General features: G+C 43.0%; 3 protein-coding genes and 1 long non-coding RNA gene across 5 annotated transcripts in view; 1 reads left to right on the top strand and 3 right to left on the bottom strand.

Annotated features, from left to right (window-relative positions):
- The window catches only part of LOC134534258 (suppressor of fused homolog), an 8,228-nt gene extending 3,238 nt beyond the window's left edge, over positions 1-4,990 (bottom strand). Inside the window, exons 1-3 of one of the 2 annotated variants that reach the window (XM_063372549.1) lie at positions 4,863-4,990; positions 3,452-3,563; positions 1-2,341 (exon numbers count right to left, since the gene is read on the bottom strand). The exon at positions 1-2,341 is cut by the window's left edge and continues 3,238 nt beyond it. In XM_063372549.1, the coding sequence (XP_063228619.1) occupies positions 878-2,326 (1,449 nt within the window). In that variant the 5' untranslated portion in view covers positions 2,327-2,341; positions 3,452-3,563; positions 4,863-4,990 and the 3' untranslated portion in view covers positions 1-877. The remainder of the gene's footprint in view (positions 2,342-3,451; positions 3,564-4,862) is intronic. The other variant, XM_063372551.1, reaches the window with a different exon arrangement.
- Positions 4,991-11,702: 6,712 nt separating this feature from the next.
- On the bottom strand, positions 11,703-35,547 carry LOC134534259 (protein henna-like). Its single transcript, XM_063372552.1, has 8 exons — positions 35,436-35,547; positions 23,594-23,716; positions 21,269-21,443; positions 18,194-18,356; positions 16,818-17,014; positions 14,819-15,081; positions 13,756-13,985; positions 11,703-13,128 (listed from the first exon to the last, which is right to left on the bottom strand). Exons 1-8 carry the CDS (start codon positions 35,448-35,450, stop codon positions 12,972-12,974), a joined length of 1,323 nt encoding a protein of 440 aa, XP_063228622.1. The 5' UTR covers positions 35,451-35,547; the 3' UTR covers positions 11,703-12,971.
- A 5,909-nt stretch (positions 35,548-41,456) lies between these two features.
- LOC134534260 (uncharacterized) lies at positions 41,457-44,441 on the top strand. The gene is made up of 2 exons (XR_010075475.1): positions 41,457-41,662; positions 43,677-44,441. It is a non-coding gene; the product is annotated as an uncharacterized LOC134534260 (long non-coding RNA).
- A 3,894-nt stretch (positions 44,442-48,335) lies between these two features.
- Positions 48,336-60,748, bottom strand: LOC134534262 (protein henna-like). Its single transcript, XM_063372555.1, has 8 exons — positions 60,679-60,748; positions 59,816-59,920; positions 55,338-55,512; positions 53,755-53,917; positions 51,869-52,065; positions 51,089-51,351; positions 50,413-50,642; positions 48,336-49,556 (listed from the first exon to the last, which is right to left on the bottom strand). The coding sequence occupies exons 1-8, from the start codon at positions 60,703-60,705 to the stop codon at positions 49,397-49,399; spliced, it is 1,320 nt and encodes a 439-aa protein (XP_063228625.1). The 5' UTR covers positions 60,706-60,748; the 3' UTR covers positions 48,336-49,396.
- Between the last annotated feature and the right edge of the window lie 1,741 nt (positions 60,749-62,489).

A 62,489-nucleotide genomic window follows, 5' to 3' on the forward strand; every position in this document is an offset into this window, starting at 1 on the left:
AACCAGTTGGTGTTCAGCCAAAGAATATTTTATGCCATCTCGTTACGTCAGCAGCATCTCTAAAGAGTAAAGCTAGAAGCTTTCAGGGATAGTTTACCTCGCACCTTCTAGGATGTGCCAGTGGCAAATGCACTAGCGGTAAATAATGGCAGACACGTTTAATAAACAGAGCTGGGAATTAGGCCAAAAGTTTCAATAATCTTTCTAATAATAGAAAACCTTATGTTTATGCTTTTTTTTAGTTCTTATTAGAACTGAATTAATAACATTATTATTTTGTAACTCAGAAATGTTGTTATCACCTACTTAGGAATGCTATACCTCCAGCAATATTATGTAAACAAAGTGATAAATGAATTAATTATGTTAAATTTTAGTTTGTTCACACTCAAAATGCACTTAACATTTATTTCAATTCACTTCCAATATAATTAGACATATATTTGTACTGGAAAATAATATTAACAGAAACAGTGTCTGAACTGAAATGGTAGTGCAGACACAATTACCTGATCAGAAAACGTATTAATTTTGATTGAGATGCACTTTTATGGGGAAAATTTTTTTTTTGATTAGCGCTCTTTCCTGGAAAGAATTACAGCGTTACTTCCAGGACCAGGTATATCATGTGACATCCTTTTTCAGTATTACTGAAATGAAAAAGTCTAACCCAACCAAGCAAGCAAGCAATAAAAAGTTAGTAATCTTAATATATTATTACTATAGAAAAATTAAATTATTTTTTTATTTCTTCCAGCACACGTAAAATAAATTTTTGATACACTCTTTGATTCACATAGTCTACCAGCGACCCTTGAGAAAGTTCTTATACAGTGTAACACCAGCTCGTAACATAAATAATGGGTGGAAGAAACTCTCATAGCTTGTCTTCGAGGATGGTGACCCTGAGGTTGTGGTCCGGCCAGAAGAACACCGTGGGCAGGTCGAGCGGGGACGCCTGGGCGCCGAGGTCCTCGAAGCCCCCGAGCCGCTCGAAGCTGCCGGCCATCTGCTCGGCCAGATCGTCCGGCACCAGCACCTGCAGCCAGCTGCCGCGCGCCACGTAGGGGTGCTCGGGACTCACCAGCGCGCCCGTCACGCCCGACGCCACCAAGGTTATCGCCGTGTCCCCCAGCACGGACTGGAAGGTGAAGTGGCGGCCGTGCTTCACGCGACCCTTTATCGCGAGCGGCAGCAAGCTGCCGGACTCCAGGTTGAAGGTCAGGTGCAGGCCTTCGAAGTTTTTGGTGACCGACAGTTCCGTGGAGTCCAACGCTTCCGGGTTGCTGCAGACACTTTCGTCCGGCGTTTCCTTCTTGACGCGATCGTCTTCGTTCTCATTCACGTCTTGCAGCTTCCCGATCGGTGGCAGTACCGGCTTGGTGTTCAGCAAGCCCTTCCTGAGGGCGGTCTTGATCTGCTGGGAGTCCTGCTGCGATATCTGCGGCAGGTCGGAAGCGTCCGGCCGGGTCGGGGGGCCCTCCCGCAGCAGCCCCCCGTCGTCCGACGGTCGGGTGAACCCGGGCTCTCCGTCCAGCCGGGTCCAGGAACACCGGCCGCTGACTCCGCTGAGGTTCGAGCCCTCCGTCTCGATGCCGCGGACGACCTCCTCCCGGGCGGCGGGGTCCGCCTCGAGCATGCTCTCGCCTCGACGCAGGTCCGTGATGAGCCATGGGCCCCCGGCATCCGGGAGCCTCCTGAGGATCTCCAGCACGCCGGAGCCGTTCCAGTGCTGGGCCGCCCTCAGCTCCTCCGTGCAGACGCCCACGATCTGCACGAAGTGGACGGTGCCGAAGGGCGTGCCGGCGGCCCCCAGCTGGGGGTCCTCGGCCATGAGCATGTGCTGTATGCGGGACTCGCTGCCGTCCAGCGCGCAGTGCCACGACACGTGGTCGCCCGCGCGCAGCACGTTGCCCGACCGGAACACGTACTTGGCGAGCGCCTGCATGACGGCGGCCGGCCAGGTGGGCGGGGCCGACTCCCCCGGCTCGCGCCGCAGCCGGAAGGTGAGTTCGAAGCCGAAGCCGCTGGGCCCGTCGGGCCCCGACACGTCGTGAACCCGGCCGTCCCCGTGGAGGTCGGACAGGCCATAGCTGACGTAGTGCCAGTGCGAGGGGACGCCGCGCTCCGGCGCCCCGGGGTTCCCGTACATGCTGATGTAGTCCAGGGGGTCCGGTCCGCCCAGCCAGTACTTGAGCAGCGCCGTCACCTGCAGGGGGTTGTCCTGGTCGGGGTAGACGCTCCGGCACAGCGAGTACAGTGCGTCCAGCCCCAGCGGGGTGGGGGGAAGCATGCCGGCGGCGCAGTTCCGGCAGTCCCCGGCCATCGCCCGCGCGCTTACCTGCGACAGCGGAACACAACTGTCCACACTGCTGTGCTGAACATGAATCAGAAATTATTGGATAAGCACGCATGGACTAATCTACACTACAAATTAAGAACTAGATTATGGATAATGAACCATGAAGAACACAGACCTGGAAAATATTTTAAGGCACATTAGGCAAAGTGCTTTATCCGTAGAAAAGGTGGAAGAGAGAAGAATTTAAATTATATAATAGAATAATATTCACAGATGGCTCAGCAGTTAAATTTTAATACCAGAATTGGCATTTGTAGTATTTGGTTCAATCCAAGGCTACTGCAAGCCACAAGATTTCCAGAACGAGACTCCATGAGCTCTTGTCTCCTTACTAACGTAACAGATCACTGCTAACACTACCTAGTCATATGACCTCACCAGCTGTTTCACCAGTTGCTTCATAGCCAAATGGTAAACGAAAGTAATTTTTGGTTGATTTTATAACCAAATCGCAAATGTAATTATTTGGTATGCACCCGTGCATTAACATTAGGAATGCATGTACAATTTATTGTTTGGATTATACAGGAAATGTCATCTCTTCAAGGAATTTCTTATTTACGTAACAAACTGCAGCCATAAATAATAATTGTCTACGCCATTGTATCAGTGACCATGAAAATGTGATATTTCACACAGAATACTTATATATTAAAAAATTTAAATCTTGCTGTGGATGGTTTAGCTCTTTTAAAATATAGCTATGGATGTCAACATTAACAGGTGCAACAAAATTAAATCCTGTAACTTAACTGATGTCACAGACAAAAGCGTAATCAGACTCATGTGTGTGAATTATAAAATAAAACATGTTTCCAAAGCCTGCCCTTTGGAACACAAAAATAGTGACTAAGTATAAAAACCCACAGTTCATTACTAAAAATTGTAAAGGTCTATTTAGGATAAAGCCTATTTAGAAAAAGGGCATATGAATATTTAACAAATAATTCTAAGTAAAATAAAAATTATTTTAAGATTCAAAATTTTTTATTTCAACTGTAAGTAATCAGAAAAATTGTAAGTTTTTTTTTTTTTTGGCAATAGTAGTTTAGTTCCGAGAATATTTGCTCTAAAAAATAAATAACTTACCGAGGTCTTTCTCTAGTAGGAAGCAGAGCTGCACGCTGGGACTTTTCACTTCGGCGTGGAGCGCATTCCCACGTCGCACTCTGCACACCCAAACAAGCCACTTTTCGACCTCCTAGAACAAGACCGACTGACATAAGAAATTTCAGCACAGAGGTAGACAAATACATGTCACATGCTTTTCATAGTGCACAATGTATTTGGCCTCTGCATCTGTACTTCCAAATATAGATTAAAAAAATATATACTTTCCTTAGATGTTTTTTTTTTTAAGATGACACGTCTACTTAGTAAATTTTTAAGGTGTCATTTCAATGCATGTGGTTTTACCTAAGTTTGTCCACATACTTTATTGCCTTAACTATACACTCTAAAAAAAGGTGTTAAATACATAATATTTCATGAGAAATCAAACTTTCAACTTATATTACAATACCTGTGGATGGAAGGTGCCACGGCCTTTTATTGTTTACCCATATGGGTTTCTGTGTATATTTTGGAGAACTTTAGTCAATGGAGGTATTGTTTTATAATAAAAGTAGTTAATATGATGGTGTATTGCAGTTGTAGGGAAACATTAATGTTTATATTTTCTGTTGTTGGTTATTTGTCCAAATGCCATAGAATCAATAAAGTTTTTTTTTTTGACATTTCATTTGAAGTAGTTTAGAATCAATCACATCGGCTAGTAACAAACTATTACGTAACGTTACAAATTTTGTGAAATCATGTAACAAGTTAGTTAGGCCAGGATAGCCACATCTTAAATTGGTAATTCCTAAGTGACCATAGAAGCATTTTAGTTTTTTTTTTAGCGTAGCTGTACTAACCCAAACTGTCCACCATGTTTGAAAGTATTTTTAATGCAGCTCACCTTACCTAATCGAACATTATCAATATATCAATAAAGTTCATCCGAACAAAAACATTAACCAACCCAGGTAACCAATAAATGACGGGCAGCTGCAATGCACAGGTATTGAAATGTGAAATAAAAACTGTGATTTCTCAGAAACTAGTAGGGATTTATTAAAGCTGTTTTCAAGTTCAATACAGACGTCTCTAAAGTTGCAAAATGATATTTTCATAATTTTATTTTTATTTTGAGGGAAAGCCGTGATGTAAGAAATTTCCCACTTTATGATTAATTTTATTTTTTTCAAAACAGCTTAAATCACGATAACTTTGCTGGGAAAAGCTCCTTCCACAATTAAAATTCAATCCTTTCTTTTGCCAAGTATTTCTCCCCGACTGCCGCCACACATTAATTTTTCTTGTAGAAAATGATTCTCGGCCCATCCTACTGCTTTCTTTCAATAGTCTTCCAAAAAGTCTCACTACACTAGGCATTCTACTTTCTCATCCATTATCTGTACTACGAATAGAATACAAATACAAATTCTAGACTACTTACATTTTTGTTATTGTGGAAGAGTGATGAAGTTAAATTAAAATTTAAATTACGAAGTCACTAACCCCAAAAAAAACAACAAAACATAATTAAATGACAGGAATGTGAATAGCATAGATGTTGATAACAATGTGTATGACCTGCAGGCCAAAGAAATTATACGTAGAGTACATGTTCATAAAGATAGATCTGGTAACTTCCTATCCTAGGCGTATCCCGTCAGCTTAGTGAAGCTCCCGGCAGCCTATAAACTAACAGCGCTAGTAATAGTTGAATCCATCTTTTACATTGTGATAATGGGCGTTTCATAAAAAATATGATATCCATAATTCCGTTTGAATTTTTAAATTTTTTTCCCCAAAATATTATTTTTTTATTCGTTTGGGTACTTGGTAAATGCCTAATCTGTACAAATGCCTTAAAATTTTCCCATATTTCATAGTTAAGTTGAAGTGGTGAGAGAGTACCTCGCTCATGTATTACGACTGGCTGTAAAAAAAGTTACAGTTTAAAACCGTCAAGTTTTTTTCGTTTAAATACCTACCTAACGACCCAATTAAAAAAAATGGCAACCTGCTCTACCAGAAAAATTTAGAGTTGAAATCTTATTAAGGAGAGAGTCCGAGTCTGGACTTATGGATTTGGCTTAAACTATGAAGCAGGTAGATGCCAATTTCAACGTCCTAAAATATCTTGCCGGAGTGAACCCTAGGAAGCGTGAAAAACTCTTTTACAGATTTTAAAGCATATTTATAAAACAATAACGGACGAATGAAACAATTCACACGAAATGTAGTTTTTCAAGAGGTTCTACATTAAAAACAATTATTTGTCAAATATTTTTTAATATATATATATATATATATATATATTAATATGAGATAAATAATTTTCATTCGCAAAATATTAAAATAAATTTATTTTTTAATTAATATTTTGTGTATATTAAATTGTTTGTTATATTCATCATTTTTCAACAGGGCCTTAGGCACCTTACAACTGTCTAGTAACAAAATATTATTGAACGCTTTGTCGTCGTCCGGGTTCTCGTGTTCGAGTCCGGGCATGGTTCCTAGCGGGAAGGCTGGTTTTTTAATGAAAGTGTAACCCGGAGGGCACCAGGCTAGCTCTGTGTCTAACCAAAAGTTGGGTCGTTGGGTGCGAATGCCCCTGTGTGGCCCGCTAGGACTGTCAGCGGTGGTCACGGTTGGAGGTGTCCCTGGCTATTGACATAACACGCTGATTCCTGGCTGAATTAGGGAGGTTCACACAATAACACACACGGATTCAGTTTTGTACTGTCGGTAACACGTCGCGCACGGAGTGTGCAGAGTGGACGTTTAATTGGTTCGAACAGTTACAGTTTACATTACACGATGCACATTGAATTACCCTACGAAAGTACATTAAAATAACACTGGATGCTCTGACGCGTCATCACTAGTCTTAAACCCTCATGCCAGTCGAAGTCACGGGGGAGGTCGATTGGAGGCAGCCAATCCCGAAAATTGCAAAAGTGGCTGTACCTGGGTCCACCTGTGTGGAATGCGGTTCGCAGTTAAATTAATCACAAGTCTTATGCGTCGCTGTTGCCGGAGCCTGTGCACTCGGCGATTATCCAAAAGTCATTGGTGGCGGGAGTCGGCCCATGCCGTATACTGATCTGCCCCGCGTAATGCTTTGTGCGGGGAGTTTTTACTTAAGTGGCTGGGTTAGGCCCTACACCGTAAAAAAGGACCGGGTGCGCACGGGGAAATTAAGCACGAAAAGGATTTAAATAATTACTATAATTACCAGTAGTGAATTTCAGTAGAGACAAGAGATGAAGACTCCCCATGGGACGCACGTCCGCACCGGTCCATGAGTCGCTCGATACTGGCGTTTGCCCTTGGCGCGACGGGAGGCCTCAGCGTTCTCTCGCGCCAAAGTTTCTAAAGTCCCGTTATTCGGAAATTATTTAATTAACAAGAGATTGAAAGTAGCTCTAAATTCATACATTAAATAATAAAGATTAGCCTAATTTGCGGATACTCTCTAAGAATTAGATTCATCAAGTTTACATAAATTAAGTTTGAATAACATGAGTCACACCAGAGACTGTTTGTAACTTGTTGACTGCTCCAGTAGCGAGTTATACACAAAAATGGGGAGGTCATAATTACGATACACAATACTCTAATTAATTTAGGCTGAAGGCCGCAAGGGAAACACTCAGAAATGTATTAACGTAAATTCACATGTGAGTGACCCGGGCACTCCTACGTCGCACTTCCCTTGGGCGGGGTCTTTAATAAAAAGTGGCGATACTATTAATTTGTGTCTGCTTTCTAATGAACTGGGGTCGAGGTGGCTAGTTAATTAGGGCATGGTCCTTGATTCTACCTGTTGCTCCGATGCTCGCCTGACTCGGGTAGGCCATGGCTAGGGATGCGTTCCGTTAGCTGGGATGGATACTGGCGGTTGCAGGTCGGGCTTTAGGGTGGCCTTCGGTCAGACAACGTCAGCTTATAACTTTCACATGTTAAATTAATACTCCAAACTAAGCTGCATTCTCATTTAAAATGCAAGCAAACAATAAACAAAAAAATCCTAACACACCTACTTTGCTGCTCTATATTTACTGCACTTTAGTGACTACTTTACAAATCATTGGATTCGGACATCGAACATCGCAGTTGTAGACTGGTCAGTTTTCCGTGCGAAAATGTGATGTCATACCAACGACCTAGAGATATATAGACTGCTAGTAGGAGGCCATCTTTGATTCCAATTGAATTTGACAGAATGGTGGGCAAACTGTGCTTTGTTAGCAGACGACGTACATTGACAGCAGAAAAGTGGCAGTGCACTAAGTTAATTATTTAAAATTACGGTATGAATTATGTTCATTATATAAAATAACGTGATGAATGAACAGATAACAAATAACACAAATAACAAACACACACAAATCATTTAAAAGTGGTCATTTATTCCATTACAGTCGATTATTTTAAATTAATACTTAATAGTACTTAGTGATGAGATAAATTCCATGTACTGTATCAAATTACCTACCCGAAATACATATATAACTGATCTACATATTGGTCACAAACGTTGGGTCGAAGAAGGGTTAGCTATTTTCTATCGCATTTAATGTCGTAATTACACATCGCACTACGATGAAACTGCATTTAAAATTATATTTCACTCGTTCCATCTTTAAGTTGACGACAGTCGTCGTACCCTCCCAGATGTAGAGGCTGTACCTGTCCACCGACGTGGGCCTAAGGGAGGTTTGTCCCCCAGTGCACTGTCTGTGAAGTGCTACGATCAGGGACGCACCCGCGTGCGCCCTGGCATGTCAGTAGACGTCATTGTGTGTAAATAGTTATGCTTTTCATGTACATGTTTTAAGTAAGTGATCACGAGCCTCCACGAGTGTATATATGTGTAACGTAACAGAACTCTCACGTCTTGAATCGTGTGTATAAATGTTGTACAAATACTTCGCTTGTCATTAATCTGTAATTCATTAATTAATTTGTATTCTCGTTTTATTAATTAATTACTTGTCATGTCGTTTAATAATTCTGTGATTATTTTAAGGGCTATGTTAGTAATGTAATCGCAGCCTGGCGCACCGCGAGACGGGCCTCTCCCACGCCGGCCGATTTCCCCTCCTCTCTTCCGCGGCCCGCGCGCTCGGCGCGCAGGCGGGTGGAGAAGGGGAGTTGCTCACCAGACTCGGAGCAGACCAGACGTGGGCTCGCTCCGCTCCGCTCGGGACGCGCGTAGCACAGTAACGTTATTCACTCTGAGTACGGGATTGCCTCCACAGTCGAGCTGCACTGTGTCGAGATTCGTTGTGCTACCGATTTCTCCGAGTCAGTACATTACGATACTAAACTACTTCCGCATACATAGACGGGGTGCATACGTGCTACGTAGGACTGTTGAACTTTCGTAACCGGGACGATTCGCTACGGGGCTGCTTTCGCCGTCAGACGGGTCGTATCCTGCTTCGTTCTAGTTTATTTCCGGGAGTCCGGGTTGTGGCAGGGAGGACGCCCGTTCCACGACGTGCCGGCCAGGCTGTGGCAGGATTCTTCACGGAATAAAGGAGCTCGTGAAACGAACAATATCATCTTCTCCTTGATACCGCCCACTATTCCTTCACCCAACGTAAAAACCCCTCCTTGTCCCATACTTCACGGTTCCGGCCACGTCGGCCTGAACTCTACTCCCCCTCCGACTGGAGCTACGCAGGCAAAACGGGATAGTTCACAACAGGAACTTAGGGACCATAGGCCGGGGGACATCAAAGTATTATGCGCAAAAACTATAAAAGTGCAAAAAACCTACATTTTTAGGGAATTTACTAGCAACTTGCATCTTGAATCAATGCTTTTACAGCTATGTTTTGCCCACCATTCTGTCAAATAATCTCCCTGTCTCTCTCGCTCGGATTGTAGTTCCCCAGTATTCCGTCGACAGCAGCAATTGGCGCTGAAAGCAGGGTGATAAGCAGTCTATATATATCTAGGTCATTGTGTCATACACATTCGGATAAGGAAACGGATTGCCCTCAGGTTCAGACTGTTGTAGATGGGCCTTTAATTAAAAATTATGTCCTTCCAGTCTGAATAGGAAGGACCAGGAATCCATGGCCCATAGCCATCATTATTAATATATCAGCTTCTTCACATATACCTATTTGTTCAGTGTTCGTGCAAAACGTTCCTTTCTCACATACCTACAGATGTTAGCTCCATAATAATAACTCTAGTCACCCTCTTTAAAAATCCTGCTGTTGTAACCAGGAGTAGCAGCTCGAATCCCGGTGCGGTAACTAGGAACTAGGAAACCACTTTATTATCTCTTTTATTGTAAAATTGTATGACTTATTATAATTTTGTAAATTCAAGGTATAAAACTTAGTTTGTAGTGATTCACGTGGATGAGCACACACGTAGTCGGCGGGCTGGTGTGCATAAGGATGTATGTACAAACCTTGCTCGAAGTGTGCTGACATCAAGGAACCACACATCATCAGCCACATCGATAAACATGTGTACTTGTTGGATGCCATTTGCAAACGAAAGGGTGTAACCATGGGAGCTTCGAGAAAAGGCCGGCCTCGCGACTGGAGGCGCCTCTCTGGACTTTGCTTGGTTGCGAGTGGTCGCCAAAAGGAGGCAGGGCAGGGCTAGGGAGGACACTAGAGGACTGGGCCTGACTGAAGGCAGACGTGTCATGTAGATGTCCTGTAACCATAATGTAGTTAGTGGATTAAAGTGAGGAATAAATGAGTGTCTTCCAATTAATGATGACAGTTACTTCTCTGGAGTACCAATCCCCTAAACTTGGCAAATGAAACACATCTGTTTGGTGATCGAACCCCAGATCGTCCTGCTGCAACCACAACATAGTTTCAGCGGCAGCCGGATAGAACACAACATTTACAACAAAATGCTTCTCATTATCATTTTAGACTATTGAAGTTTTATTGGATGATTTAATGCTGGCTGTCATAGGTGCTATTGTGGAAGGTTCTAAGAAGGTTTTAGCACTATGCTAGCAATTTTCGTGGAAGTGTTGGTTTTGGCTGGGTGAAATTTCCAATGGAAATTTTCCTACAAGAGAAAAATTTAGTAAATGGTAATTCTAAAATCTTAGATAAACGATACCGTAGCATTACATGTGTTTTCAAATATTTGCATACTGAAATTATCCCTGCTATACTTGTTTGTATACATTGTTTGCATATGTACTAAAAAAAACCTATAACACTATATATATATATATATATATATATATATATATATATATAGGCTTTGTTACGTAATAAATAAATATCACAGAAGATCTGAGCAAAATATCATGTGATAAATATTCTTACCAATAACTCCATATTTGTTGTATGCAAGGTCAGGTAGAAGGACCCAATTTATCACCACAATCGACGGGCGGTTGACAAAATGCCATTTGTATTCATACTTAATTTATTAATAACAAGTAGCATTAAACTTAATTCTGTTTGATACAGATACACGATTTTTTCAGTTATAAATTGTGTTACTTAAACAACACATTGATCGACTCAAATTCGAATTAAATTTTGACAATACTTTTGAATAACCTAAATTAAGAAAGAAACAGCATACTATAAAACATTATTTTTATTTTAAATTTGGGTACAAATGACAATTATCTGGACTAAAGCCAAGTATATACGAATATCTTAATGAGCTTGGCAGTGAAAAAAAAAAAAAAAAATATATATATATATATATATATATATATATATATATAGGTATATTTCTTCTGAGCTGGATTGAAATGGCAGGCTAATGGTTGCAAGTAAGCTAGTGGGTAGCATACATACTATTATTTAGTTACTATTGTTATAAACAGGGACGGCGCGTCCATATAGGCGAACTAGGCAACCGCCCAGGGCGCCAAGTAGCTGGGGGCGGCGCAGCACGACACATAACAGCTGATATAATATGTTTAACGATTATTGAAACTAGATGAAAATGGATTTTTGTAACAGTTTGGAATGTTTATATTAATATAAGTAATTATTTAAAGTCCACAGTGACCTGTTTATTATTTGTACTAAGAAAAAAAGAAAGAAAAAGCACAAGCCTGCTTACATTTGATTGTTGACAAAATATTAGGCTTATGTGATGTATTTTGAGGCAAGGATAATTTTTTTTGTGGTGTACTACAGAGGGAGGGGGGGAGGGTCACTAAGGTTTTTCGCCTAGGGCGCCAATTTACCTTACACCGGCCCTGGTTATAAATGAGGATAAAAATATTTCAATAAAAAATAAATTATTAAAAAAAAAAATTACAACAGATTTACCATTTATTTTTCACTTTAGTACTAATTCTAAAACCTGGTTCACTTTCTGCAAACACAATGATTATATTCATGGCTATGCTCGTATCAATTTAATTAAAGTTTTTGAAAGCAAGTCTTTATTTATTTACTCCGTGATTTCATGAATAAACACCGCACTCTCATACAACACCATATTTTCAGACATATTACTTTAAAAAGATAAATAATATTGTAGTTGAATTTTAATTAAAAGTATTTTAATAGGCACAGAAATTCTGTCTGAAAGTATTACCACCAACATTTGTATCGTTTGTTTTGCTGACTTAACTTGTGTCCTTCAACATTAAGCTGGACTCCCAATCATCCGTTTCATCCGTCCGTCACCCGTCCGTCCGTCAATTTCGGTCCGTTATTTCTCTCGGCAATTATTACCGACTCTCAACCATCCGCCATTCGTTCGTCCGTCACTATTCTAAAATATCAGTGTTACAACTTTCCGCCACATACTTTCTCAATTGTAGGTAAACTTTTGGTGTAAATAATTTACTTGGGATAATTAACTTTTGTTTTTTATGAATGTGATAATAAGTTGACAGGCGGGAACCGTGCTTTGACAAGTGGATTAAACGGGTGCCGTCTTAAAAATAACATTAGTCATGCCAGCAATAAATAAAATTATGCTTCTTTTATAACTGCGTCAAAGGAAACTGAAAGAACTATTCCAATCCAGGCTTTTTCCCTCAGTTGCTTATCCCGATAGTCTTTGCTATATATATTATACAAATGCTCCCTTTCTCGGACGTAATTTAATAGCATTTCTTCCGAAAAGCTAATTCTCTTAAGCAATCATTACCGTTATTATGACAATAATAATCGGTCAATACGACACAACCTTCTATATATTGCAAATTAAAACAATCGAACACTGCTTTCGGAAAGTCGTATTGAAGACGATCGACTTAACAAGGCGGTGGACCATCCGTTGGTCCGTCAAAAGCTAAAGCTTGGCAAGGTTTTGACGGACGGACGGATGGAATTTTTCGGGCCATCTGATTGGCTGCAGGTCACGTGATTGACGGACGGACGGGTGACGGACGGATGAAACGGATGATTGGGAGTCCAGCTTTAATCTGCTGTTGTTTTCTTGTTCATCTTCTATCGTTCTATGTTCACCTTCATGTTCACTGTTTTAGAAAGATGCCTGCATGCATTGTACTTTAGATTTTACATGCTTTGTTTTCCAAGAAAGTCTTCAATTTATGATGGTCTGGTATTGTACTTTACAACTTCCTTAAAGCAGTCACCAGTATTTGAATTTCTTGTTGGATGTTATCAATGAGACCTTGTATTTGAGGTTTGGAATTCAAAATTTCTATACTCTCGGTATATGGGTTGTAACGCACTCCAAAATGTCGCGGAATTGTTTGAGAATATTTCCTGAAAAAAAGAAGAAGAAAGAAGCAATTGTTTAGTATTGCACAAGGTTGGTAAACACTAATGATACAGTTTTTAAATTTTACAGTTTAAATTCTCGGAATTATTTAAAAAAAAAGTATTTTGGATACAAATATTTTCTTCAAAATTATTACTAGTTTTTAAATTTTGAAATGCATAAAAACACACAACAAATATAAGCTACTCTAGTAAAAATTATTCTCTTCTTTCTTTCTAGATACATTTATTTATCACTATATGTAAGTTATCTTTGCTGATAAGCTGTCAATAGAAAAGTATGTAAATCACAGGTGGTTTTCCTTTGCATTTACTTCATACCCTTGTAGCAGCTGGTAGGTATGTTCTTAGTCCGAAATCCATGTCAGTGATACATGCCTGGATTTACAAAATAAAAAAAAAATTCTAAAAACTGGTTTATGGTTTAACGATTAATACTTATATTAAATATATTATGTAACACATAATTTTCGATGGAAAACCTAAATGTAACCATCAACTTTGTGACTTGACTAAACCATCTAAAGTATAATCAAACATAATTTATACTTCGACATACACACATTTTTCAACTTTAGTAAGGAGGTTAGTAATAATACACTAAGTACCCACACAAGTTTCTCCTTGGCATCCTCGAAGCTCTCGGCCACGTAGTAGACGGGCTGGTACTCGGTTATGGGGTACTTCTGCAGCGCCGTCTTGGCGGGGTCGAAGGGCCTGAGCTCGGGCTTGTCGCTCAGAGAGTACTGCAGCTCGCCGAAAGAGGACAGCAGCCCTGCGCCGTAAGCCTTCAGCTGTCCTTCCTGTCTGCACAGCCCGAACTCCACCGTGAACCAGTAGCACTGCAACAGGGAGCCAGCGGTCACTCAGACGTCTACTCATAAAGAAATAACATGATTAACTCATGGCTGCACATAGTGCCCTTTTATTGTTTTTCAATGCAATGCAATCAACCCTAACGTTTTTACCATTTCATTGCAACAGTAGGATAACGTTAACCAGCTTATTGAACAAGTTTCAAAGACCCAAGCCTTGATAGTAGATATGGCCTACCAGGGCTCTTACATCACTCTGCGATCCCTCAGTTACTCTGAGAGCAAGTATGTATATGTGTTGACTCATTGTGTTCACTCGTTAATGAGTTTGAGATAATCTAATGTGCTCCCATATAAAAAAGGGCACATAATGTTTCATACACAATTAAGAAATATAAAATTATCTTATTTATTCATTGTAATATCTCTCCAATGTAACATGCATTTTTTTTTTAAACTATTGAACTGTATAAGCTTACTTCAAGTATTAAAATTACGATCAAACCCCTTTATATAAGCCTTGGGTGGAATTAATGACCTTTCCCAGTACTAGAAAAAATGTTTGCCATAAGAGTTCAGATAGAGTGGCATCACGACATTCGTCTTTGAGCAGAAATCAAATGTACAATATATTCTCTACAACTAACCATGTTAGGACATTTTGCCATGAAGGCCCAGTTGCAGATACCATGGCCAGCTTCTCAATGTATTACTTGGGCACCAGAATAATACCAAGCAATCACTGCTTCACTAGTTACTACATAAAGACGCCCACACAATAGAGGTTCAGTTACCGTGGCCAGCACAATACCAAGCAATCACTGCTTCACTAGTAGCCTACACCATAGAGGTTTAGTTACCGTTGCCAGCTTCTCGATGTAGTCGTCGGGTGCGCCCAGAGAGGCCAGCCCGATCTCCTGGGAGAACCGCGCGAACGCCGGGTCGGCGAAGAGCGGCACATGGCCCAGCAGCTCGTGGCACACGTCGGGCTCCGGGGTGTAGTACGGCGTGCTGGGGTGGCGGATGTACTGCGTCGAGTGGAACACGCGGAACGCCAGTCCCGCCAGGAAGTCCCGGGACGACAGCAGCCCCGCCACCGGCCGCAGCGTGAAGCCCGTGCAGTCTGCACACCACACCCTTGATTTAGTTTCCAATTAAATGGTGTTTGCTTCTACTTTTTTATACTTATAAAGTTTATGACAAAGCTGTTAAGTGTGATAAAAATACAGGTAATTGTTTCCAGAGAAATGTTTAATCTTTTACAAATTTTAAATTAACTAAGCGAGAGAGTTGAATGAGAAGAACAATTTTTGCAAACCTGCAACACAAAATAAAATATATAAATATATATCTTGAGGAGAGGAGAAAAATATGTTGGTTCTCCTGCTCTCTTCCTCTCTGATATGTGTGTGATGTATCACATTCTTGTACCTTAGTTGCTGTCTGTAAATTGAAATGTTTGTAATTGTTGGTTCATGCTTGGTTAGGCACTTTTATATCAGCACGCGAAGGAAAATTCAACTCATGCTACCATATACACATTAAATTATAGATAATGTTTGATTTACATCAGCACGATGACAGAGAATCTAGTACGGCACTGCAGCAATACAATTTTATTGTTTTATATTGTCATATTGTCATGACGCGCACGCAGTCCACGGGCGAGCAGGCCTCGCAGCGACGTCGGCGTCGACACAGTCGTCAGCACAACAGCGTCGTCGGCACGGGACAGCGGGGCAGCGCTCGTCAACACAGCCGTGGATCCGAGGCTGCGCCCCAGAGGCCGAGACGACGGAGCCCGGCGCCCCTACCCACCACCCCGCCCTATGAGAGCTCAGCCGCAACCGCGAGAGAACACCGAAGGTAAGGACGTACAGCGAGGCGCTCAGGTTCTTGTAAGTACGTGTGCCGGTGCAGGACTAGAGGGCGACCACTTCGGCTCACGTGATCATTGCAATCAGAATCCTTCAGTAAGGTTAATGTCGAGCCTCTATTTAACGGTGAGTGATTCCCCCCGAGACCCCAGAGGAAGAGAGGGCAATAACAGCAAGGTCGAGGCAGCGACGTAACAGTATGATGGATGACTACAAGTTTTTTAGGTTTTAGCCAAAATTATATACGGCCAGAGATAATGGTTAATAAACAACCACTAACCAAATTGGTTTGGGAAAAGGTAAAGAGGGGGGGGGGGGGTCAAGTGGCATGTGCAGATTCTGGTTGATTAAACTGATCTTTTGAATGTTTCATTATTTATGCCTGACATTCTATGATACTGTCTTCAAAGTCAGTGAAAAATATGTTCAGTAGAGAGGCACGAGGTAAGGAATAACATCAGAGGATTCAAAAGAAAATGCTTGGTGGAAATACAAGTGATAATATCTAGGTCAGTGGTTATTAATTTTATTACGTCTGTGGTATAGGAGTTGGAAATAATTAGAACTACTCTGTTACTACAAAAAAATAATTAAAGGATTTTAATCAAGTGATATATTTCATACTGCCAACTACATGCAAAAGCAGTTATTGTTGAAAAAAAAAGTTTAATGTATTTCGGACCAATATAATTAAATATAATTCTGTGAAATGGAGTGACTAATAACAATGATCCAGTGCCGATGCCTTCCCAGTTTTTAGTGAAATTTATCTTATAGATAAAAAAAAAGTATATTTTAAAGTGCACTGTGAAAATATTTGCTGGGTATGATTTAGACCATATCTTTGGTACTGTTGGAACCTGTCTTGGCAATGGTGTTAGTCATCGACTCATTTGACTCTTGATTAAAATTTAACGTGTCTTCTCGTCCTCTGGTTAGCATGATCGAACATTAAAGGACTAAATAAATGGCGAGCATGAACCTCTCAGGAAGTTGGAGACGTCTTGCAGCTGCGGGATGTTGTCCTCTCTGTAGCCGCAGTTCTCGACGAGGAGTGGGAAGACGTGGTTGAACTCCCGACAAGCGTGCGAAGGGAAGAGTGTCTTCAACTTATTGAAGACTTGGCTCCAAGTGTAAGTCTCCTCCTCCGTGTAGTCCACATGCGGCAGGGGCTCCCCACTAACAGACACGTTTGTTTCATTAACCAACATTCACCAAAATATCCAGACAGAGTCCAAAAAATTGTGAATCAAGCTGATAGTGATGATAGTGTGTCCATAAGGACGAAACATATTTTCAACTACAGAAATTTGCAGAGTCAATTTTATTAGGATAAAATTGGTTTGGGTGTAATTTAAAATTTGTTCTTGTTGCACTTATTCAGTTCTAACTTGTACCTTATAGTTTAATAAAAAAATAGTTAATTATATTTTGGTGACAGTCATTATTTCAAACCCTTTCATTTCATGATTGGGCCTTCAGTTATAATGACATTCTCTAGAAGTCGACGAAACTGTTTTAATTCCGGCCAATCCTAAACAGATAATAGCAGCCTGAATGTAGGGAGACCCCAGGGGCAACACGAACTAATAAATCATCGAGCCCGATATGACAATAGGTCTAGAGAGAATCCTGATTGCCCGCAGCTTTACCAAGGTTGAGGAGTTTGTGCCAGTAAGGGTGGCCAACCTTTATACATAAATGAATGTTTTGAAGCAGGGTGAACCAATGTAAACCAGTCCTTTGGGAAACACAGCATTAAGCTTCTCAACCTCACGAGCGCACTATACCACAACTGAGCCCTGAAGAATTCTCAGGAGAATCTTGTCCCTGAAGAAGTAGAAGTTACTGCTTTTCTACAAAAACAAGGATGTGTTCTCGCTGGGGGATACTGACCTTGGAAAAACAAACTTAGTTTACCATTGCATGTAGAATCAACACGACAGACACCACGATGGCTGCATTTAGCAAAACAAGAGGAGGCCGTAAAGATGATTAAAGATTTACACTAGAACCAGTTCGGTAAAGTTAAATGTATCATATAATAAGACAAATTCTAGTAAATATAGACCTTTGTAACTAGTACACTGATAAATGACACTTTCTTAAATGTTTGCGAAATTCACCACACACACAAACACAAAAATAGTCATCGTCGTGAAAAGATACCGTACTATTAAATGCCAAGATGAATTATTGTTGGCTTACCTTTACACAATACACTGATAGCCTAGCCAAATTATAAACAAAGAGTTTTGGCAGATTAATATCGAGGACATAGGAAACCTGACCATTTGTTTTCTGCACAGTTAATTTAGCGCATGATCTCAGTCACTTGAATTGCATAATGCTACTCACTGTTTGTAGTTGTAAGCTATGTCCGCGAAATACTTTCTGCGCTTTCGGTACACAGGGTCTGTGAATCCTGGGTGGTCAGCATCCAGCTCAGAACCATACGACAGGATCTGGTTAGCGAACTTGTCCAAGTCTCGCATGCGCTGTGGGAACCAGGGAACAGTTCCTGCAACAATTAACAACATGAAAACATCGCTGTGAAGACTAAAACACCTAGCTTACTTTTGTTTCTAAGATCATAAAATAAAATAAAAATCATATTGATGCAAACTTTATAATATTATATGTTCTTCTACTGTTCCCTATTTCATGGTTATAAAAATTTCTAGCAACTTTGGCATTCTAAATTAAACCTTTATCACTGGTGGTTTATTTTGTCTTCGAGTGGAAGGTCATACTGCAATGTGTGTATCAGCAGTTTCCAGGCGAAGTCCAACTGAAGAACGAAGAGTCGCTTGAGAAACAGATGCGGAGTGTTCTAGACAAATGAACCGCAAAAAAAAAAAAAAAAATCGAATTGTCTTTTGGATTTGTGTATTCCACTTGGAATATACTGAAAATTTCTCTTAGAATTCTAGAGATTTTGTGGACCTGAAAAAAAAAAGTGCAAGAGCTTAACACGATCACTCGTAAGTCTCGAAGTGATATGGATAGAGAACTGTAGCTTATCTGGACTGAAGTTTATATATTTTTTTAGTTAGGCTTAATGTATTTTGTACCACAAAGTGATTGGAATCTGCTATACCTACTCAACGATACAAATCAGGGTTATTATGGAAGCAATCCTATCCTTTTTCTGCAATGATATTGTGAAAACATGGAGAATTTATATCAGGATATTCAGGCCCGAGATTAAAACATGGACGCTCTGGAATGCAAGCCCATTAGAGGAATTATGAAATTTAATGGTACAGTAAATAATAGCTGTATGTTGCCTACTTGCATTTACATAAAGCATAATTTGCTTTTATAGGACATTTTAGTGTTTTTTGATTATTTTCGGGTGCATCATGCAATGGACAAATGAGTTTTGCAATCATATTACAGAGTTTGTCCTGTAAGTAATTGGACAAGCTCTGCAGGAGGGGAAATCTATGGCTGGGTGGGGTGGTGGGGGTGTTAACTTCACGTTGCAACCAGTCCCAGTTGTCGACAAGGATTACGAAATTAAATTTAGCATCAAACTCAGAAAACTGGGACAGAGATGTCAGAAATGTTAAGACAGCATACAGCAATGAGTGTCTGAGTAGATAGATTGTGTTTAACTGACACAAGGCCTTCAAGGAGGACGAGAGACGGGTGGGTCGACCTTCTACCACCAATACAAAGGAAAAATGTGGACTGTGTACGGGACAGTTTCGAAAGTGATTGACGAAAGAGTGTGTGGAGGAATTAAACATGTCCAAAATGCAAGTTTACGAAATATTTATTCAAGAATTGGGCACGAGAAAGGTGAGTGCAAGGCTTGTGCCAAAAGTGCTGACAGCAGACCGCGTGGCGATTTCGCAAGAACTAGAGCGTGTAACAGCAGAGCCGAACTTTGTGTGGAAGGTGATCACACGAGACGAATCCTGGATGTTTGAGCATAATCTGGGGACCAAAAGGTAAAAATCCAAATGACACCTGAAAGGTTCACTCCATCCGAAGAAGGCCCCCATAAGCAAATAAAAAAAAAACTTATTGTGTTACATGATTCGAAAGAATTCGTCCAATCTGAGTTTATTATTTATGGACAAACTGCAAATGCACATTTTTCGTCGACGAGTCCATCGCGTCCGTCCTGAGATTGCCAACAGCAAGATACTCCACCATGACAATGCGTCGAGCCACACCGCTTTGGTGACCAGCGAGTCTCTGTTCGAGAAAAAAATTCGAAGCTTGCCACAACCTGTGTACAGCCCAGACCTGTCTCCGTGTGACCTTTTTTTTCTGTTACCCCGGCTTAAGAAGGTCATGAAAGGATGCTTTTATTCAGATTATTGCAGTCATTCAAGACACCACGACGAGGTACCTTCGCGGCAACCCAGAGAAGAAGTTCCAGGGGGCATACGAGCAATGTAAAGCACATTCCAGCGCTGTGTGACCGCACAAGGGTCCCACTTTGAAGGTTTTTAAATGTAAATCATGTTGTCTGTAATAAATTGTCTTTGACAGCATCAATCCATTTACTATCAGAACAAACACTGTACAATGGTTTGAGGAACGTTACGACAATGCAACATCAAAAAACCATTTACTCGGTGTCGCCATAGAAATGCAAGTAGAACAAACATGGTGCCATATAGCAATTATGTTATACCCATGGATTAATAAAGTAAGAGAGTTGGCTTGTGCTATCTTTGCCATGCTAATACTAAAGTCAATATGAGAACTACCCCTTAACCCCCTTTTATATCTGCACAGCAAAACAACTTTCGGTTATAAATGAAATTTAACTCTAATTTCTTGTGGATGTGTTGATATCATGCTTATTTAACAATATTTACTATATTATTGCAGTTTTAAAATTCTTCGTAAGGAGTTATTTTCCAGAAGTTAAATAAGTTTATACCAATTTCTAACCAGTTGACTTCAAATACATAACCGACACCCACTGCATAGACGTACAGCTACATGGTTATACCACTCTCTTCCTGACTGCTGTGATATCCATAATTGCTTGAGAGTTACACCTTTTTCGTTACGATACTTTTCGTTACGATACTTTTCGTTACGATCTAATGATGTCATCGCCTCGACTTACTCTACCAGTTGAAATACATTGTCACTTGGTTGGGGGAAACAATACCGTGGAGTCCAGCACAAAGGAGACATTACTACCTGTGTTGTCTTTGTGGTTCCTTGTTATGATCTGCAGGTAGGAGGTGATGTGAACCCTTGTACCTGTACTAAGAATAAGCGACTACCTGTGTTGTCCTTGTGGTTCCTTGTTATGATCTGCAGGTAGGAGGTGATGTGAACCCTTGTACCAGTACCAAGAAGAAGCGACTACCTGTGTTGTCTTTGTTGTTCCTTGTTATGATCTGCAGGTAGGAGGTGATGTGAACCCTTGTACTTGTACCAAGAAGAAGCGACTACCTGTGTTGTCTTTGTGGTTCCTGGTGATGATCTGCAGGTAGGAGGTGATGCTCTGCAGCTTCTCTATGGCCGCAGCCAGGTTGCCACCAGGGGCGCACTCCACCATGAACTCGTACTGGCCCGGGAAGCGAACCGAGGACCGCGACTCGATGTGGAGCAGGTTCACGCCGGTCATCTGGAAGCCGAAAGGCTCGGTCACATCACAGACTAGCGATGATATGGACCGATCCAGGTCTTTCCGCGCGTCACTCCAACATTGGCTCACGATTTGCCAAGAGAACTGTCAATATCATTTGGCATAAACAGTGTCACTTAAGTTAGTTTATAAATGGTACTCGAATAGATACACATTTGTAAAACAATTATAAATGTTAAGTTGTAATTTGACACACTTCATATTTTAAAGCTCGATCTCAATCGCCATGTTTTTCCGTCAATATTTTTCAAGGGCCCTGCCCTCATGGGTACACACACGGTGCACAGAGCTTCAGGAAAAAACAACGCAATTTAGAAAACTATTCAAGCCTTCAAAAAAAAAGTAAGGGCGAAAAAAAATATCAACTTGGCACGTGAGAATGATCCTTTTTGCTCTAATCATGCAGTATCTTACAGCAGTGGTATTCTGTCTAATGTGCCACCTACTTTTGCAAAGACGTGTTTTTTTTACAGTTTGGTTGGCAAAAGAACCTGTTAAATCCAAGGGCCTCAATTTTATTTTACTGCTTTGATTGCTTACGTAGTCTACATCATTATCTATGGGTAGAACATATCGTTTGCAGTAACTGTGTGTGGAATTGAAAGTATAAATTTTATTGAAAGGACATCACAGGGCGCTTGTAGCTTAAACGTTTTATGTAATATATTGATATTTTTAGTTAACAGTGTTTCAATCAGTGGCGCATGATTACAATAAAAATACATACAGGTATTATGTGCTGTATTTGAGGAAAAGTAAAAAATATGTAAACATTAAAAAAAGAACCAAACTTATTAAAAACAGCCTGGGGTTTATCAAATGTTTAGATGGCTCAAGTCTGACCAAGATGACCCCTGATAGCGCCATGGCGAAATAGTCATTGCCCTCAACGGCTTGTAGGGGAATAAACTATGCAGTACCTAGTGCTTAACATGGAGGTAAAAGTGAAACCTCCCCAGACAGCCGAGAGTTGAATTGAAGTAATGAATTGGGGCTTAACGCCTCGTCGATATAGAGGTCATTACAGATGGCGAATCCACGAAAATGCTGCCCTGTTTTTAGATCCAGGCAATTTCTTACTGACTCTGTCATCAAATCGAAACATGATGTGGTATGGACACCAGCTCCCAGTACTTTAAGTCACACATTTGTCTTTTTTTTTTTTGACATGAGTTTCCATGATGACACAAGCAGGAATTTAGCTTTTAAGGCCCCCCACACATGATCAGTCAAGCTTCTAGTTCGAACTGCTCAGCACAACTAAAATTTCGGATTAAACTGAAGCCTTCTCCACTCACGATAAGTCTTTCTGCTGTTGGTTGCTGTTGGACGTATAGTTTCATAGCAGAATTTGGAGGTAACTTTGGATGTTGTGGTTGCAGTTAGAAAAATAAAAGTACAAACATAACAAAGCAACCAAAGAGTATAACAAAGATGTCTGCCACGACACTCAGCTGATGGACTGGTTGTTTGGACTGGCGAGACGCTGTTCGGACTGAGGGCTCTTGAGCCATAATTCGATTTTATGGGAAGCCACCAGTTCGTTAGTCCATCAGTCCGTTTTATCAGTGCACCGTCCTTGCTCGCACACGGCAGCGCCGACTGACCAATCCGCACTGTCAGTTCGCACCGATCGTGTGTGGAGGCCTTCAGATCACTGTGCAAGTGAAACATTGTCTTTTTTGGTTGTGCTTGTGTCATGAGTGTACTCATAAAAATAAAATTCAAGTTTACTGCAAAGAAAATATCAGATTATGATCATATATATATATATATATATATTAAAAACTTTTGTTTTTCTTTATTACCATTGTAGCCGTCGCTCATTTGCTGGCGTACAGACACATGCATGTTACGGATTCATTGAGCGACGAGTCAAAATTCAACCTTTTTGCAAACTTTTCAATGGAGCCACAGTGATTTGATATGTCGGTTGATAGGTTATATACCTTTTGTCAATACGACCAACATTCAACACGAGACTGAACCGACATCTCGCAATGAGAACTGGCAAACTCTCACGTCACTTAGGACCCAGTGAACACACATGATGGCGAAGAAGCTGACAGATCAATGGCCTCGATAATTTCATTTTTCCCAGTAACAATGGTTTCTTTGTGGGAACTCACCTCGAAGAGTTTCAAAGACCTGGCCAGAGATCCAACTTCCTCTTCAGCGGAGAAAATGAGGCACGTGCTCTTGGCCGAGTCCAGGCCTTCTTTGATGTAGTTGCCCCCAGCGACCAGGGTCGGCTGCAATACATCGACATTAACTAGACATTATCTGCTTATACGTTAAACATATACGTTAACATCAGAAACACGTCATATGAATGGTTTACAAGTTAAAACGAGTTTGGCTCTTGGCCGAGTCCAGGCCTTCTTTGATGTAGTTGCCCCCAGCGACCAGGGTCGGCTGCAATACATCGACATTAACTAGACGTTATCTGCGTCTATGGTTGTGAAACTTATGCGTTAACATCAAAAACACGTCATATGAATGGTTTACAAGTTAAAACGAGTTTGGCTCTTGGCCGAGTCCAGGCCTTCTTTGATGTAGTTGCCCCCAGCGACCAGGGTCGGCTGCAATACATCGACATTAGCCAGACATTATCTGCGTCTATGGTTGTGAAACTTACACGTTAACATCAAAAAACACGTCATATGAATGGTTTACAAGTTAAACAGAGTTTTACTGCCGGATCCAGAAATTCGTGTCAAAAAATAACGTTTCCCACTGTAATAGTTTTTGTAAATGGAACAGTATTGTTAATGTAAAATAACAGATATTTGTAAATTTGTACATTTACATGAAAACATATATCTATGTCATTACAAAAAACTATACGCAGTAATACTGGGTTCGGATTATTACCCGGGCATTTATGCTTTGTGTTGTCCCAGGGCCTCCAATAGTTAAAGTTATTTGTAAACCATTCCCTGAATAGTTTTCGACACTATTAACTGCGCACATTAATAAGCACAATAAAACAAAATAAATTCCAATTATTGAATATTCAGTTATATTTTCTATTGTTTAAAATATTATGATTAAAGGAAATATATATTAAAATATAAAGTTATTATAAAAAGACTGACTAGTCAACCACAGTGATAACTGGGACAAGTTCGGTAAACTTACATTATTATTATTTTTTATACCAAAATCTTTCGGCTTAGCTACAGAGGCTTCACGGCACACTAGTTGGGAAACCCTGATGTAACACATAAACAAGGGAATCAAAGTATGTACAGTTCGAATTTTTTTTGAAAGGGCTATAGTGATGACGTCACCAGCGGTTTCATCAGGAGGAAATTGTTTTGAATTGCATGTTCGTAGAGTTTGAGTAGTTTTGTTTTGGTGTTGCATCATTGCACCGATAGAAATAAACCTCCGGTCAAGGATATGCCAAGGCGTAGTTACGCGGCACTCTATTCAGATGTCGGGGTGGAAACTTTCATCACGATATAACCGTCTCGATTTTCCAGTTGTTTGCAGGAGCATTACCCTCCAAGACTGTTAATATAAGTACAGCAATGGGCTAGGTTAGATAACTGATCAGTAGAGACACCTGTATTTCGCGAATATATTTCGTGTCAAGGTATTTCACAAAATACTGTAGGTTTTCTCCTGTGGTTATTGGCTGAGGTCGGTGAGAGGTGTCGTCCCACTCTTGACGGGGCCAATGAGAATGTGGTCACCGTACTGCTGCACCCTCAAAATTTGCCATGACTAGAGACCTGCAAAATTCGCGGGTTCAATGACCTCCAGGATAGACTCTACTACACTCTACACACTCGGGCAAATGCCACCTGTTCATTGGCTGCTGACTTGTGAGTCGTCTCGACCGAGTGCCTGTGATTCGACACTTCTATGAGTGAGGGTCTCTAATTGGCCCTCAGTCCTCCAGACTAACATTGAACCAGTGGTAGAAGCAGCGCTAAGGTATAATTATTTGAATTGTAGCATATCACGAAATGAATCCGCGAATTTTGCAGGTCTCTAGCCATGACTCTTAGAAAAAGCTACAGTGTTTTGTTAAATACCTTGACATGAAATGAAATCGCGAAATACAGGTGTCTCTACTGATCGGGGTTTGAATCTCGACGACATTGTGTGAACAGAGACGGAATGAATTGGGGAGGAAACGCGTTAACCCGAGGAAACCCACAGGCTTATCACAGCATTCACCAACCACGTCTCCCATTAGGGTTGCCCTTGGCGGGAAGCGAGTGATCTGATCACTCAACCAAAGTGGCTCAATCTGGGTTAGATGTACCAAACAATTGTTTTTTTTTTTGCATAATGAAACTATTGAAAACTATGGTTAGAGACAGGAAAAAAGCCACGGTTTCACTTCACGATATGCTAGAATTAAACTAACAACTCCTGCGACGGGCTTACAGTTTATTTAAAGAAATGCCAGGTGATGAGAAACACTCAACCACAAGAGTTATCGAAGCACGGGCGACACAAACATAGCCTATGAGTCCGTGTGGTAGGTCCTTTCTTTCCCCATAGCTCGCATTAACTGTGAGCGAAGACCCGGAAATTTCGCAAATTCGTTTGACGTCATGCTAACATTCAAAACCTTAGTTTCTCTGCCGATGTTTGCTTTTCCATTGGCTGATTTCTTAGAGAGAATTTTTGTGTTTTGTTTTTGCTAGTTGGCTCTACCTGATTTGCTTACGTCTTTTCTAGGTGGAGCGTGTCTAACAACTGCGGTGCAATCACGAACACAGTGCAAGAGTATGAAGGTTTGCATTATAGATGGCGACCAAATGAATCCACGATATATCCGTAAAAGTTGGGACAGGAAAAAGTTACGTTTTCAGTTAACTATAGGCCAGACTCCACAGTCGGGAAAAGGTCACCCGTTCATTGGCTGCTGACTAGTGACTAGTGAGATATCTCAACTTGGTAAGATTCGGTAATTCTTTAGGCGAGGGGTTCTGATTGGCCAGGAGTAGTCCCTATAAACTGTGCGCTAGTAGCGGCATTAGTTTAGAGGTGCGCGTATTTGAATTTTATCCTATCCTCGATGTTTCCGTACTAGAGACTGGAAAAATTCGCGCTTTCGATGACCTCTAGGATAGACTCCACAATCCTCTACACGCTCAGGCAAATTCCACCTGCTCATTGGCTATTGATTCGTGACACCTGTGAACTGGGACGTTCGCGATTAGATACTTTTTTTGTTGAAGGTTTTCCATTGGCTCAAAGTCCTTCAGATGAACTGTAAGCCAATCACAGAAGCAATATAAAGGTAAAGTTGGTTGGAGTCTAGCATAACGTGAAATGAATCCGCGAATTTTTCCGGTCTCTATTCCGTACCTCTGCTCGTAGGTAAGATACCCCTCGAGTGAGCAGTCTAATGTTGGAGTACTTAGAGGAGTGTGGAGTCTACCCTAGAGGAGTGTGGAGTCTACCCTAGAGGAGTGTGGAGTCTACCCTAGAGGAGTGTGGAGTCTACCCTAGAGGAGTGTGGAGTCTACCCTAGAGGAGTGTGGAGTCTACCCTAGAGGAGTGTGGAGTCTACCCTAGAGGAGTGTGGAGTCTACCCTAGAGGAGTGTGGAGTCTACCCTAGAGGAGTGTGGAGTCTACCCTGGAGGAGTGTGGAGTCTACCCTAGAGGAGTGTGGAGTCTACCCTAGAGGAGTGTGGAGTCTACCCTGGAGGAGTGTGGAGTCTACCCTAGAGGAGTGTGGAGTCTACCCTGGAGGAGTGTGGAGTCTACCCTAGAGGAGTGTGGAGTCTACCCTGGAGGAGTGTGGAGTCTACCCTGGAGGAGTGTGGAGTCTACCCTAGAGGAGTGTGGAGTCTACCCTAGAGGAGTGTGGAGTCTACCCTAGAGGAGTGTGGAGTCTACCCTGGAGGAGTGTGGAGTCTACCCTGGAGGAGTGTGGAGTCTACCCTGGAGGAGTGTGGAGTCTACCCTAGAGGAGTGTGGAGTCTACCCTGGAGGAGTGTGGAGTCTACCCTGGAGGAGTGTGGAGTCTACCCTGGAGGAGTGTGGAGTCTACCCTGGAGGAGTGTGGAGTCTACCCTGGAGGAGTGTGGAGTCTACCCTAGAGGAGTGTGGAGTCTACCCTGGAGGAGTGTGGAGTCTACCCTAGAGGAGTGTGGAGTCTACCCTAGAGGAGTGTGGAGTCTACCCTGGAGGAGTGTGGAGTCTACCCTGGAGGAGTGTGGAGTCTACCCTGGAGGAGTGTGGAGTCTACCCTGGAGGAGTGTGGAGTCTACCCTGGAGGAGTGTGGAGTCTAACCTAGAGGAGTGTGGAGTCTACCCTAGAGGAGTGTGGAGTCTACCCTGGAGGAGTGTGGAGTCTACCCTAGAGGAGTGTGGAGTCTACCCTAGAGGAGTGTGGAGTCTACCCTAGAGGAGTGTGGAGTCTACCCTAGAGGAGTGTGGAGTCTACCCTAGAGGAGTGTGGAGTCTACCCTGGAGGAGTGTGGAGTCTACCCTAGAGGAGTGTGGAGTCTACCCTAGAGGAGTGTGGAGTCTACCCTAGAGGAGTGTGGAGTCTACCCTAGAGGAGTGTGGAGTCTACCCTAGAGGAGTGTGGAGTCTACCCTGGAGGAGTGTGGAGTCTACCCTAGAGGAGTGTGGAGTCTACCCTAGAGGAGTGTGGAGTCTACCCTAGAGGAGTGTGGAGTCTACCCTAGAGGAGTGTGGAGTCTACCCTAGAGGAGTGTGGAGTCTACCCTGGAGGAGTGTGGAGTCTACCCTGGAGGAGTGTGGAGTCTACCCTAGAGGAGTGTGGAGTCTACCCTGGAGGAGTGTGGAGTCTACCCTGGAGGAGTGTGGAGTCTACCCTAGAGGAGTGTGGAGTCTACCCTAGAGGAGTGTGGAGTCTACCCTAGAGGAGTGTGGAGTCTACCCTAGAGGAGTGTGGAGTCTACCCTAGAGGAGTGTGGAGTCTACCCTAGAGGAGTGTGGAGTCTACCCTGGAGGAGTGTGGAGTCTACCCTAGAGGAGTGTGGAGTCTACCCTAGAGGAGTGTGGAGTCTACCCTAGAGGAGTGTGGAGTCTACCCTAGAGGAGTGTGGAGTCTACCCTAGAGGAGTGTGGAGTCTACCCTGGAGGAGTGTGGAGTCTACCCTGGAGGAGTGTGGAGTCTACCCTGGAGGAGTGTGGAGTCTACCCTAGAGGAGTGTGGAGTCTACCCTAGAGGAGTGTGGAGTCTACCCTAGAGGAGTGTGGAGTCTACCCTAGAGGAGTGTGGAGTCTACCCTAGAGGAGTGTGGAGTCTACCCTGGAGGAGTGTGGAGTCTACCCTGGAGGAGTGTGGAGTCTACCCTAGAGGAGTGTGGAGTCTACCCTAGAGGAGTGTGGAGTCTACCCTAGAGGAGTGTGGAGTCTACCCTGGAGGAGTGTGGAGTCTACCCTAGAGGAGTGTGGAGTCTACCCTAGAGGAGTGTGGAGTCTACCCTAGAGGAGTGTGGAGTCTACCCTGGAGGAGTGTGGAGTCTACCCTGGAGGAGTGTGGAGTCTACCCTAGAGGAGTGTGGAGTCTACCCTAGAGGAGTGTGGAGTCTACCCTGGAGGAGTGTGGAGTCTACCCTGGAGGAGTGTGGAGTCTACCCTAGAGGAGTGTGGAGTCTACCCTAGAGGAGTGTGGAGTCTACCCTAGAGGAGTGTGGAGTCTACCCTGGAGGAGTGTGGAGTCTACCCTGGAGGAGTGTGGAGTCTACCCTGGAGGAGTGTGGAGTCTACCCTAGAGGAGTGTGGAGTCTACCCTAGAGGAGTGTGGAGTCTACCCTAGAGGAGTGTGGAGTCTACCCTGGAGGAGTGTGGAGTCTACCCTGGAGGAGTGTGGAGTCTACCCTGGAGGAGTGTGGAGTCTACCCTGGAGGAGTGTGGAGTCTACCCTAGAGGAGTGTGGAGTCTACCCTAGAGGAGTGTGGAGTCTACCCTGGAGGAGTGTGGAGTCTACCCTAGAGGAGTGTGGAGTCTACCCTGGAGGAGTGTGGAGTCTACCCTGGAGGAGTGTGGAGTCTACCCTAGAGGAGTGTGGAGTCTACCCTAGAGGAGTGTGGAGTCTACCCTAGAGGAGTGTGGAGTCTACCCTGGAGGAGTGTGGAGTCTACCCTGGAGGAGTGTGGAGTCTACCCTGGAGGAGTGTGGAGTCTACCCTAGAGGAGTGTGGAGTCTACCCTGGAGGAGTGTGGAGTCTACCCTGGAGGAGTGTGGAGTCTACCCTGGAGGAGTGTGGAGTCTACCCTGGAGGAGTGTGGAGTCTACCCTGGAGGAGTGTGGAGTCTACCCTGGAGGAGTGTGGAGTCTACCCTAGAGGAGTGTGGAGTCTACCCTAGAGGAGTGTGGAGTCTACCCTGGAGGAGTGTGGAGTCTACCCTGGAGGAGTGTGGATTCTACCCTAGAGGAGTGTGGAGTCTACCCTGGAGGAGTGTGGAGTCTACCCTGGAGGAGTGTGGAGTCTACCCTGGAGGAGTGTGGAGTCTACCCTGGAGGAGTGTGGAGTCTACCCTGGAGGAGTGTGGAGTCTACCCTAGAGGAGTGTGGAGTCTACCCTAGAGGAGTGTGGAGTCTACCCTGGAGGAGTGTGGAGTCTACCCTGGAGGAGTGTGGAGTCTACCCTGGAGGAGTGTGGAGTCTACCCTAGAGGAGTGTGGAGTCTACCCTGGAGGAGTGTGGAGTCTACCCTGGAGGAGTGTGGAGTCTACCCTGGAGGAGTGTGGAGTCTACCCTGGAGGAGTGTGGAGTCTACCCTGGAGGAGTGTGGAGTCTACCCTGGAGGAGTGTGGAGTCTACCCTAGAGGAGTGTGGAGTCTACCCTAGAGGAGTGTGGAGTCTACCCTGGAGGAGTGTGGAGTCTACCCTGGAGGAGTGTGGAGTCTACCCTGGAGGAGTGTGGAGTCTACCCTAGAGGAGTGTGGAGTCTACCCTGGAGGAGTGTGGAGTCTACCCTGGAGGAGTGTGGAGTCTACCCTAGAGGAGTGTGGAGTCTACCCTAGAGGAGTGTGGAGTCTACCCTGGAGGAGTGTGGAGTCTACCCTGGAGGAGTGTGGAGTCTACCCTAGAGGCCACCCAGACTCGCGAGCTGTTCCAGTCCCTGACAACGGCTCAGGGCCATCCCGAAGTTCGGCCACGGATACCTGGTGGTCGCGTGTCTGCAGAGGGTGCCAGCGCGAGACCCAGCCTCACCGTGTCGACGGCGGCGTGGTCCATGCTTCCCGGCGGGACACGCAGCTCTCTCGCGCCGCTGGGGACGACACACTGGCTCGTCTCCGGGTGGGGGGGCGTGTCAGGTTATCTCCGGGGTCAGCCAACCCGGCCCGGACTTTCAACCCACAGCTCGGGAGGAGGCCGCACGCAGTGCGGGGCGAAGGGACATCTAAGGGTCGTTACCACAACGCCGAACGTACAATAACGCCGAATATCATAACGCCGAATGCCAAATTGACCGCAACGCAACGCAACGCAACTGTAACGCCGAAAAATGTTGCTGCGGGGAGGGGGGGCCACAGGAGCAAAATGAAAAACAACTGAATGAATTTGTGTGTGTTTCATAAATGTACCTTAACGCCGAAATACCACAACCTAACCTAACATAGGCTAGCCTAACCTAGCCTAGCCTAACCTAACCTAACCTAACCTAACCTAACCTTTGTGGCAGTCCTGCAATGATATTTTTCGGCGTTAATGTATTTAGGCGTTGTGGTAATTCGGCGTTGTGGTACACAGCAGTTTTCTACCTGTCGGCGTTGTAGTCAATTTGGTATTCGCGGTTATCGTTTTCGGCGTTATTGTACGTTCGGCGTTGTGGTATTTAGGCGTTGTGGTGCGTCCCTGACAACTAGTTGTTACTTGTGAGTGTCAGTGAAGTCGGTCCCGGTGAAATACAGGTTACGGCGAAAAATGATAACGACAAAATCACTGTCTATTAGTGCCCGTAACTGCTTCCTCGCACCGATGAATGGTGAAAATGAATGGTTTCGGTTAAGATCTTAGGTTAAAAAAAAAAAAAAAAAGGTGCGTGTACTTATGTACGCGCGTGAGAAGTTATACTCCTTTGGCATCATTAACAAAATAGTTTTTAATTGCATGCAAATAATTAATCACAATAAAAAAATAAAATGGCTGGAAAAAGATACCTAGTCAACACAGTCAATAAAGTTCAGTTTAAATATGAAAAATTATATAAATAAAATTTAGAGAATAATAAATATATATGACATAATTTGTACTAAATATTATAAGATTCTATATTTTAAATATTTATTATTGATTATTTAATATTTTAAAAGAAAATAAATAAATTTAATAATAAATTCAAAAATTTAAATAAAGTTTATTAATTTTTTAAATATTCATTACTTTCTTAATTTAATATTCCCTTCATCAAAATGTTTTCATTAAATTTGTTCATTTAATTTTATAAATATTTATTATTTATTCAATTTAATAATAAAAATTAAATTAATATTATAATTTGATGTTCGATTTTAATTTTTATCACAATTTTTTTATTTGATGTTTTATTAAATTTATTTCTTTATTTTGTAAATATTAAATAACCAATAATAAATATTTAACATTAACAATTTAATAATATTTAGTATTAAATATAAAATATTAATATTTTAATTTATATAAATAAATAATACATACGGATAGTTAACCTCAATTATATTGGAGCAATTGAAAAAGTATAAGGGCACAATTTTTTTACTAATATTTACGAATAGTAAATAATATTAATCAAAATATTCAATTTAAATCACTACTGAATATAATTTATTAGTACATATATAATTCGCACTTGTATGAAACTAAAACACGCGTGTGAATGTAGAAACTAGAAACATGTGGATAAATATTATAAATATGAAAACAGTGATCAGAGGCGACGAGCGTGCCAACATGCGCGACTAATAGATGTTCTCTTTCTATTTTGTTGGTAGCTTTTTTTCGAGACTTAATGAACGGTTTAGCGGGCAGCTTCAACTTGTTAATTTTATGTTACAGTGATGCGCGCGCATCTTAAAATTTCACTGTTATCATTTTTTCATAACGCGCCTAAAGAAGAATAACTACAAAAACTTCCAAATATGACTTCTAGTTCTAACACTTCTTTTCTCATTGTACTCGACTGTCCTCTAAATTAAAGAAAACGTCAGTTACAGAATACTGCGGAATTATACAGAATTCACCGAATACTAATTCGTTACAACGCATTGTTGCTCAGCAGACAGTAGCACTTTCCCGCGCTTCATAGCTCAAAATATGTGTGGAATAGGGCTTAAAAATGGCGCGGGATTCTCACGATTGCTATTGGTAAGCAGCAACGGTAACCTGGCGCCTAAAAATGGAACTACGTGAACGAGCTTCAGCTTATGGCCGCTAGATCGCAGTGGCTGTCTTTACCAATGAATTCATCTACTTACATAATATTCTGCTAGGCTTTCATTCTGTGAAATGGTGTTTTCTTTTTTCACTGTTTGGTGGTATCACTGTAGGTAGCAGATTTCACCGAATTTCAATGCTACTTGTAGAAACAGGTTTCAGGTTTACCTGTGAAATTTTGATAACTGAGAAGAAAAGTAACAGGTGTTTATTTCACTGCCCACCGCCAGTGACAACGCGACACCCACTTTCGAACCCGGGATGGTACAACACGGCCAGGAATCCAACACAGGGACGTCGAAACAGGGGGGGGGGGGGGGGGGGGGGGGGCCAGCAGGGGCGAGTCGCCCCCGTGCTATTATGCATGGGGGGGGGGGGGGGGGAGGGGCGAGAGTAGCATTTCGCCCCGCTCCTTTTCCCAGAATAAATGTTTGGTCCTAGTAATATTTTTCTCAACCAGTAGTTACAAACGTTGCATTGGTGATCACATTGGTTAGAAAATCAAATTTATGTTTGTCAATATACTGTAAAATTATTGCAAATTCCTAGATGGTATTTTATTTAAATTGTACTACATCTACTGTCAGAATAGTATTTAATACATACTACGTCATCGAATTACTTGGAATGGTATATTTAATATTTTGGTTCGGAAACTCATTAAATAGCACAATTTTGCATCTAAAATTCCAAATTTTTCCGGGGGAGGGCCCCCGGACCACCCGCTCTAGGACTGAGGTAAGTGTGATACATCTTTTCGTCCCCCCCCCCCCCCCCCCCCCACTTATGAAATCGTTCCGACGTCCCTGATCCAACCCAAAGGTCTTTGACTCACCAACCTGCAACACTTACCACTCAGCCAACAGGTAGGAGAATAGAAAATAATAATACAACTTACTTGCAAACTGATTTGAAAATAAATCAGTATGGGAATGTCTATTTCACGCACGGATAAGATAACAAGCGGGTAAGGGGGGGGGGGGTGTTCCGGGATAGTAAGGGAACTAGGTGCGTCTAAGGTCTAAAGCTCTTATCACACGATAAAAGCTTCTTTGGAAGAGATCTCGCATGGCAGCAAGCGTGGAAGAATTAGCAGAACAATGGACGTTTTCACGGAATTTTTTTTATAATCGGCCGCGTTCGAATTTCTGTGGAAGATTTCTTAAAAATAAATGGCAGAAGGAAGTCCCATAGTGTTAAAAAAAAAAAAAAAGGTAATTTATTTAGGAGAGATTGGAGTTTTCTTGGTTACCGGTTTGAAACGCGGGTATAACACGTGGTCTTTCGAAGCATTACGCGACGATCATGAGAAATATAAATTATTTTTTATACAATACAAAAAAAAAAAAAATTAATAGTCGTGACAAAACAACTCGCCCGAGCTAGGCCTACGCCTGTACAACAGAAACACCCATGCCTAGGGACCTGAAAAATTCGCGGTTTCGATGACCTTCAGGATAGTCTACGCAGTCAGGGCCGGTGCAAGGTAAATTGGCGCCCTAGGCGAAAAACCTTAATGTCCCCCCCCCCCCCCCCCCCCCAACCGGGCCGGACACCCCAAAAAAAATTTTTCCTTGCCTCAAAATACATCACGTAAGCCGAAGATTTTGTCAACAATCAAATGTAAGCAGGCTTGTGTTTTTTTTTTACTTTTTTACTTATTACAAATCATAAACAGGCCACCGTGGACTTTAAATAAAATCTTATATCAATATAAACATTCCAAACTGTTACAAAAATCCATTTTCATCTAGTTTCAATAATCGTTAAACATATCATATCAGCTGTTATGTGTCGTGCTGCGCCGCCCCCAGCTACTTGGCGCCCTGGGCGGTTGCCTGGTCCGCCTGTGTGGACGCGCCGGCCCTGTACGCAGTCCTCTGCACACTCGGGCAAATAACGCCAGTTCGTTGGCTGCTGACTTGTGAGTCGTCTCAATTGGTTTGCCCGTGATTCGTTACTTCTTTGGTCGAGGGTTTCTCATTGGACACGTGTCGCCCAGACGAACAGTGAACCAATAGCAAAAACAGCTTAAAGGTATGTGTATGTATATGAATTTCAGACTATCGCGAAATGAATCTGCGAAATTTTTCCGGTCTCTACGCCATGCCTGCTGCTAGGGGCGTAGCCAGGGGAGGGGGGGTTAGGGGTTAACCCCCCCCCCCCCCCTTAGCACTAAATCTTTAATTAAATTTCTTATTCATCACTCAAACAAATTTCATATTAAAATTAATAAAATTTTTACCATTACAATATTTAAATTTAAGTACCGAAAACTGCTAAAATAGCACTATTTTACACCTTAATTACACCTTAAAATACAAATTTTCCCGGGGGAGGACCCCCGGACCCAACACTTTATTACGGGGGGGGGGGGGCATGCTTCTTGACACCCCCCATACACAAATCCTGGCTACGCCACTGGTCTCTAGTCATGACAAAACAACTCGACCGAGCTGGACCCACGCCTGTCCACACGGAAACACCAGTGCCTGCTGCCACGGAGGCCGGAGAGCTCCTAGCGAGCCCGTGTGTCGTCCTGCGGAGGTCCTGCAGGTCCTGCGGAGGTCCTGCGGAGGTCCCGCGGGGCGCCGGCCACTCACCTCCGCCCCCGCCATGCTTGCAGCCAGAGACGCCGGCGCCACGGACTGCCGCTCCACGTCTGGTCGACCCTCGGCGCCGCCGCGCCCACATATAGACAGCGACGGCACACGCCCTGGCGGAGAAGCCGCGAAACTGCCGGCCCGCGCGGCCTCCGAGCGGTCGCGGCCACGAGACGGGAAGCCTTCATCTCACAGACGAGAGAGCCACGCCCGAAGTTCCCCGAAGCTCATGCTCGCTTCCCCCCCCCCCCCCCCCCGGTTCTATCTCATTGTATAAACCGGTGTGGCATTAAATTTTGCTGTCGATTAGGATAGGTTAGCTACATTACAAATACTTTAAAACATTGTGTAAGGTTGGTTATATTAGGTAAGTATAGCTACATTTGAAATACTGTAAAATCATTTTACGGTTGCTTAGCAAATAACTTTTTTAATATGTAGCTATCCAGGGCTAGGAACCCGTTTACATGATTTCACAGTATCTTTAATGTAGCTATCCTAACCAAATCAACCGTCCACAATGTTTTAAAGTGTTTATAATGTAGCTAACCTAACCTTTTACAATGAACCAAAAAAAAAAAAAAAAAAAAAAAACAACCGAAGATGCACGATCTGGCGTTTGTCTCTATCGTCTGTGAAAAGAAGGCTTCCCCTACGAGATATAGCCTCTTGTGTAAACACTGCCCCCCCCCCCCCCCCTCCAACCGTCTCGAACACGCAGTGGATAGGATCAAACATATCTGGACTTCATTGTCATGTCCACCCTTACAGCGACGATGATGATAATAATGTTGATGATTATATTGATTAATGATGCATAGAACAAGGAGGGAGATACAGTGGTTCGACTCTCACAGTGGAAACGGAAACCATGCCTTAGTGCGAAATGTGACAGTATCTGTTGCGCGGGCTCACATCTACTAGGGAAAAAAAAAAAAAAAAAAAAAAAAACAGGCAGGAAGTTCAAATCCAAAGTAAATGATAATTTAACTACTGAAAGACACTTTAATACTGGTTTTTAATAAAAAAAAGTTCTATATAAATTAGTAGGAGATGCAGTATTTCTGGTATGTCACACCAATAGGTATGTATGTGGCTACCCAAATAAAGTTGTAACAATCATTTTGGATGTTAAAGGATATGAGAACAGATAATCTAGCGGAGCAAGTTTCAAAACTACACCAAACTCCCCACCAACAACCCGCCCAGTCTTCTAAATCTCACACCACGAGCTCGATCGAGAGCAGAACAAGATCTCAGCTGCTAGGGCACTGGTGCCGGGGGCTTGTCGTGCAGAGAAGCCAATAACTCGAGATCTTCCGAGAGCCGTCGGAGTTCTCCGCTTTTTACGACCGCCACCAGCCACGACTGTCTCGGTGCCCATCTAGATGGATCTACATGGACCCGCAACAACTCCCACCTCCCCAACGCCATTCATGTGAGGATGGACGCAGCCATCTGCGGGAAATTCCCGAGTCTGCCCCGAGCCTGCGCGACGGTACTGTGAAGGTCTACTGTGGAGTAGCACTTCTTTGGGGGTAAGTGCGTCATCTGATGGCGCACATGCCTATAGGATGGGTTTTAGCTGGAGGAAGAAGACAATTCCCGTGACACAGACTGAAGGATGTTCTGTAGAGGCCTCTGCAAGGTGCCACTGTGGCGGCCTGATGTGGACCGCTGGGCCATTGGGCATGGACCACGTGCGTGGACAAGCCTCCAACAGTAGCTCCTCGCAGTCACACCGTGCTATCTCGAGGGCCAGCGTGTGGCAAGAGTGGTGCACGTCCCAGTCAGTCCCTGAGAGACCGGCCTGAGACCCTCCTCGCAGCGCCTGGTCTGTTCGGAGTGCTGTCCCCACTCCTGTCGCCTGGCCAGGTGGCGGCACAGAGGCAAGTGTCGCCGCCTCAGCACCAGCCCCTCCACTGGCAGTGTGGCAGTGTGGCAGTGTGGCAGAGTGGCGCACGTCCCAGTCAGTCCCTGAGAGACCGGCCTGAGACCCTCCTCGCAGCGCCTGGTCTGGTCGGAGTGCTGTCCCCACTCCTGTAACCTGGCCAGGTGGCGGCACAGAGGCAAGTGTCGCCGCCTTAGCACCAGCCCCTCCACTGGCAGTGTGGCAGTGTGGCAGTGTGGCAGAGTGGCGCACGTCCCAGTCAGTCCCTGAGAGACCGGCCTGAGACCCTCCTCGCAGCGCCTGGTCTGGTCGGAGTGCTGTCCCCACTCCTGTAACCTGGCCAGGTGGCGGCACAGAGGCAAGTGTCGCCGCCTTAGCACCAGCCCCTCCACTGGCAGTGTGGCAGTGTGGCAGTGTGGCAGAGTGGCGCACGTCCCAGTCAGTCCCTGAGAGACCGGCCTGAGACCCTCCTCGCAGCGCCTGGTCTGGTCGGAGTGCTGTCCCCACTCCTGTAACCTGGCCAGGTGGCGGCACAGAGGCAAGTGTCGCCGCCTTAGCACCAGCCCCTCCACTGGCAGTGTGGCAGTGTGGCAGTGTGGCAGAGTGGCGCACGTCCCAGTCAGTCCCTGAGAGACCGGCCTGAGACCCTCCACTCAGCGCCTGGTCTGGTCGGAGTGCTGTCCCCACTCCTGTAACCTGGCCAGGTGGCGGCACAGAGGCAAGTGTCGCCGCCTCAGCACCAGCCCCTCCACTGGCAGTGTGGCAGTGTGGCAGTGTGGCAGAGTGGCGCATGTCCCAGTCAGTCCCTGAGAGACCGGCCTGAGACCCTCCACTCAGCGCCTGGTCTGGTCGGAGTGCTGTCCCCACTCCTGTAACCTGGCCAGGTGGCGGCACAGAGGCAAGTGTCGCCGCCTTAGCACCAGCCCCTCCACTGGCAGTGTGGCAGTGTGGCAGTGTGGCAGAGTGGCGCATGTCCCAGTCAGTCCCTGAGAGACCGGCCTGAGACCCTCCACTCAGCGCCTGGTCTGGTCGGAGTGCTGTCCCCACTCCTGTAACCTGGCCAGGTGGCGGCACAGAGGCAAGTGTCGCCGCCTTAGCACCAGCCCCTCCACTGGCAGTGTGGCAGTGTGGCAGTGTGGCAGAGTGGCGCACGTCCCAGTCAGTCCCTGAGAGACCGGCCTGAGACCCTCCTCGCAGCGCCTGGTCTGGTCGGAGTGCTGTCCCCACTCCTGTAACCTGGCCAGGTGGCGGCACAGAGGCAAGTGTCGCCGCCTTAGCACCAGCCCCTCCACTGGCAGTGTGGCAGTGTGGCAGTGTGGCAGAGTGGCGCACGTCCCAGTCAGTCCCTGAGAGACCGGCCTGAGACCCTCCTCGCAGCGCCTGGTCTGGTCGGAGTGCTGTCCCCACTCCTGTAACCTGGCCAGGTGGCGGCACAGAGGCAAGTGTCGCCGCCTTAGCACCAGCCCCTCCACTGGCAGTGTGGCAGTGTGGCAGTGTGGCAGAGTGGCGCACGTCCCAGTCAGTCCCTGAGAGACCGGCCTGAGACCCTCCACTCAGCGCCTGGTCTGGTCGGAGTGCTGTCCCCACTCCTGTAACCTGGCCAGGTGGCGGCACAGAGGCAAGTGTCGCCGCCTTAGCACCAGCCCCTCCACTGGCAGTGTGGCAGTGTGGCAGTGTGGCAGAGTGGCGCACGTCCCAGTCAGTCCCTGAGAGACCGGCCTGAGACCCTCCACTCAGCGCCTGGTCTGGTCGGAGTGCTGTCCCCACTCCTGTAACCTGGCCAGGTGGCGGCACAGAGGCAAGTGTCGCCGCCTTAGCACCAGCCCCTCCACTGGCAGTGTGGCAGTGTGGCAGTGTGGCAGAGTGGCGCACGTCCCAGTCAGTCCCTGAGAGACCGGCCTGAGACCCTCCTCGCAGCGCCTGGTCTGGTCGGAGTGCTGTCCCCACTCCTGTCGCCTGGCCAGGTGGCGGCACAGAGGCAAGTGTCGCCGCCTCAGCACCAGCCCCTCCACTGGCAGTGTGGCAGTGTGGCAGTGTGGCAGTGTGGCAGAGTGGTGCATGGCCTATGCCGGTGCGAGGTTCCCCGCTGAGGTTCCCTCCACCGCGCCCAGATCGCGCGGTAGGGAAACGCACTGGCAGTTGGTGGCTCTGATACCCCCACTCCTGTGGTGGGCGGGCGCTGTGAGTGACGACACAGCTGCGGCATTAGCCGGGCAAGCTAGCAGAGTTTGGCTACTTCGACCAGATCACAGGCTTCTGGGTTTCCTGAATGGTTACAAAGATGTGAAATGGTGCATTGGTGAAATTTAGTATAATAGGTTATGTTACAATTGACTAAAAAATTATGGTGATTCATATAATTGATGATAGATACTTGATTACAGTTTATTTATATGAAAACTTGTTCATAATTATATTTAAACTTTATAGCTAAACGCCAGTTTTTTAAAATTAATTACAAGTCATCTACACGTGAACTGTTTCGTCGACTATTTATAAAGTGAAGTGAAAAGTTAATGTGGTTTTCATTGCTTATTACAACAACAATTTCGGCAATAATGGTTAATTATTCTTGCATTTTAAAAATCTGATCACTAGTATAATTTCAAGTATTTATTCTTATATTATTAAAATAAAAATGATTCAATTTTATTCATAAAAGTATGCAATCATTTCATCAATGTTTTGTTATGACGTTGTCACGTTAAACTATCGTCCGTAAACCGACTTTACAGACAACCAATTTTTTTTTCTGTCGCATCGCTAGCTCCGGTTCGAGTCCGCAGCTATTGTGATCCCAGAATAAGAGAAACAAGCGGCTGGGAGAACTGACGCAATGTGTTATCAGAGAGAAGCAGGGCTGTGATGAAAGTGCTTGTTGACAACAGGAAGGGGTCACCATAAATACAGACCAACTACACAGCATATTCGTTAAAGTAGCGCTATTTGTCGATAAGTTCGCAGCCCAATCTGTGAATTATTATTATTATTTTTAAAATTTAAAATTTAGTCTCAGTTGCTTGACAACATCTTGGCGCCAATTTCTGACCACCGCATTGAATGTTATGGAGTGCGGAGTTTATATGCAATGAGTGTTTGGCAAATATTAGCTCAATACATAATTCTACTTGATACATTGCTCTACATGCAAACATTAAAAAATATGTAATTTTTCTTGAAATTGAAAACGAAAATGGTGACGAATACTGTTTGTTAAATTAGCTGCCACAGTTATGTTTTCAAAAAGTTGTGACAAAACACTTTGAAAAAATTTGAAAATTGTCTCGCGAATAGTTTTTTGGTGACCACGAAATAATTTTGTATTGACTTACTATATGGCATGGGAGAAATAACAACAATATTGTGTATATTTATAAAAAAATATTTTTGTGGGCCATTTCAAAATTTACTATGTGGTCAGAACGTTCACTCGTTATTTTATGGCGGCTAAAAAAGTCAGTTATTACTTGAATAAAAATAGTACGACTAATAATTATAATTTTTTTTTTTACAAAATAAAACATAGTTACACATTATGTTGGAATCACAATAATGTGAATAAAATATTTTTTTACACATCCGTGATGTCACCGTGAAGTAATTCGCGTATGCGACAAACTTACAGACTTGATATTACTGAAATGAGCATCAGAATATCTAGTTTTGGGTGATGGTTAAAATGATGCATAGGCAACACAGTTATCTTTCGTGTATTTTTGAGGTTAAGTTTACCAATTTTTTTTTTAAATAATTCGTACAAATATTTTTCTTAGTAATGATTAATTTAGGATCAAACTAAATTTTCTCTAACGGGCGTATTATTAACCAACTTGTAAACATTGATGGCTGTTATACATTTAGGGCAAATTTAATGGCAAAAAAGTTTTTTTGTCTGCATTATAACATTATAAATTTTGTGAAGCCTTTTTTTTCCCTTCCCCATAAGTTAATTGTTGCGCCATGTTGATTACACACTCAAAACATTGGCTAAAGTGTAGTGTTTACATTGCGGAAATTAGTTTTAAACTACTTTTTTTTTAATGTGACTGTTTTTAACGACTGAGATTATAATTCATACTTACAAACAATCATCAGACGTTATAAAGCACCGTTTCCGCCATGTTCTGGGCGGAACAACATGGCGACGGCGAGGTTACCAAAAAGTGGTTTCAACTACGTCGCAGCATGCCGTCTCTTGAGAACTCCCGACTCTGTGGTAACAAGGCTGAAGGCGTGTGTTGACGTTCTCCGACGTGTTTACCGGCCGTGGCCGGAAGGGAATCAAGCGAGCGGCCTCCATCAGCCGTCCACGCTCGCAATAATGGACCGTCCACAGGTAATTGGCGGCCGTGGCTCGCCCGGGGCGAGTGTTGTCTCGAGCGGGCAGCTGCAAGCCCGGAGGCCACGACTGCGGTGACGCAACAACCGGTCTGTTCGCGTCAGCAGGTAAACAATATTGCGTGTTGATACAGGACGCGAGGTTACTGCGACTTTGAAACACAACTGTCATTGCTTGGTAACGTACTACGCCGAAACACGCAACTCAGAAAATCGTAACTTAGAACTATCGCAACTTAGAACTGCCGTAACTTAGAGACACGTGAAATCGAAACACACAACGCCGAAACACACATCTTAGAAACGTCGAAACTTAGAAAATTCTATCTTGTGTGTTTCTAAGCCAGTGGTGGATCCAAGGGGGGCACCAGGGGCAAGTCCCCCCCCCCCCCCGAGAAACCAGTTGTCTGCTACATTAATACTGCCGACAAAAATGATTGTTTCTGAAAACAATAAAATATTTTAATATAATTAATGAATTTCTTGTAGAATCATAAAATCTGGTGGTTGGATGTTATGTGTAGTGTGAAATTTATTACAAATTTAGTAATTTTAAGACATTTTTTCTCTGGCTATTCTGAAATCCTGGAGTGCCCCCTCAGAGGTGTACCTACCTCTGTATCCGCCACTGTTCTAAGCTGTGTGTTTCTAAGTTATGACAGCATCCCTCCGAACTAACAGGTCTTGTTTTCGGAACGACGGCGTGGTGTTTACATGGTTCGTTATCTCGCATCCTTTGAGCACAATTAAACTCGAGAAATCGCGAGGTTTCGAAGAAAAAAATAATCGTGTTGATTTAATAAATTCTTCGCAATGCAATATTTTAGGATACGTTTATGAGAAATACTGTGAGTTGCAAGAAAATTCATCAGTTTGTTGGCAGTATCCAATATGTTCAGCGAAGAATTCTTGAAAAATATTGATGGTTTTTGTTGTAGAACTCTTTAATGTCTATGCTGTTTTTCAGAGATACTTTTGTACAAAATTACATGATGGCGTTTCGAAAACTATAGTGTACGTTTCTGGCTGAACTATAATTATTTTATGTTTAACTCAACTTGAAACATTAACCGCTTTTTAAAAATAAAAAAAAAAAAAAAAAAAGTTTTACAATCTAATTACAAATATTACGAAAAAAAAAAAAAAAAAATACTGCATTTTTTTTATATAATTTCAATACAAGGGTAACCTTAACACTCGCTAAGCAAAAACTCGATGGAGATAAATCAAGAAAGTTAGCTATTTATTTCGAAACACATAGTAAGCTGAATGTTATCAAAAATATGCAATGTAACTCAGCATTATTTAATGTTATCCGCCAATTTCCACGTGGTTTCACTCCCGAGAATAATCAAACGAACTTTTTGACGTGAAAACGTCTAATAAATCGATGAACGCTGGCTGCACGCACGAAAAAGTGTCCCGTTACGCACATTGTCCCGTTTCGCTGTGTCCCGTTACGCTCATTTTATATTGCTCTTTGCTAACCTGAACCTCCTAGCATTGCGACCGAGTCCGTGGCGTAATTCTGTTTTCATGCATTTCAATGTAACATTTTCATTGCTCTTTGCTAACCCGTTCCTCCTAGCATTGCTGCAGAGTCCGTGGCGCAAATATATTATTTTTGACTGCATATTGGTGTTGGGTAAGCCATTTTCCTTCACATCATCCTTGAAACACTCCCATTCGTTTCCTACTATTCCTATCATCGTCCTATCCTTAACAGAATAACACAGATTGGAAGAAGTTAAATAGCAAATATGTATAAAATTTATAGTTAAAATAATCTGTTCGTTAAAGTAATAAAAATATTTGAATTGATCAGTGCAAATAAGAGTACATTTATCATTTAAATTGTAGATTTCATTTCACTCCTTCTTTGTATCCATACAAAATAGTGATAATTCAATAAAAATGATTCAATTTTATTGATAAAAGTATGCGATCATTTCATCAATGTATTGTTATGACGTTGTTGACTTTACAGACTACCAATTTTTTTTTTTCCGCAGCAGTCTGGGAATGTTTCCCGTGGGGCATCGCGAGTCCGCAGTGCGTCCTCACCAGCTCCTGGGGCCAAGCGAGTGACCTTGTGAGCCTGAGGTCCAAGTAGCGTCCCTGCGCGAAGCTAAGTTGAAGCGACGGGACTACTCGCCTTAGAAAGTATGGATTTAGCTGTCCAGTCCTGTGACACTTCCTTGGACGGTCATCCAGTCATTGTCATTTTCTGTACAAAATCGCGTTTTTTTTATGAAACACAGGCTTTTCACGTGCCAACATAACCAAGTTCAGAAGATGTGGTATGTGCATGCCTGCAAATTACGTTGGGGTTATGGCCAGAGCTCTGCCTGTTGTAGAGAACAATTTAACTCATTATAACTAATATGGCCGACCACCGCTCACACTTTTAGACTTTAGGCTCCACACAATGGGGCAAGTTTCGTAATTTTTGTGAGGTCACTTCTTAAGGGCTTCATGATAAAATCACAGAGGAAAATTTTTTTTCTAGGCGTTATTTGCTTAACATGTCAGGGGCTATAAATTGAGAAAAATTAAGATATAACAATTAATATTTACGTTTAATAAATTGTGGCAAACGAAGTTTTTGCACTTTGTTCACGATACCGTCCCAAAGTTTCTGCTTATCGAGTACCTGAATTTTCCTTATGGTATGATTACAAACCCAGAGTGTTATTGTGCTTTAATCTGGTTACAGATGTTTTTTGTACTTTAAAAAAAATCATTATGTCGACATAAAGCTGATACGAACATTTGAATGATTTTGTTTGAAACTTAACTGTTTTCCTCGTTTATCCTCGGAATGCATGTTTTGCATGTTGCGCAACCCACGCCAGACCACCCAGAAATTTCTGGATTCATTCCGGCGAACTTTGTTTCATCAATGAAGAGATATTTTTGAATGTGTGAGGGAACGAGGTCAGGTCAGGTTAGACGCTGTGAAAAAAAAACTCATTTAGTTAATATAAATAAAACGAGATAAAACAAATGGCGTTTCTTCACAAGGTTATGAGTAGAACAGTTTCAACAAAAGCAAACTTCCGAAATCACAGACTGATCCAAACAGTGGCATGTAAGTAGACCGAAAATCTTTTGACCAACAGGCAACACTGAAAGTCGTTTTGCTGATGGCCATTTAAGCACTAAATCGTTTAATAGGAAAGTAATTTGACCGACAACGATTATATTTCTCCGACATTTAAAAAATTGACTTTCGGTCTACAGACTGATACCCATTCAAACCACCAGAGAAATACTTAAATGACCATAAATTAATAATCATAAATAATACTGGATGTTGGCATTCACCACATAAGCGTTACACAGCTGTGATTCCATTCCAGCCAACAATCAAGAAAAGTAAGTTCAACGAAGGTAGCCGATGAGTTTAAAACAACATAGTTATATTAATGGTTCCCTGAGAAAAAAAGCATGCTTTAGAGAACTGAAATTTTGTACCCACAACCCTCCCGGCAGTATGTACAGACAATAATTTTGATTAGAGGTACCAAGTAGCTGACCTTTGCTAGGTAATTGGGAGAGGGATGGGGGTGATTTATTTATCACCTTGGCATATTTGAATTAAGATAATAATTATGTGTAACATATATATATATATATATATATATATACTATATATATCACCATAGATATTTTACGAGTGTTTGTTAAAAAAAAATTTCCTCACTAAAAACGTTGGAGCCACTTATAAAAAAAAATGTTTAAATTTTTAACAGTTTAGAAATGCTTAGAGATGTACTTCTTTAGCATATATATATTTTTTTAAATATTGCTTTTAAAAAGATCTGGGATCAGATAAAACTAAATATCAACATGGCACGCAAAGCCTAATATAAATTCTTCCAGTTTTAGCACGTAAAAATGTTGTGATAGACAGAATAATAACACAGTATTCGGACTCTACCGTCAATATGTTCATCCACGGGGCTTCATTTCAGGACTTGCAGGACTTCAGGCAGTTCCCAGAGCCATCTCGCCTCACCCTCTACCCTGCAAGGCCTCTACAAGCCATCCCAACATTTATTTATTTCTGTTAATGAGATAATTTTTTTAAATGCGAGACACAATACATTTAATGAAAATAAACTGTCATTTGAAAATATACACACGTAAATTAGTGATTTCCTGAATTTTGACCATTAGAATTACGTTCATTTTTAAAGTTGTGTATGTTTAACTTGATATTTTATTGTCTTTCACAAAAAAATGCTTAAAAAAATTATTAAGATAGTCAGTTACTCATATGATATTCAGTGCATTTTCAAACGGTACGAGAGCACTTTAGTTATTTGTAACAATGGACTGAAAATTTCATTCAAGAATCATAGGCCTAAGTTACTGGGCAGTATAAGCCATTGGCTACGTCACCAGCCAGTCCACAGGAGAGTCAGCAGCTAGATAAAATAGTTTATCATCGAAAGCTTCATTAAAAAAACATATTTATCAATACACTTACAAAAATTCAACACTGGATGTTACATGAATTAAAAAAAAAAGAGACAGGTTTCTTTCACGGATTCATTCCACTTCAGGTTGTATTCAACTTGCTCGCGTATAATCGAGCCCTTTATGATTACGAAGTGCTCATTGGTCGATCACAAGGTCACATCTCTTGGCCGGTTACACTTGATTGGGTGACCGTTTTTCCTTGTTTATTGCTGGCCAAGGGTCGTCAAGGGCATGTCAAGATCACTGCAGTCTAATCATTAACTTGGAGAGTTATACATTTACGTGCTGCAGATGAATCCCCGAAATAAGCGTGGCTCTACAGATAGCTGTATATCAGGATCATCTCTTATACCAGCCATTTCACGCTGTCATATGTTAATAACATGACTGCCTGTTCTCCTGCACTGCTGAATCTTTAGCAAGAAGTGTGTAACTTCCGGCCCAGAAGGGAAAGCAATCTTGGATTCCCTCAGCAGCCTCAGCTCTAGTCAGTGGTCTCAGCTGCCCAAAGCATCCTCAGCACTAGTTAGTGGTCTCAGCCTCCCAAAGCAGCCTCAGCAATTGTCAGAGATCTCAGCTGCCCTCAGCAGCCTCAGCACTAGTCAGTGTTCTCAGCCTCCCAAAGCATCCTCAGCACTAGTTAGTGGTCTCAGCCTCCCAAAGCAGCCTCAGCAATTGTCAGAGATCTCAGCTGCCCTCAGCAGCCTCAGCACTAGTCAGTGTTCTCAGCCTCCCAAAGCATCCTCAGCACTAGTTAGTGGTCTCAGCCTCCCAAAGCAGCCTCAGCAATTGTCAGAGATCTCAGCTGCCCTCAGCAGCCTCAGCACTAGTCAGTGTTCTCAGCCTCCCAAAGCATCCTCAGCACTAGTTAGTGGTCTCAGCCTCCCAAAGCAGCCTCAGCAATTGTCAGAGATCTCAGCTGCCCTCAGCAGCCTCAGCACTAGTCAGTGTTCTCAGCCTCCCAAAGCATCCTCAGCACTAGTTAGTGGTCTCAGCCTCCCAAAGCAGCCTCAGCAATTGTCAGAGATCTCAGCTGCCCTCAGCAGCCTCAGCACTAGTCAGTGTTCTCAGCCTCCCAAAGCATCCTCAGCACTAGTTAGTGGTCTCAGCCTCCCAAAGCAGCCTCAGCAATTGTCAGAGATCTCAGCTGCCCTCAGCAGCCTCAGCACTAGTCAGTGTTCTCAGCCTCCCAAAGCATCCTCAGCACTAGTTAGTGGTCTCAGCCTCCCAAAGCAGCCTCAGCAATTGTCAGAGATCTCAGCTGCCCTCAGCAGCCTCAGCACTTGTCAGTGGTTTCAGCTGCCCAAAGCAGCCTCAGTACTTGTCAGTGGTTTCAGCTGCCCTCAGCAGCCTCAGCACTAGTCAGTGGTTTCAGCTGCCCTAGCAGCCTCAGCACTTGTCAGTGGTTTCAGCTGCCCAAAGCAGCCTCAGTACTAGTCAGTGGTCTCATCTGACCTCAGCAGCCTCAGCACTTGTCAGTGATCTCAGCTGCCCTCAGCAGCCTCAGTACTTGTCAGTGGTTTCAGCTGTCCTCAGCAGCCTCAGCACTTGTCAGTGATACCATCTGCCCTCAGCAGCCTCAACACTGCCAGTGATCTTAGCTGCCCTCAGCAACCTCAGCACTTGTCAGTAGTCTCATCTTCCCTTAGCAGCCTCAGCACTTGTCAGTGATCTCAGCTGTCCTCAGCAACCTCAGCACTTGTCAGTAGTCTCATCTGCCCTCAGCAGCCTCAGCACTTGTCAGTGGTCTCAGCTGTCAGCAGCCTCAGCACTTGTCAGTGGTCTCATCTGCCCTCAGCCACCTCAGCACTTGCCAGTTATCTCAGCTGCCTTCAGCAGCCTCAGCACTTGTCAGTGGTCTCAGCTGCCCAAAGCAGCCTCAGCACTTGTCAGTGATCCCATCTGCCCTTAACAGCCTCAGCACTTGTCAGTAGTCTCAGCTGTCCTCAGCAGCCTCAGCACTTGTCAGTGGTCTCAGCTGTCCTCAGCAGCCTCAACACTTGACAGTGGTCTCAGCTTCCCAAAGCAGCCTCAGCACTTGTCAGTGATCCCATCTGCCCTTAGCAGCCTCAGCACTCCCAGTGATCTCAACTGCCCTCGGCAGGCAAGGGAATCCGGCCATAGAGTGTGCCCGAGTCGATATTCTTGGAAGGAAAAGGAAAATTCAAGGCAAGATTGACGAAAACAATTTTTTTTTTTTTTTTTTAATAAATTAGAACATTTATTTACAATATGTGCACTATACATTAAGCAAGATGTTTAACATCTAACAGACAGACTTTTAATGTAGTCTGGTTTTGGCTTTAGGCCTTTTTCAATTGACATTTTTTTGTACACAGAAAGGCCACGTGATCAAATTTTGCCGAGAAAATCTGTGACCTTTGTTGTAATTTGCATTTTCCGTTTTGTCAGCTTCAAATCTTACAAAATATAAATTTACCGCAAAAGTATTTTAACCTCTTACAAGAGTTGGATGAATAACTACGTCATTATAATAGATGAAAGTAATGCCACCATAAAAGCTATTTTATACATATGGTACGATATTTGTAAAGTAATCATAATTTTTTATTTATGATACGCACATATATAAATATTTATTTTTATTTTTTGTTTATTTTAGGCTATACTAAAGATATAATCAAGATAATAAGGTGCACTTAATTTGTAGTAATAATTTAAATTTTATTTAGCACTTAAGCTGTATTAGCTCAGAAGCAACGGAAGTTGCAAAATTTAGACGATCAAAGTGTTTCATTGGGGAGCTACTAAAAGCAAAACGTAAAATGCAAATTACCAAATGCCAAACGAATTTAACCATAGACTAAATAATAATATAGAACGTTCGCACGAGCTGGACAGTAAACAATTGAAAGGCCAACATTGAAAGGCCAACATTGAAAGGCTTGGTTGAAAATACAACTGTGATAATACGTGTGTCACGGCGTATGCAGCTGGCACATTGTCGAGGTTAAAACAAAAGAATATGTATTACTTTGTATGTCCCGGCTTAAATATATAACATATTTGATATTTTGTGGCTATTAGAGATATATTAAAGTATAAACTGCGGCAAAAAAAAATTTAAAAAATTTAACAAAAGTGTGTGTCCATTGGAGTACATTTGTTAACAAACACAAATTTTCTTTGGTTGCATCCGCTCATTTCGGCAGACCGTGAGCCAGCGTCGGAGGACGAGATCCGTCTATGTAATCACGAGTCTATGGCGGCGACGGTGGCGCGCTCAGCAGACCCTGCGCATGGCCTCGCAAGCGCTGCGCAGCTCGTGGCCGACCTCGCGACACAGCCGCTCTATCTGCGGCGCCGAGTCGAGCAGCTCGATGCTCTGCGTGTAGGCGTTGTAGCGCACCCCGAACGGCCTGGGGATCGTCTGGGCGAACTTCCTGCAAACACGAACACAGCGCGCTCAAGCACTGAAGCACCGAAAACAAACGACAGCCGGGTGCACAGTTGATGAAAAAAACAACAGTTGCAGTTGCAACAGATCGTGCGCACAAGATTTGACCGCCATGTTTTACAACCTACTGATTCACAATAGCACATAGGGCGGTCGTGTGCATAGGAGGGAAATGAATATTTTTTTTATTTCTGTTACGGACGAATGGTGCAACTACCAACGAGGAAGCCATTTTTTCCAGGACCAAGTCAGGTACTGTTTATATCTATCAATAATATTGTGTCAAGAAAATGTTGAGATATTACAATGCTCAGGGGAAATTCCTGCTTTAAAAATTAATTAAACCTATTGCTTATAAGTCACTAGCTAAAATTGTAAATAAAAGAATGTGTAGTGGTTAGAATGGTTAGGTAAACATTGTATATTCCCGTTATTATATTACTTATGTGTTGAAAAACTGTTCTCACAAACTGATCGTCAGATGTAATGGGATAGTTAATATAATTACTTACTAAAAACTACCAAAAGATGTCGGATACATTGCGGAAATTAATTGGATGAAACAAACAGTAAGATTTCAATTGTGAATCGATATCGCACAAGTCGTGCGCATGGCCTGCTATGCACTCGCTTAAGATTTAAAAAAAAAAAAAATTGTGAACCCAGCATTAGGAGACAGTATGCTGTGACGGAGTTGAATATACTTCCTACCTCCACATCGCCATGTTAAAGAAGAAAAGAGAAAGCACAACATTTATAAGGAAGGAGAAAATATGAATGGTTGTGTCGGAAGGAGACAGGTAATTCAGTGGCACGGAACTACTGCAACACATGGAACTCACGATAGTTTCTCCTTGGCATCCTCGAAGCTCTCGGCCACGTAGTAGACGGGCTGGTACTCGGTTATGGGGTACTTCTGCAGCGCCGTCTTGGCGGGGTCGAAGGGCCTGAGCTCGGGCTTGTCGCTCAGAGAGTACTGCAGCTCGCCGAAAGAGGACAGCAGCCCTGCGCCGTAAGCCTTGAGCTGTCCTTCCTGTCTGCACAGCCCGAACTCCACCGTGAACCAGTAGCACTGCAACAGGGAGTCAACGGCCACTCAGACATCTACTCATAGAGAAATAAACATGATTAACTCATGGCTGCACATAGTTCCATTTATTTGGTTTTCACTGAAATATAATCAGAGAGAGGTTGAGTTACGGTGGCCCGCTTCTCGATGTATTCCTTGGGCGCCAGCACAAAACCAAGCAATCACTGCTTCACTAGTTACTACAGAAAGACTCCCACACTATAGAGGTTCATTTACCGTGGCCAGCTCCTCGGTGTATTCCTTGGGCGCCAGCATAATACCAAGCAATAACTGCTCCACTAGTTACTACAGAAGGACGCCCATACCCCAGAGGTTCAGTTACCGTGGCCAGCTCCTCGGTGTATTCCTTGGGCACCAGCACAATACCAAGCAATCACTGCTCCACTAGTTACTACAGAAGAACGCCCACACCACAGAGGTCCAGTTACCGTGGCCAGCTTCTCGATGTAGTCGTCGGGTGCGCCCAGAGAGGCCAGCCCGATCTCCTGGGAGAACCGCGCGAACGCCGGGTCGGCGAAGAGCGGCACATGGCCCAGCAGCTCGTGGCACACGTCGGGCTCCGGGGTGTAGTACGGCGTGCTGGGGTGGCGGATGTACTGCGTCGAGTGGAACACGCGGAACGCCAGTCCCGCCAGGAAGTCCCGGGACGACAGCAGCCCCGCCACCGGCCGCAGCGTGAAGCCCGTGCAGTCTGCACACCACACCCTTGTGTTAGTTACCAACTGTTTGACTCTCACTTATAGGAAGGTGGTAGGATTCCAATTACTACTGATTAATGTGCATTTTCAATTAATCATGGAAAACATTTTATGTTTGCGAATATTGGGGTGAGGGCAGTCGTTTTTGAGTCTTCGTCGAACCTTTGTTGAATTGACTAACTAAACATTTTTAATCCTGTTAAAATAAAAGTTGACTTCTTTGGTCTGGTTTCTTGCCAAGCTGATGCGTACACATGGTAGTGCACTCTGGGCAAGTAGGTCTAAGATCAGCACAGTAAATGCACCTTGTGCGAACAGTAAAATTCCAAAAATGTATAGAGCAGAACATTACCTCTTACTACCGACTATAAAACAAAATACAGAAGTATCACGACAACATCCGACAGTGGTATCTACCAAAAAATTGCACACCAGGATCGGCACTTGGACATTTCGATTCTGAAACAGTGAGGGGCAAAATTCTTGCAGACGCTGTCGAAGAGCACGCACCTCTCAGGAAGTTGGAGACGTCTTGCAGCTGCGGGATGTTGTCTTCCCTGAAGCCACAGTTCTCGACGAGCAGCGGGAAGGCATGGTTGAACTCGCGGCAGGCATGTGAAGGGAAGAGCTCCGTCAGCTGCCTGTACACCTTCCCCCACGTGTCGACCTCTTCCTCGGTGTAGTCGACGTGAGGCAGGGGCTGACCACTGGGGTGACAAAATCACGCAACACTTTCAAAATTCATTAAGTAAAGAAGCTTAGCTGTATGAGTAATAATGAATTATTTGTTAAGTTTACTATCTACTTGGATTCAAAGTTCATAACATTGTGCTCAGTGCGATTTGCTATTACACAGGAAAAATAAATCAAGTTAAAAAAATTATTGTTTGGCACATCGGATAAGTTACTATTCTGGTATAACATGTTTTGCCGTCACCCGACCTATGTGAAAGGCCCGGGGGGTACCTGACGGGCGCTACGGGCGTCGCGGTGCTCTTGTTGTCCGGAGGGGCGCCAGGCTAGCGGGCTGCTAGGCCGTTGGTGTTGGGTCGTGGGTACTCTGCCCCCGCGTGCCCCGCCAGGTACACGGCTTGAATCTACCCTGAATGGCTCTTCCTTGACTGTGAAGGCCGCTCGGCCGTGTGGAGGACGGCAGACTCCGGAAAATTAGTATACACGAGTTGGTGAGAACTACCTTTAATCTAGTCCCGCTACAAAACACTCTCACCAACACTTGGCGACGTCTAGCCGTTACACAATTAACATAGAAAAAACATACCACTACGCGACACTGATGGTTACCGCGGCAGTCTCGCGGGACGCGGGTCGATGCTCGCTGGAGACGGCCAGCGCCGAACATTAACGGGTGCAGGGGGGGCTCTATGAGCGGGCTCCTAAATTAGGCGAAACACTTACGTGAGTGATACGATCTGCCGCACGGTATCACGATGAAGACGGTCGGGATAGGCCCGGTTCCGTAAAATACGCGCCGAGTCGACGTGGGCAGCTATGAATTAATGAGGTTTAAATTTAAAGATTTAGTATAGAATAAAAATTAATAAAATGAAAGAAACTTGGATGCTGCCCACGGACACACGTCTGTTCCCGGCGCGGAGTGGTTCGAGACTGCCGGACATGGCCGCCTCGCAAGGAAGAGAAACTTTCTCTTCTTTGTGAGTCGGCGTCAAAAAACATATATTAATTTAATTTACTATATTACCAGTTAAAACATGTTCCAGGTGCCCAATTAAAATGTAGCACCTGGTAATTGGGTGCTTAAGGCTTAACAATAGTTTTAATGTATTTAATTATTTAAAATGTGACATCAAGTTGGCGACTGTATTTATCAACATATTGTCTCACTGTGAGCTGTAATAGTTGGATTTCTTCTAATCTGACACGATCCTAGTCACGGACATTTTAATTAAGGCCAGTGGCCGCGGTGACTTTTAATAAGGTTTGTTGTCTATTGGGGTCACGCCCGGGACGCTCGCCTGACTCAATCCGGCTGGGCAAGGGGCGCGCTCCGAAAATGGGATACGGTACTGACGGTGCGGAGCACGGGCTTAAAGGCCATGGTCGGTACGACGTCAGTTTGGTCATTTTTGTCGGCAGCCTGGCGATTTTTATGACTCACATTATTACATGTAGTAAGGCGGTCGCATACACGAATGTTTTTTTTCAGTTCCCGTCCCTTTTCTGAAGTTAATTTAGCTTATGATTATATGTATCTGCGGCCCTGTAACGTTATATAACTTTTTTTTTTTCAGGCAGGCTGGAAATAGGAATTAACAGTTGTGAGAAATATAATTAAATACAATGTACCTAATGAAAAGAGTTGTAGTAAGATAGAACAATGACTGCTAAAAATACAAGAACTCAGAAAATTTACTCACTGCCTGTAATTGATGGCGATGTCTGCAAAGTACTTCCTGCGATCTCGATACACAGGGTCTGTAAAACCTGGATGATCAGCATCTAGTTCTGAGCCGTACGACAGGATCTGGTTAGCAAATTTGTCCAAGTCTCGAATTCTCCGCGGAAACCATGGAACAGCACCTGAAACCGCACGTAACACACATGGCGATGATTTACTTGAGCTAGTGTGCAACTAAACACAACTTCAAGCTTTAAGATAAGGTAGGAGAAGGAACAGTATTCAATTGCATGTGGAGACAGACAAAACTCCCATGTTCTGGTCGTTGAGTTACTTTTCCTCCTGGGTACTAAAATTGCGCCATTGCTAACTACTGCCACCCTTTCTAAAAAGTTTTTTTTCCTAGGAATTTTTCAGCACAGCTACAAATTGTTAACAACTGTCACCTCGAGTTCCATACAAAATGATTGGTCGTGGGAAAGTACTTCTATCAGGGCCAATCAATCATTCTTCGGTACTCTTGAACAATTCTTGGTACCTGAGGTGTTTGGTAGCACAATATGGAGTATTAGAATGAACCTATCCATTTACCACACTTTGAAGATGCCTAAAAGTATCAGGTTCTATCTCTAGTTACTTAGATACCATCGCTAATGTGTTCCCTTAACCTGATTAGGCTATGATATGCCACCACCATGGCCTTCCCATTTAAATATGGGAGATGTAGCCTACGAATGAAAAATAAACATGTTTCCTGACTAAAAATATTTATGACCTCTTAAAAGCATTTCTTTAGATCCTTAGCTCACATGGTATTCAAGGAAACCTCCGGTCCCTATTTAGAAAACATTAATGATGTCATATTGACCAACAGATTGTAGACTTCTTCGGGCTTCAAGCTTCATGACAACTCAACAGAGCCTATTAATTCTCTGTATTAAGAATTAAACGAAAACAATTTCCCAGGTCTCGAAAACATTGTTTGTCTAAATTCCCGCATCGCCATAAAGTACTAATCTACTTCGTCCACACTCTTTATACAACATGTGGCGGGAACACTAACCAGAGACCTGGAACATTATTGTGAGAATTCTATACACACATAAGTCGAAGTCCGTCAGGGTTTAGTATTTTTTTATTTAAATTCATTTTCATATTATTTAAATTTAAATTTTAAATTTTTCTGTTTGAACAAATCTTTTGCCAAATATGTAAAGAATGATTGTCTTCAGACAAAATAAAACACGAACCCGAAGTTAAAGGATTATTGGATATATCAGTGCATGCGAGTGTCACATCCCTAAAAACTCTTGATTTAATGGGCACATGCAGGGATGCATCGGTATACATTGTGTAAATTCGGAAGCAAAGCACATATGGCTATGTTCACTATGATGCACTTTCAACGGATTTCTGGGCTAAGGGATCCATTTGGATACTATCAAGGATAGGCAATTGTTGGCCCAACCACTCTTGTATGTGTCTTCCAAGATTTACCACATTGCGCGCAGTAGAACAGATACAACCCTTAGCTGCTTCAGGGACCGGCTATGAGCTGGGGAAGGCAAGTTTCTGAGGAAAGACTCGTGGCAGCAGACCCACCTGCATTGTCCTTGTGGTTCCTGGTGATGATCTGCAGGTAGGAGGTGATGCTCTGCAGCTTCTCTATGGCCGCAGCCAGGTTGCCACCAGGGGCGCACTCCACCATGAACTCGTACTGGCCCGCGAAGCGAACCGAGGACCGCGACTCGATGTGCAGCAGGTTCACGCCGTTGGACTGGAACATTCCCAAGGGGACATCGTACACTGTCCAGTGCTGTAAGCCCTTCCAGCTAATTCTAGCACTTTCAAAATACTGCCAAGCAATTTCTTTAAGACAAGAAAGCTTTGTTCATGAACGTACGCATCATATTTTGTTTTTAATTAATGAAAATAATGTAACAATGCTTATATTGGTTAATATGGTTTATTTAATTACTGCTCAAGAACATGAAACAGATTAAAGCATGTAGCGAACCACTTACTTGCATGGCCAAGGGCCAACCGCCGACTGACTGTGCGGCCACCCAAGTCCCGGCCAACCCAAATCCTGGCCAACCCCCAAGTCCCGGCCAACCCCAAGTCCCGGCCAAATCCCAAGTCCCGGCCAACTCCCAAGTCCCGTTAGCTGGGTTCATTGTGTACTCGCTCCGTCTGCATCTTTGCATCAAGAGGTGTTGTACAGTCAGCCACTAGGTGTCTCCGCCGAACGTAAAAATTGGAAGTTCAAAACTGGCCTCAGGAAGCAACGTTTAAGTAGAAGTTTGTGAAGTTATTGATAGGAATGACTGTTAGCAGTAAATTCATAAAAGTTTAATTTAACTTTAACGTGCGATAGTTAACTTTTAGTAATGCATATTTTTACATTACGCAAGACCGATGTTGAAAATCATGCGGAATAGTTTTGCTTTTCATATTCCCGTTACCTATATTTATAGCATAGAGGCCTGAATACAAAATAAATGTTGTAGAGTTATCTAAGCAATCATTCTTAGAGGTATGACTAACAGTTCGATCAGGTTGGTCAAATTTCAATGCAGAAGTAGACTGGTGGTTCTTGACTAATATTAAAAATGTTAACGATGCGTAAAATGACATAATTATATTTAATAACGTCAAAAAACGGGAATTGTTTCAATTACTAATACAAACTTTGGTACTGCTTTGTTTGAATACGATTACTCAGTTATTTTGAAAGAAAAAATGTAATTTGCGTAGAAGATGAAAAAAAAAAACAAGTCTAGGTCATCAGTATTCAATGTCAGTGGCGCCAAGGAGTGACGAAACGAACGGTTTGCGCGACTATGACGCAGCGTGGGGCAAGTGTGATTTTATCTATGGCCGCGACCCGGCCCGGTCCGGGGTCGAGCGCATGCGCAGGATGTACGGGGAGTGGCACGGCGCATGCGCGTGGCGAGCCACGACTCGGCGGCCGCGGCTCGACGAGGAAAAAAATAATAATCGCGAGGCGGCAAATAAATTCACTGTGAATGTCACTCTTCCGAGAATTTTTTAATGATGTTCATTATTTGCTTGGCACAGACGATAATTTTTTTGGAATAGTTTTAAAAAAAATTACGATAGAATTAATGATAATTATTTGACTTAAGATTTTTGTTACAGCCTATTTGATCAAAAAAGTCCTGTGACGTAACACAAACATACAGATTAAATTATGTCTAAAACATATACCTAAATAACACACATAGTTTTATGAATTCCGAAACTTAATCAGTAGTTACAAAGAAACGAAATACAAATCAAGCGAGCTTCAAAAACGAGTGAGAACTTATTTTTTCTATCTAATATGCAAGCCTCGTTACTCAATAATTTTGTTCATCTTAACTTTTTTTTTTCGTTACGTTTCTTTGAATTATTTTAGCAAATTTTCTCCAAGTCTCATACCCGAAAATTTTTATAGTGTCTAATTACACTTTTGAAAATGTAAATGCCAAAGGTCCACAGAGAGAAATAGCAAATCTCTTAACTTCAAAACTAATTAGCATTATTAGTTTTAATGCTAATTTATATTATTATATATAACGCGTAATATTGCGTTAGTATTATTAATACTATAAATGTAAATCAAACATAAGGAGTTACGACGTATGCATATTGATACAACCAGTAGTTAGGTTGGAGCTACGAGCTTTAGTGTTTGGCCCGCCCTGTTAAATTTGTCTTCAGGGAGTTAAGAGATTTGTTTGTCTTTGCAAAACTAAATTTAAAAAAAATATATACAAAATTTCAAATCAATCTATTGTTTGTTCATGCATTCAGTTTTGCTCCTCGTTGGCAGCGATATCATTAGAGACTGTATCACACATCGCCACAGAACAGGGATGTTGGAGAGTGTTGGAGGGTGTCGTTGGAAAGTGTTGGAGGGTGTTGGAGGATGTTGGAGAGAATTGGAAGGCTATAGTAAAATTTTGGAGGGTGTTGGAGAGGGTTGTAGGGTGTTGGTGGAGTGGGTTGGAGGGTGTTGTTGGAGAGGGTTGGAGGTTATTGTTGGAGAGGGTTGGAGGTTGTTGTTGGAGAGGGTTGGAGGTTATTGTTGGAGAGGGTTGGAGGTTGTTGTTGGAGAGGGTTGAAGGGTGTTGGAGAGGGTTGGATGGTGTTGTTGGAGAGGGTTGGAGGGTGTTTTACCTTCGTGCTTCATACACACCTAAATAATTCTGTTGTAACGCCACGAAACATAACATTGAAACGAAGCTGTTAGAAAATGTCAACAATAATACGCGAATAAGTAAATAATGAAGTAAATAAACAAATCTGACATTGTTCTCGAAAAAGAAATATGGTTTGTTTGATGCCCCCTTCCTTTCATTCAAAGGTCAAATCTTACTATGAACTGCGAAATACACGGTCAATGTTACGCCACTAAGTTCAAACTCTGTGATAACCTTTTACAAACGCACGACTTGCTGTCGTGTACGTAACGCATATCAGTATGTCAACACGTTGCAATTTCATTATGTTTACGTTGAAATTTTTGACGTGACAACGTCTAATAAATCGATGAACGCCGGCTGCACGTACGAAAAAGTGTACGCACATTGTCCCGTTACGCTGTGTCCCGTTACGCTGTCGGTGAGTGCAGTAATAATAGGTTATGTTACAATTGACTAAAAAATTATGGTGATTCATATAATTGATGATAGATATTTGAATACAGTTTATTTATATGAAAACTTGTTCATAATTATATTTAAACTTTATAGCTAAACGCCAGTTTTTAAAATTAATTACGTGTCATCTACATGTGAACTGTTACGTCGACTGTTTATAAAGTGAAGTGAAAAGTTAATGTGGTTTTCATTGCTTATTACAACAACAATTTCGGCAATAAAGGTTAATTATTCTTGCATTTTAAAAATCTGATTACTAGTATGATTTCAAATATTTATTCTTTTATTATTAAAATAAAAATGATTCAATTTTATTTATAAAAGTATGTAATCATTTCATCAATGTTTTGTTATGACGTTGTCACGTTCAACTATCGTCCGTAAACCGACTTTACAGACAACCAATTTTTTTTAAAAACTATCATTGCAAGGAAATCTTCAAACCGTAACTGTTAATTTCTGAAACCTCTCCCAGTTAATTAGGACGCGTACCGAGCATATTACGCGTTGCTGCGCAATATATACAATTGTATATCCATGTACATGCATTTGTTCAGCGTGCTGCGGCATTAATCTTTGTATTTCGTTAAAGTCGTGTATTTTTTGTACGTTATTGTGCTGTTTTAATATTTAATCACATATTTGCATTTTGATGTTTGTCTTAATGTAGAAGTTTTGTTACCTAATTTGGAAAATAAATAAGAATAACGTCTAGTTAATACAATTATGCTTGTTCTCTTGTTTAAGATCACTCAGCTATTACGTTCAGAACACCCGACTTTGTCTGCCTAAACCATATTGGGCATTGTATTTGTGTGTCTTTCAGCGTGGAAGTGTAGGCCACTGGGACCTAGGGATCCCAGGAGGCTGCAGGTATTAAAAGTTTAAAGGCCTTCGTCTATGACGAAATCGTCAAATACGACGAGGGATATGACGCCAAAATGAAGTAATGACGGAATGTAAGATAAAGGAGGGGGGAACCCACTGGTTAGCGGCAGGGGCGCAACAACAGGGGGGGGGGCAAGGGTATTTTGCCCCCCCCCCCTTTTCTGAAACCTTGAAGTGGGAGCAAACGGGGCCAAAGAAAGTGCTGTGTAATCAATTTTTAGATAATAAAACTGCTTAAATAGCACCATTTTCCACCTTGAAATTAATTTTTTTTCCCGGGGGAGGACCCCCGGACCCCCCGCTTCAATAGGGGGGATCGATGATTCTTTATAAAAAGGTATATTGCCCCCCTTTTGGAAATTTAGTTGTTGCGCCCCTGGTTAGCGGCAAAGTACGCTACGGTTCATCCTGACGGTAACCGAACCCTGATCATCTCGTCGGCAGGCGAGTTACGTAACCGCTCATCCACCCCAGGCCACTCACTGTCACTCCAGCTTCACTCCGACTGCCCCTGCGCTCACTCACCTCGAATATTTTGAGAACCTTCGCCAGAGCACCCACTTCCTCTTCCTTCGGGGAAAAAATAAGGCACGCGTTTTCTGAAACACCCTGTCTTGGCACTGCTGCAACCTGCAAAAAAAAAAAAACTGGTTTGAGACCTAGGCTGTAGAACGTCACATTACAAGAATTTTTTATTATTTCAAAACATAAATTCTTAGTATGATGACTTGAATAAATACTAATGCAGTGAAACCTTATTGATAAAAACCCCGTTGATGCAAAACTCTCATTCATACAAAGGGTTTTCACAGTCCCAAGAAAAAACGTAGGAGTTATAGTGCTTTGTAATTTTTTTAAATACAAAAGTATGGTTATTGAGTAATAAAAAGTTTTTTTTCCAAGAGTAAACAATTATACTAAATTCTGGTAATACAAATATATTAGATTAATTAAAAAAAAAACAATGTGAAGGTTCATTGTAGGTTGGGGAAAAATCTTATAAATCTTATAAATCTTATTGTTTCAAAATGCTAGTAATATGCATTTGTGTATAATTTCTAAACTTTGCTTTAATATTCTGAATTTAATCCTTGTTAAGCCACAGGTACAGCCATCCTAAATTTGTATTTTACAACCCTAAAAAAAAAAACAGTACATTTTGTGTGGTATTAAATTGTATGATAATTATTTCCGTTTTTTAAAACTTGATATATAAATCACAAAAAAAAATTGTAATTAAATTTTGTATAAGTTCAGTCATAAAAAAAACTAGTCATTGCAAAAGTGATAAAAATATGGTCCCTTCAGGCTTGTATTGTTGAGGTTTATAAATTGAAATAAATTCGTGAACGAGCAGGGAGTTGCGGGCGGGAGCGAGGGCAACTCACGTGGTCGGCTTGCGTGTCGCGGCCCATGACGGCGGCTGGGGACTGTCTGGGGCCCGGAGCCGCGCCGGCTATATACGCCGCCCGCCAGACCCCGGGGGCCCGCCGCGGTGACGCAACCCCGCCGCGCTCTTGCAGGAAAACCGCGACGCGACGCCATCTCCTGGCCGGCTGTTCCGAACCGCGACCAAGTTTCCCGATCCGGGAATTCCAGCGCTGTTCTCGGAACCGAACAGAGATATCCCGGTACTTTCGGCACCGGGTAATTTCTTTTGGGGACGCGGAAGACTACCATAATGACGGTATTCCGCCTGGCCTCTTCGAAAAAGGCGGAAGACTACCATATCGGAACACTACCATAATGACGGTATTCCGCCTGGCCTCTTCGAAAAAGGCGGAAGACTACCATGTCGGAACACTACCATAATGACGGTATTCCGCCTGGCCTCTTCGAAAAAGGCGGAAGACTACCATATCGGAACACTACCATAATGACGGTATTTCGCCTGGCCTCTTCGAAAACGGCGGAAGACTACCATATCGGAACACTACCATAATGACGGTATTCCGCCTGGCCTCTTCGAAAAAGGCGGAAGACTACCATATGGGAACACTACCATAATGACGGTATTCCGCCTGGCCTCTTCGAAAAAGGCGGAAGACTACCATATGGGAACACTACCATAATGACGGTATTTCGCCTGGCCTCTTCGAAAACGGCGGAAGACTACCATATGGGAACACTACCATAATGACGGTATTCCGCCTGGCCTCTTCGAAAAAGGCGGAAGACTACCATATGGGAACACTACCATAATGACGGTATTTCGCCTGGCCTCTTCGAAAACGGCGGAAGACTACCATATGGGAACACTACCATAATGACGGTATTCCGCCTGGCCTCTTCGAAAACGGCGGAAGACTACCATATCGGAACACTACCATAATGACGGTATTCCACCTGGCCTCTTCGAAAAAAAGGCGGAAAAGTACCATAACGGAAATCCGCCATTAGTTCAAAGGACGAGGCGGAATTCTACCATATTTCATTATATACTCCATGGAATGAGTACAGCTGCTTTGCTCTCGAAGTAGTGTATAGAATACGTCGCTAGGTTAACTTAAAAGGCTACAGATAGCGCTTCTGATGGTTACTTTCTGTAGTTCCTGTCATAAATCAACTCAACAGATCGCGTACTAATAGAAACAAATGTTTCCAAAAATGGGTTATAGGAAGCAGCACTGTATACTTATAACCACGATCTGTAAAAATAAAAATATGGCAGTTTTCAATTATGGCACTTTTCCTCCTGTTTTGACGGGGGGCGACGGAAGACTGCCATACTGGAAGACTGTCACACTGGAAGACTACCATAATGGAAGACTGTCATACTGGAAGACTGTCATACTGTAAGACTACCATAATGGAATAATTACGCCTGGGGGCGATAGAAAACTACCATAAGTTCAAACGTGACCATACAGTCCTAAGACTCGAACGACATGAGTAAATATTGTCTATTATTTTGTTAAAATGAAAATCACAATTCCCTGACAACCGACGGTTAAGTAAGTAAAATATTGCATTATTTATATCATATGTTTAAAATGCTACGACAGATTATCACGATAAGGTGTATAGTCATCTATACTACTGAGGTGGCAATTCAATTGAGTTTATTTTATGTAATGTCTATCAAAAGAACAATGAAAATAACTTACGCATTAATAATTTCGCAAAAAAAAATATATTTTTACGTTACTACATCATTAATAATAGCCACATTATGTTTCTGATGGGCTATTGGGGTTCA

Source organism: Bacillus rossius, chromosome 7, assembly GCF_032445375.1.
Source record: "Bacillus rossius redtenbacheri isolate Brsri chromosome 7, Brsri_v3, whole genome shotgun sequence".
NCBI lineage: Eukaryota > Metazoa > Arthropoda > Insecta > Phasmatodea > Bacillidae > Bacillus > Bacillus rossius.

Coding starts and splice junctions, on each gene's coding strand:
- LOC134534259 (XM_063372552.1), bottom strand. Junction 21,444..23,593: donor GGTCTTTGAAACTCTTCGAG/GTGAGTTCCCAC, acceptor TTCGGCTTCCAG/ATGACCGGCGTGAACCTGCT. Junction 18,357..21,268: donor GAACCACAAAGACAACACAG/GTAGTCGCTTCT, acceptor TAATTGTTGCAG/GAACTGTTCCCTGGTTCCCA.
- LOC134534262 (XM_063372555.1), bottom strand. CDS start 60,705: ATGGGCCGCGACACGCAAGCCGACCAC. Junction 59,921..60,678: donor GCGACACGCAAGCCGACCAC/GTGAGTTGCCCT, acceptor TTTTTTTTGCAG/GTTGCAGCAGTGCCAAGACA. Junction 49,557..50,412: donor GATGCCAAGGAGAAACTATC/GTGAGTTCCATG, acceptor TCGTGTTTGCAG/GAAGTTCGCCCAGACGATCC.